Source organism: Cibotium barometz, chromosome 40 (assembly GCF_041138505.1).
Source record: "Cibotium barometz isolate CiBa-2024 chromosome 40, ASM4113850v1, whole genome shotgun sequence".
NCBI lineage: Eukaryota > Viridiplantae > Streptophyta > Polypodiopsida > Cyatheales > Cibotiaceae > Cibotium > Cibotium barometz.
The window spans coordinates 20,936,801-21,008,889 of record NC_141085.1 but is presented as its reverse complement, the minus strand read 5'-3'; the positions used below and the strand labels follow the sequence as shown (position 1 = coordinate 21,008,889).

At 41.9% G+C, this 72,089-nt stretch overlaps 2 protein-coding genes across 2 annotated transcripts; both read right to left on the bottom strand.

Moving 5' to 3' along the window:
* Nucleotides 1-3,486: 3,486 nt before the first annotated feature.
* Nucleotides 3,487-6,931, bottom strand: LOC147615300 (putative glycosyltransferase At5g25310). The gene is made up of 4 exons (XM_086779377.1): nucleotides 5,939-6,931; nucleotides 5,454-5,620; nucleotides 4,377-4,725; nucleotides 3,487-4,238 (listed from the first exon to the last, which is right to left on the bottom strand). Exons 1-4 carry the CDS (start codon nucleotides 6,326-6,328, stop codon nucleotides 3,579-3,581), a joined length of 1,566 nt encoding a protein of 521 aa, XP_086635503.1. The 5' UTR covers nucleotides 6,329-6,931; the 3' UTR covers nucleotides 3,487-3,578.
* Nucleotides 6,932-43,692: 36,761 nt separating this feature from the next.
* On the bottom strand, nucleotides 43,693-70,495 carry LOC147615299 (putative serine/threonine-protein kinase PBL7). Its single transcript, XM_086779376.1, has 5 exons — nucleotides 69,988-70,495; nucleotides 68,978-69,168; nucleotides 68,705-68,894; nucleotides 68,175-68,566; nucleotides 43,693-44,508 (listed from the first exon to the last, which is right to left on the bottom strand). The coding sequence occupies exons 1-5, from the start codon at nucleotides 70,082-70,084 to the stop codon at nucleotides 43,978-43,980; spliced, it is 1,401 nt and encodes a 466-aa protein (XP_086635502.1). The 5' UTR covers nucleotides 70,085-70,495; the 3' UTR covers nucleotides 43,693-43,977.
* Between the last annotated feature and the right edge of the window lie 1,594 nt (nucleotides 70,496-72,089).

Here is a 72,089-nt window from a genome sequence, read left to right as displayed (position 1 = left end):
AGCGAATAACCGAGGCTGGTCAAGACCTCGGCCGACCTTGCTACGCGAGATGTCCTCCATTGACTCTCCATCAGCTGTTATAACTTTATCAGATTAGGTCTCCACGACCTCATTCACAAGACGGTCAAAATGCTTCCCCATCAATTCTTGACATAAGACAGTCATTTAAAAATAGGTCATAAATACAGTTTCTATAAAACGAACTCTCATCTTTCCACATTGTTTCACATCAATCCACAGTTTTTAATTCCACAACCATTTCATAAGTATTCCTATTCTCATCCAATCATATCATTTTCATCTCATCACATCTTTCCTCAATTTATCCTCATCAGATCTCATCCACTCGCATCTACCCATATCCACATCTCATCACATCACATTCATTCACAACTCATCGATTCAGGCCACATCACATTCACTCACATCACATCTCATTCATTTTACCTTATATCTTTACTTAATTTATCCTCATCAGATCTCATCCACTCGCATCTACCCATATCCACATCTCATCACATCACATTCATTCACATCTCATCCATTCAGGCCACATCACATTCACTCACATCACATCTCATTCATTTTACCTCACCTCTCATTCATTCACATCTATCCCGATTCACATCCCATCACATCACATTCATTCACATCACACATCACATCTATCTCCATTTACATCACATCTCACATTCATTCATATCCATCACATTCATTCGTTCATATCCACCACATACATTCTCATAACCATCCCATCACATACATTCTATCCACATCATATCTCATTCATCCAAATCCATCCAATCGTTCACATGTATGACTTCTCACATCTATTCATACATTCATATCTATCACTTCACATCCACATATATTCATGTCACATCATATCTCTTTACATCACATCACATTCTTTCACATACACATCTATATCCATTATTTCACATACACATCTATATCCATTATTTCACATACATCCACATCCATTCTTTCACATACTCATTCACATCCATTCTTTCACATACTCATTCACATCCATTCTTCACATACACAGTCACATCCATTCTTCACATACACATCCATATCCATTCTTCACATACACATTCACATCCATTCTTTCACATACTCATTCATATCCATTCTTTACATACACATTCACATCCATTTTCATCACATACATTCACATCCATTCTTTCACATACTCATTCACATCCATTCTTTCTATATTCACTCACATCCCATATCATTCATTTACATCATCCTGATTCACATGACATCACATCTCATCCATTCATTCACATCTATCTGATTCACATAACATCTCATCACATCTATTCACCTCACATCTCATCACCTCTATTCACATCACATCCATCCATCCATTCATTCACATCTATCTGATTCACATCACATCTCATCACATCTATTCATAGAATTTAAGAGAATTTTAATTTTGATATAAAAATTCTTTATGTATCTATCTATGCATAAAAATCAATTTTAATGAGAATAACACTTTTGAAAGAAAAATAAATTCTTTATGCATCTTTCTATGCATAAAAATCAATTTTAATGAGAATAACACTTTTGAAAGAAAAATAAATCCTTTATGCATCTTTCTATGCATAATTCAATGAAAACAACACTTTTATAATAAAATTTCCATTATGCATCTTTCTATGCATAAAAATTAAATTCAATGAAAATAACACTTTTAATAAAAATTTTCATTATGCATCTTTCTATACATAAAATTTAATTTTAATAATTAATATCAGTGATATCCATGTATATTCATAGGTGAATATGTACATGGAGTAATTTAGAATGTTTCTTTTAGAATGCACAAACGGTGGGAATAACTCTTTTGGAATATTTTCCACAAAATTCTAGAAAATTTTACCATAATCTCCTTTGTATGGCTGACCATTTCTCATTTTTAACATTCTATTTTCAATTTAAATTAACCCCAATTTGATGTAAAGGACTCTAATCTATATAATTTTCAATTTCCAAAGAGAGTAAATAATAAGAAAAGTTTAATTAATTTTTTTGTTAAACATTCTAGGATAAAGAAAGGTTGAATTGTAAAGAAGAGAAGGGGGAGGCCTTTTCATCAAGGCATAGTATTAGAATTTGCTTTAATCAACTATAAAACAAAAAAATCAAGAAAACCATAGATTACTCTCCTTACTTGCACTTGGGACCAATGTGTGAAGAGGATGTTGTAAACGCATACAAAACCATTGGAAGTGTAATGGCACATTTGGTTTCAATATACCAATGCTATATCACAAGCTTAGAGCAAGCATTGTGGGACAGGTTTAAAGAAGATTTTGATCTTTTTGTGGCAGCAAAGTTCATCAATCCAAAGGACTACAATGAGGATTTGACAAAGTTGGATGTCTCCACAAGGGAATGGCTGCGAATTCTTTGTAAATCACTTTGGACAAGGCCCGAATGCATTCATAAATGAGATGGAGTGCAAAGGGGAACATAGGTCTTTTGCTACAAGAATGAGGAATTGTTTCAAGGGTAAGGATATGCACTCAGCTTGGCAAGATTGTTGCAATCATAAAGAGTGGGAGCAGTCATTTCCATGGACTATGAAGCTTTGGAGAGTTCTTTTAGTGTTACCCCTTTCATCAATAGCGTGCGAGAGAGGGTTTTCAAAGATGAACAAGATCAAAGACAAGTTATGAAAACTGTTTTTCACTTGATATGCTTAGCTTGACAATGTTTATCAGTTTGAATGCTCCAAAGGTAAAACACCCTGAAGATGTGCTTTGGTGGGATGAATGTTTTGAAGCTTAGAAGCTTGACTTGGGCTTGTGTCCTTACCATCCTTCTCTATCTATTATGTTGTAAATGGTGCCACTTGATGCTCATGAGTCATGGTTTTTCCTCACCTATCTTTTTGTTCCCACTCATGAGCCTTTTTGTGTGTCAAAGGCTTTCCAATTATATATATGAGCAGCTTTGTACTAACCCTCTTTTGCAAGTGGACTCATAGATGTTTGGCATACTAATACATTTTATGTTACTTCTTGGGTATTATTCATATGCTCTTTTGGAAGTCAAAAAGTTTGTATATAGGCTTTTGCATGTTGAAGGTTTTTTAAACATGTCAGTAGAAGGGCTCACTAAAAATTTGCCATGCTTACAAAAATGGCAAGACTACAGGCTAAATGTCTTTTGAAAGTCCATAGTGCCCTTCAAACCCTAACACTGATATTATTATGTGTGTGTGTGTGTATATATATATACACTGTAATATATGTATATACACATCTACATATGTATACATACGTACATACATACATACATCACTGTAATATATGTATATACACATCTACATATGTAAGATAAGGGTCATACATACATACATACATACATGTATGACCCTTATCTTACAACCACCCTCAATCTGCATGTGTATTCGTGGGATATATACACAAAATGCAAGACAGTTTAAAAAGAAGGTAGAAGAGAGCAAAGGAAAAGGTTATATGGGTGGGGCATATAATTCAAGACATGGTTTGTACGAGTCGAGCATGATGTGTCCTCCACATGCCACAAGATTACTGCAGTTGGATGTTCAATCTCCTCAGCCACACAGAGTGGAGGATCATGTGGAAGAGATCATACCGTCGGGGCGGTTGATTGAGGAGGAAGTGCCTTTGAACTTGCCTCACTCTCTCTTGCATCTCCTTATACTTGGCCACAGGCACAGCTTGGAGGATTTTCTTGAGCTCTGGGATGTCCTTCTCCATCACCCTGATTGAGAAAGCATCCCAATCCAGCACATCACTGAATGGCAACACAAAGTTGTCGGCAATCACGACGGGAATGCAGTCATTGTAGATGGCCTCCACAATCCTTGGGCTGTTCACCTCATAGCCACCAGGGCAAAGGCAGAACTTGCTTTTCTTCATGAGGTCTTGATATGAGTACTTTGCAGGAAGTGTTTGGAACACTTTGACATCATTGTCTTTTCCCTCCCAGTGCTTGTAGAGGATGGATCTCACAGGCCCATGGTCTCGGCCAGCGAAGAAAGCCAGATGCGGCCTTCTTTTCATGGGCAGGCCTCCTAGCTTTGCTGGTATGTATCCCCCCACCAAGTTTATCTCTGGCAAGCTGGCATCTTTGTCAGGCACAAAGCCCTCGGATGTGTTGGCATTGCAGAGAACTCGAATCGCATGTTTCTCCAGATGTCGGTGCGCTTTTGAGACAAGGGGACCCTGAACCAAAAACAGATGTGTGAGCCAAGAGTTGAACTTAATTCACAAATGCAGATGACTTCACTTGTTTTAATGTAAGATGAATGTGGAGGATTGAGATGATAAAGTCAACACATCAATGGCATTAACTAACCTTACCCAGTCATGGCATGAAAGCATGAAGTGATCAGCCCCTTCACTCCTGTTCCAGAAGGGATACTTGCCGCCCACAACTTCAATGTAGTCCTTGACAAAGTGCAGCAAAGGGCTCCTATCTCTGGATTCAGGGCTGTAGAGATAGGTGACCATCATGGAGACACTGAAAGGCAAAAAGAAGACATGGGCTTTGAGAGGGTCCTTTGTAACAAAGGGGTTGGTCCCTTGAAGCTCTTGGATGAAGCGGCCCTCGGTCGAATAGATCTCTTTGCATGGCCCATCGTGCACCAGAGGTTTCTCCCCTTCCCGGTATACAAACACCTTAAATCTCTTCTCCATCTCAAGGTAGCTCCTATCAACACATTTAAAGCACTCAAGTTATGTCAAATTGGAAATTCTGGAGTCCTAAATCAATCTTTGAAGTATCATCAACTCTGATCCAAAGTAAACAACCAGTCAACTCTAAGCTAAACTTCAGTACGCTCTTGTTCCAGCTACAGCCAGGTATTCATGCATCCATACATACATACATACACATGCATAACTGTACATGTATGTATGTATGTATGTATGCATGCATGTATCTGCATTTATATGAATGCGTTTATATATATATACATATACATATACATATATGTTAAAATATTGCATCTCTCTTAATGCTGTCATGGAGGTCCTGTCGGCCTGTATGTATGTATATATATGTATGTATGTATGTATGCTGCTGCTTTTTTTGAGAGATGTTTCCCTAAAATTATACTGGATGGGCCCTCCCCCCACCCCCTTACAAGTGTCGTTGCCCGAAGAGGTGCAGCTGGGTCATGCACAGCATTTGATCGCAACCGCCCGGCTACGCGTCAGGAGACTATGTATTTATGCATTTATGTATTACACATGTATTTGTATGCATGCATGTATGTATGCTAAACTTTAAGCTCCAGTGAGGTACCCATACATATTTATGCATTTATGTATGTTTGTATGTATGCAGCATCTTTGTGTCTATATGTCTGTATGCATTTAGGTTTCAATCTAGATTGAGCTCAATTAATTTTGGTTTTGAATTGTACGGGGACTTACTGTTGGAAGATGGAGGCATCCCTGTAGATGGGTCCCCATGGGAGATACTCTCCTCTCTGATCCTGGGCTTGCAATGCCTTTGTGGCATTCTCCCCCAACAACACCACCTTCCTTAGAGCTGACCTTGCACTCCTTAGACCTGCCTCCAACCTTCTCAAACACAGAATCTGGTCATTCCAACAAGACAAGTATAATCCAAGCTTAGACATACATACACGTATAAGATAATCCAAATTCAGACAAATCATATTTAAATTTTAATTTAAGAAAGGATATACTAGATTCCCAATAGCCTCAAAAACCCATGTCCACTTTTTTAAGTGTGGGTAGATTATTGGGAAACAAAATCCTAGCACTAAAAAAAGCCCATGTTTACTTGTTGAGTGGGTAGATGATTGGAAAGAAATCTTATACCTTTGAAGCCATGCTAAGTTAGATAATGCCCAAAAAAACTAATGTTTTGAAAAATGGGGTTTTGAGGGTACCTCTGGTGGGAGGTGGATTGTTAATGCAGTGGAATCTGATCTGAGCAAAGCCAGCGTCATCGATGACACACGGCTTGTATCGGTGTCTGGTTTGCTGGATTGGTTGAGCTTATTGTTGGGAATGGATACATTTGCTCCAACATGGCTAGCATAAGAGCTGGGCTTATTCACAATTGATAGGTTGGTTAGTACAATAGTGGAGCTAGCATTAGAGTTTCTAATTTTTGGATCATAAGTACTGGTGATGGTAGAGGTAGAAGGGTACCAAGGAAAGGGCAAGATGTGCCAATGGTACAAATCAATGAAGAAGAAGATGGTCAGGAGGAGGAAGGCAATGAGAGAAGCATGTTGTGGGGTATGCATAATTTGTTGAAATCTAGAGGGCCACATGACATGCAAGAAGGCTATAGAATGAGCCTCCTTGATACCTTTGGAAATTAATGTAATTCTTTATACAGGAATGTAAGCGATTAAGCTCCATTTTGTGACAAGAATGGTTCCAAATATGCAGAGATTAAGCTCCATTTTGTGACAAGAACGGCTCCACATATGTAGAGATTAAGCTCAAATTTGTGAAATAGCACAAATATGTAGGGATTATAAGCTCAAATTTGTGACAAGAATGTTGGGAAATTATGAAATAATGCTTAGGTTTGAGCATCAATACAGGGCCAAAATGAGAGGAAATTAGCAATTGAAAAAGAAGAGAGATGATTAGTAAGTTTGATAAGAAAGGACAGAAAAATGATTGAATTAATATATATGAGAAGATTGAAGCTGATCATCAGTATGATATATTTAACATCACAAAAGAAAGATTAAAGGTAATGAGCCAATTAAGAGCCAAAATGATTAGGCTAATTGAAGCAAAAATAGGCAGGAAGATTAAGCAGATTGAGAGAGAAACAAAGATGGTAGAAAGAATGAAGCAAATGAGATTAAAGTAGAGATTAAAAACCAAATTAAGCAAAATTTTGATGAAGAAGAGTGAGCAGGTGGAGAGTGCTGCGAGTGCTTTTTTATGGTGCACGTAGAGATTTTTTTAAACTCTTATTTTAATGTTATTCTTGGGAAATTTACCAAAATGACCCTAGTTTTTTTTGGTGAAATTATCCTCATATTCTCAAAATTATTTTTTTCCTTGGGTTCAATCTAAGAATTCTTTCATTGGGTATTTCAAGATTAATTTTTGCCAAATTATTTTTCCGCTCTAAGAACTCCAAATTATGAGAGTCAATTTGGGAATTTAAGAAAAAATTACTGCCAATTTTATAATTTCTTAGGGTCATTTTGGGAATTTCACCAAAGAGGAGTAATTTTCACTTTATTTTTTTGGTTCTTTGAATATTTAATGTAGAAATATGCACATGATTTATTTGATTTTTTGGTTCTTTCAATATTTAAGGTAGAAATATGTAAATGACATTTTGATTTTCTCCATTTGGTATTGAGTTCTCCCAAGCAAAAATTGTTTCCCAAAATCATTACCTCAGATATGAAAAGGAAAGGCTGATACTTTGCTTTTGAGCCAAATATGAAAAGGACCCAAGCTTGTTGTTTTGCTAGGATTTTGACAATTTTGGCTCACACTAGATATTTTCATATATGGACCTCCAACCTTTGATGCACACAGGCCTTGCCTCTTCACAATATCGCCATTAGATTTTTATTTTAATTAGCAAATTATGAAAAGAAAAGCATTCACTGATGTACTTCCTTTTTAACTGTTAATATAATTGATAGCACCAATAATTTGAAGGAGCAGATGGACTTATTGAGGTATTTCCTTTTTCCCTTTTGCTTCAAGTTTACATACAGTGAAAATAGTGCTTTTCATATTGTATATATTATTTAAGAAAACATGTCCTTGGATTATTCTTTATTTTAAAAATATATAAATAGCATAATCATGACACATGTCAACCAACCATTGAGTCTAGGTGTTACTATTAAAATACTATCAAATGTATTATTTCACCTGAAGAGACTCGGTTGTTTTATTCATTGGGCATCATTTCTTGTCTCTCTCAATTAGCTTGGTAATGGATCTATGTAGTGAATAAGTGGATATTAACTACAACATCCCAAATTGAGATATTTGGAAGACTTTTATGATGTTTTAAAATGTATTGCTAATAGAGAGAGTTGATGTTTTAAATAGGGGCACCTATTTCTAAGAGAAAAAATAATTAAACGATTTGTAAACATGTTGAATAGAGCTTATTGCCTTAAAAATGAGCTTATCCCCTAAAATTTTATTATCGTGAGAGTGAAAGATAAGCAATCCCAAAGTGCAGACGAAAAAGAATCTTGTTGAATAGAGGAGTGCACACGTGCACACAAGCATGTGCACAGTGAAACATTGAATGTGTTTGTTTTCCTATTTTGATTTTTAGGGTTTAAAATACCTTTATTTTTTACACCTTACCAAAAAAAAAAGTACTTGTTTGAGTGAGTAAGATGGCAAAGCACCTTCTTATGGTAGGATGGGCGACAAAACCATGTTAACCATCAAATTACTTAGAAAAATATAGGTGCTTGTTCGAGTGAGTAAGATGGCAAAGCACCTTCTTATAGTAAGATGGGCAACAAAACCAAGTTAACCATCAAAGTGGTTAACACCCCTCAATAGGTTAACAAAGAGGTAGTATGGTCTATAACACTAATCATATCCTACACCCTCAATAGGTTGACCATAAGACATAGCATGGTCTACCACATTAATCAAATCCTTAATCCATCATTAACTTGTGTTAGAGTACTTAATCTTTTGCATAATTTCTCATCAACCTCTTCTTCAACTTACCCCCCATGTGACAAAATGCCATGCATCACGTGTGCCATCTAAATCAAAGCTTGATTGCAATGTTCATTATAAGTCTACATACAGTAGTTAAGTTCATGCCTTCAAAAGCCTTGTCCACCTACTTCCCATGGCTCCTTCATCAGTATTCTCCCATGTGACACCCCAATCTCATGAAATGGATCCCCAATAACCTATATTGCTAAGTACATATTCACCCAAAAGTTCTTTACATTTCATTATATAAAGTACATATACACCAAAAGTGTTCATAATGCATTAATTCACGCTCACTATTGGGCATTAACCTCTACTACTAAGTATATATTCACCCAAAATGTCCTTACATTTCATTGTAAAGTACATATACACCAAAAGTGTTCATAATGTATTAATTCACGCTCACTATTGGGCATTAGCTCATGTAATTTAGTGCCTTAGGAAAAAGGTACCTACCGTTCCCTCGTCGTTGTGCCTTCTTAAAGAGAATGTGGGGGAGAGGGAGAGCTTCAAACCCTAACAAGCAAACACACACACACACACAAGAGAGAGCAAGACACAAGAGAGAGATGGATCACTGAATTTTTGTTCTAACTTCTTCTTCTCTACTCAACCAATATAACATAAAGATAAGAGTACACACTATATGGGTTAGTACTCAACTACTACAACATACAAGAGTCGGTCCATAATGTGAACCCAACTAAATGAGCTAGCGCTATAACTATGCCAGTCTCTAGTAATCCAAAATGGCTATCACACATCCTGTCATCCCACTGGCCGCATATCACCCATAATCTCACCAACCATGCCAGTGGTGTAGATGCGGAAGCTATCACGCAGGAGGGTCATCAATGTCCGTCGTAGCACTAGTTGAGCTTGATATCTCAACACTTCCCCTTGAGCTCAACTCCACACACTGCACTCCAAGTAAGCTCCTAAACCTGTGGAGCTTCTCTGTGCCCAATGCCTTCGTGAAGATGTTAGCCACCTGATCCTCTGTGCTGACATATACCAGAGCTACATCTCCTACTAGAACCTTCTCCCTCACAAAGTGATAATGCACCTCAATGTGCTTCGTTCTAGCATGATATACTGGGTTACTGGCCAATTGTATGCTTCTCATGTTGTCACAATATATAACAACTTCCCTATCCACACGGGCTCTCCCATGTCACCAAGTAGCTTCTCAAACCAAGCTACCTCACAAGCTGCCATAGCAGCACCCTTATACTTTGCCTCTGTACTCGACAAGGCAACTGTTGGCTGCTTCTTACTACTCCAACTCACAATAGCACTCCCAAATGAGAACATAAAACCACTGGTAGATCTCCTATCTGCAATACTACCAGCCCAATCAGCATCTGTGTACCCATGCAACTGTATCTCTATACCAACCTCATAGAAAAATCCATAATCAACTGTGGACTTTATATACCTGAGGATCCGTCTAGCCGCATCTAAGTGTGGCTTCCTAGGGGCCTGCATAAACTGACTCACAAGTCCAACACCACAGCTCAAGTCTGGCCTTGTAATGGTCATGTAGATCAAACTACCCACTATGTGCCTGTATGTAGTGGGGTCCTCCAAAAGCTCACCTGTATCTGCGGAAAGCTTTGTGTTCTACTCCAATGGTATTGAAATAGGCTTACAACAACCTGTCATACCATACTTGGACAACATGTCCAAGCCATATTGCCTCTACAATAGCAAAATGCCATGAGGTGATCTCACCACCTCTATGCCCAAGAAATATCATAGCTCACCCAAATCCTTCATCTCAAACTTCTGCTTCAAAAGCATCCTGACATCATGTATGTCTGCATCACTATCACCAATGATAATCAAGTCATCCACATAGATGACTAATAGCATGATCCCTCTATCTGTCTTTTTCACATATAGTGAAAAATCTACATTGGATATCTGAAATCCAATGGTAATAAGATACTCTCGGATCTTGTTTGACCATGCTCTAGGTGCCTGCTTCAAGCCATACAAGGCTTTGCGTAACCTACACACAAAATCTAGATGTGCATCACTCTCATAACCTGGTGGCTGCATCATGTACACTTCTTCTTGCAAATCACCATGAAGAAAGAAAGCATTCTTTACATCCATTTGATGTAAAGACCAACCCTTCGCTGCAACCATAGCAATGACACCTCTCATGGTTGCCATTCTTGCAACCGGGCTGAATGTCTCCTCATAGTCTATGCCATGTGCATAGCCCTTGGCAACCAATCTTGCCTTGTACCTGCTCACTGAACCATTAGCATTGTGCTTGACTTTATACACCCACTTACATCCAATTGCCTTCTTTTCCTTAGGCAAAGGCACTAACTCCCATGTTGCATTTGCATCCAATGCTGCCATCTCCTCATCCATGGCATCTTCCCATTTCTTATTTCCAATTGCCTGCTCAAAGCAAGTGGGCTCAACTTCCTGTATTGCTTTTACCATGTAAGCATAATGATGGGTTGTATATCCATCATATCTCAACCTATCAAAATAGGGTGTCTAACCCTCATAGACCTGCGTACACCTGGATCACTGCCAGGTGTCCTCAAAACAACCCTAGTTCTCCTTACACTAGAAGTAACCACACGGATGGAATGCCAAGCTCCTCATCAAGGCTCTGCTAAGAGCCACTACAGTCACCATTCACATATGAGTGACCTACTGACAGATCAGGCAGCATAAAAGGTTGATCTACCTTTTCCTTCCCTTTCCGTAATACATGTGTACCTGCATCATTCCTCAACCTGCCTGACCATGGGCTAACATTAGATCCACTACTCGAGGACTTCCCAGGTCCACTTAGCACTTGTGATTGCTGCTCTACATGTGGTGCAACATCATCACTTCTTACATCTACATCTTATGTTGCCTTCACTACTGGTGCATACCAGCTACTCATCTCATCAAAGACAACATCTATGCTTACTCTCATCTCACGAGTGGTAGGGTTATAGCATCTATAACCTCTTTGCTCCATAGCATAACCAATGAAGATGCATTTCTCTACCTTTGGATCCAACTTTGTTCTCACTTCATCAGGAACATGTACATATGCAATACACCCAAACACTTTCAAGTGAGACGCATCCAAGAGTCATACCATGAACAGCTGCACAGTGGGTGTCCTATTCATAATGTACATAGAAGTTGCTACTGCTTCTGCCCAAAAGTAATGTGGCATATTCTTTTCAGCCCATCAAGGCACATGCCACTTCTGCAATGTGCCTGTTTTTCCTTTCTGCAACACCATTCTGTTGCGGAGTGTACGTGCACGTAAATTGCCTCTAGATTCCCTGCTTTCTCAGGAAATCGCTGAACTCATTGGAGAAATATTCTCCCCCACCCTTTTATTTGCATGCCTTTTTCCTTCTCGACCAACGCTTTAAATCTCTGAAAGTGAGCAAACACCTCACTTTTCTCCTTCATGAAATAAACCCACACTTTCCTAGTGTGGTCATTAATGAATGTAACATAATAGTACCTGCAACCTGCAATTGTTGCAGTCTTGGTCAGTCCCCATACATCTGAACGTATGACATCCCCACTAACATGCTTTTCATGTGGAAAAGCATGTTTGGCGACATGAAAAGCATGTTTGGCCTGCTTACCAAGTTGGCATGCTTCACACACCTTATGCATACCGTCAACCTTAAACTTTGGCAAACTTGCAACAATATTTTGGGCCTGCATAGACTTCACTCTCGCTGTACATTCACATGACCAATGCACTTGTGCCATATGTCAATATCTGCAATGACACCTATTCTATGCACAGACATGGTTGCCTTTATCTCAAGCATGTTCCCATCCAAAGTAAACATCTTGCCATTTCTATTACCCTTTGCAACCAAGCGACACTTATTTTTGAAGTCTTCCACAAAACATCCTTGAGGATTAGACCTCACTTGCAGACCCTGCTCAATCATTTGTCCAACAAAAACCAAGTTCTTTTGTAATATTCAAAACATGAAGTACATCAGCCAAGTACTTCATTTTGCCATCCTGTATAGACAATGGCACTTTACCAACATGCGCAATGGGATGTGCAGTATCATCACCTATTTCTACATAACCTGGTTTTTTCATTTTTTGCATATCTCTAAACCACTCACCATGACTGGTCGTTTGGTTAGAGGCGCCAGAATCCACATACCATATATCTTGAGATCTTGACACATCCCCTATTATGGAACTAAGCATGTGCTGCATTGCTGCTCACTTCTGTCATCACCTCCATGTTTGCTAGATGATGCATAGTTGCCTTGCTGCAACTTCCAACTTTTAATGTCATTCTGCTTTTTGTAGCGGTCCTTTTCCATGTGTCTTGGGTTGCCACAGTAATAGCACTCTATGCTATTTTCATTTTGATTTCTTTGCCAACCACCTTGGCCTCTTTGGCTCCCCCTGCCTCTAGACTGGCCTCTTCCACCTGTGTATGATTGCTGTTGTGAATCATTGGACTGTTGTTGTCCAAAATTTTGATTTCCTTGTCGGCCACCACCTTGGCCTCGAACATGGCCTCTACCTCGGCCTCTGCCTGAATTAGAGTAGAAGGCCTGTTCCGGTGCGTTCTTGCTCTGTGAAGAAGAATCCTCACCTAAAGCCTTTTCTTCGATGATCAACATAGATATCAAGTCCCGAAAGTTGGGAATATTCTCCCTAACTGCAATGGAGGTCTTGAATGGCTTGTACTCTTTGCCAAGTCCATTCAGACAGACACACACCAAATCATCATCCTCCATTGATACATTGATAGACCCAAGGGATTCAACAATGCCCTTGATCTTTAAGGCATATTCATTGATGGACATGTTTTTCTTTTCCACAGTATGCAACTCTTACTTTAACTATAACTTCCTTGCCTTTGTGTTAGTCTGGAACATCTGAACCAGATTCTGCCATGCAAATGCTAGAGTGTTTGCATCCTGTATGTGTCCTATCTCATAGTGTCTATGACACTAATTGAAAGCTAGTATATGACTTCTCTTGCACCCTGATTCCAATCCTTGAATGCCTTTATATCTGCAAGAGTGGCATTCTCCTCAAATAACTCTGGAGGCTCCTCATTGTCTCCTTCTACATAATCCCAAAATCCTTTACCCTTAGGAAATTGGTCATTTTGAACTCCCAAGCATGGAAGTTATTCTTATCCAGCTTCTCACTAACAATCTGATTAATTCCGTCAGACATGTTTTTCTACAGCAAATAATAAATAGACAACTTCTGTATGCAACCTGTAATACAGCACTATCTCCTGTAAATTGCTGTAGTAGCGGTACTTCAGCACAGCCTGTGTGTCACCAAATGTGACCAGAGTACATTTGCATACACCCAGTATCAACAATACATGTGCAAACTCTGTCTGCACTTCCAAAATGCACTTCTACACTACAATAACCAGATTTTGAGCAGAAACAGTTCTCTACCAGAACTTCTAGAAAATTATCAAAATAACCCCTGCAGTGACGAAACGGGGTCTGTAACGTGCCTGAAACGCAAATCTGGCCGAAAAACGTAGTCCAACAGGATAGTACACCTGCCGTGTGGCTCCGCTCCCATGAAGACAGCTCCTGAATCGGAGATGTGTAGCTCCCAGAGCTACTGAGGGGGTGTTGTACCTTAACCAAGAAGGGGAAAGAGATGATGGTGCTCTTACCTGTGTAGTACCGCTTCCTTCCTTGCTTGTTCTTGCCTCTTGCTTGCCTTCCTTGCTTGTTCTTGCCGCTTCCTTCCTTGCTTGTTCTTGCCTCTTGCTTGCCTCCTTAGCGCTCACACAAACTAGGCTCTGATACCATAAAGAGAATGTAGGGGAGAGGGAGAGCTTCAAACCCTAGCAAGCAAACACACACACACACACACAAGAGAGAGCAAGACACAAGAGAGAGATGGATCACTGAATTTTTGTTCTATCTTCTTCTTCTCTACTCAACCAACATAACATAAAGATAAGACTATATGGGTTAGTACTCAACTACTACAACATACAAGAGTCTGTCCATAATGTGAACCCGATTAAATGAGTTGGCGCTATAACTATGCCAGTCTCTAGTAATCCAAAATGGCTGTCACACAGCCTGTCATCCCATTGGCTGTATATCACCCATAATCTCACCAACCATGCCAGTGGTGTAGATGCGAAAGCTATCACCCAGGAGGTTCATTAATGTCCGCCGTAGCACTAGTTGAGCTTGATATGTCAACACTTCTCCACCCTCTCTTTTCCTTGCCCCATCCTTCATCCATCACCCTATCAAATGACTCCCACCTCTCCACCATCAACACACTAACCCCAACTCCTCTCTCTCTCTCTCTCTCTCACACACACACACACATATTGAGAGAGATAGAGAGAGACTGTTTTTAAGTAATAGGTAATGAGAACTACTATGAAGCCAATTAGGATTCCGTATAGGTGCAAGGTTGTTTATAGCGCATATTTATCGTTAACAGTATCATGTGAGGTTACTTCATTTATTTGGCCACGTGTCAAAATTTTCTTATGATGTTCATCACCCGTTTTGTATCGTTGGGGTGTTCTATATTTTGTGCACATGTGAGTGTAATTATTTATGGTTAAAACCTTAGTTGCAAAACTTATGGTTATTTCTTGTACAAGACAAGCCCAATTTTGTAAGGAAAGCTACTTATGGCTCCTTAGGCTATTTTGGAAGAAATATAAAAAATACCCGCGTCATGTGGAGCCACTCATCATGCCGTGCAAGGGGGGGGGAGATTGCACCCGATGCTTTTGTCGTGTTAATTTTCTTCATACTTTCATATGCTTTTATCATGGTTGGTTTATTTGCACAAGGTCATTCCATTCTAGTTTGAAAGGTCAGTGAGTGGTGAGAGATTTCTCCTTGTACTAGGATCATGTCAATGGAAGTTACAACCAAGGTACTAATCAGGGAGAAAATTCAAAATCTTGCAAACAGGCTGCACAAAGAAGGATGCAAGATCATGTCATGGTATTAAAACTTGCACAAAGAAGAAAGCAGGATCATGTCAATTGTATTATAGCCAAGATATTAAGATTTGCACAAAGAAGAAAGCAGGATCGTGTCAATTGTATTATAGCCAAGGTATTAATCAAAGAAAAAAATTCAAAGCTAGCAAACGGGAAGCTAAAGTTCAAAGGAAGGCTCATGAAGGAGAAAATTCAAAGCTTGCAAACTAGGTGAAAATTCAAAAGCTTGAGTGAGTGTTGAGATATTTCTCTTGTACCAAGATCATGACAATGGTATTACAGCCAAGGTATTTATGAAGGAGAAAAATCAAAAGCTTGCAAACAGGGAGAAAATTTAAAAGCTTACAAATAGGAAGCTAAAGTTCAAAGGAAGGCTTACGGAGGACCCTTAGACAAACAAGGAAGCAAAGACAAGGGAAAATTGGGTACTTGAAATCTTAATATAAAGGCTTGTGTAGCTGACGAGCTTGAAGAGAATGGGGACCCTATCTCAAAACGACACCTATCATTCTACATAATGGAATTTTCTACATGCCATATCTTTAAGATTTGATTACACATGGTATTTAATAGTGCTTTAAGATCTCGAATATGTAAAAACATGATTACCTTATGTGCAAAGATCAAGCATCAAGGCTCTAGCCAAAAGGTGCCATTTTCACGAGCTTTTCCATAGGTTTCTAATGTGTTTCTTAATCTAAATTTGAGGATTAAGTTTATTCATTAACCCTTGTACTTATAAGGCTTTAAAAATAGCCTGTTTACACTTTTTTTGGTGCCCAAAACTTATTTCCTTTTCATAGTTGGGGGCCAAATACAAGAGTATGCCTACACATAATTTCCACATAGTCTCGATACTTGAAAAATAAGGAAAAACACTATCAAAAATCTACCAAATCCAGCCTCTAACAATAGTTTGAAGAATGGATTCTTACATTGCTTGAAAATATTTTTAACTTTTCTACCACCCACTCGGATCATATTTCTTGGAGTTATTAACACTCGTCGTCTTACCTTACGAACAAAGACCGAAACTCCACCTCAAGTTAAGGAGGGGGTGACAACTCTTTATTCCATCCCTTGAGTGATCGATAAGCCAAGTTATTTGCTTTATTTCTCTTTTCACCAATATATATATATATCATTTATCGTCTAATTGTTTCTTAAAGTTTCTCTATCAGGCTAATGAGGTGATGGCTCAAGTATAAGAATATAGCATAACAAAAAGATAGATAGAAAAACAAAGTGCAATAGACAATGCAATATATAGAGAATGGAGATAATTAAAATTCTAAAATAGTTACAATGTGATGGTGTTGTCCAACCATCCACTCTCAAGTAGAGCTTAGATGGCAATCTAGATAGGCTCTAGATGGGGGATGTACTAAGTGTAGAGGGATAATCTAGATAGACTCTAGATGGAGGATGTACTAAGTGTAGAGGGTGTGGATACTCACAAGAATCGGATACCTTAGCTTGTGGATAACTATGTCCATATATAGTGATGCAAGTGGTGTGGTATAGGCACATATACAACGCAAGCAGTTATGTGGCATAGACACTGTCACTTCCCTTAATGCGCCCAATTGACCACCATCCACTATTAATGAACCCATGCCATTGGTAGGAACCCCGAGTCCCAGCTAAGGTCGAACCGTCCCATCAACGACACATGCACCAATGGCTTTTCCTAACCATCAATGGTCACAAAAACAACCCTATCGACATCTAAGTCGGGGTTCCCACCAAAGACGTGCACCAATGGCTTCTCCTCATAATGGAGGCCTTTACAAATGTGTATCAAACATTGAGGTGAGATACATGCTGAGCGGCGGGCATCGAGTGTATACTAACACGCCCCCCTCAATGTCTGTCTGAAAACAAATTGTGTTCTTAGCCTAACGCCAAGTCAATCAAGATGCCAAGTGATCTAGATTTCCTTCCCAAGAGCCTTGGTGAAGATGTCAGCATAGTTCTAGTCCATAGAATAGTATTCCAGCTCCACCATTTCATCCTCAATTAGGTCACACACATAATGATACTGAATCTCAATGTGCTTTGTTCAAGCACGAAACACAGGGTTCTTGGCAATAGCCATCCAACTCTGGTTGTTGTATTGCAAGGCTATAGCCCCACTTATTTGAACTCATGTGTCCACTAAAATTCTCCTCACCCATACTGCTTCCCAAGCTGCCTTGTACTCAGCTTTTCTGTAGAAGAAAGTGCCATTGTAGGCTGCTTCTTCCCAGTCGAAGAGATAAACTAGAGCTAAGCAAAAAATAATATCCAGAAATCGATTTCCTCGAACCACAATCTCCTACCTAATTTGAATCACAATAACCCATAAGAGTGTCACCTACACTATAAGTGATTCCGTACTCAAGAGTACCTCTGATATACCTAACCACATCCCTTGCTTCCAATAACTCTCCTATGGTGGCTTGTTGGAAAACCTGCTCAAAACACCAAAACTGTGAAGCTGATATCTTAGTTAGAAAAATTAAACTCTCCACACCAGCTTCTTGTACTTCCTGATGTATACTAATAGTGACAAATCCTCTACAAAAAAGCTTCACGTTCACATCTATAGGCATTGACATAGGTTTGTAGTTAGTCATCCCAAATGCTATGAGAATCTCCCAAGCATGCTTGTGCTGCGATGTGAAGATCTTGTTGCTTGACTCCTCCTGCCAGACCTCAATCCCTAAACAAAAATGCGTAAGACTCAAGTTTGTCTTCTCAAACTCACGGCTCATCATATATATTGTTTGTTGGATCATTTCTTCATTATCACCTGTGATGTTTAAGTTATCTACATACATGACAACCAAAGCAATCTTGTCATGCCTTTTTATAATATACAAGTTAGCATCAGACAGAAGCACTTCTTGTAAACCTAATCTTTTTTAAAAACTAGTCTATTATGTGATATTATGCCCTTTGGGGCCTTCTTTAGTGCATATAATGCCTTCTTTAGCCTGCAAACTTTGTTTTCTGATCTCAGCATCTCAAAAGCTAGTGGTTGAGCTATATATACCTCCTCCTTGAGATGTTTGTTCAAAAATATTGATTTTACATCCATGTGAAAAAATCACAACTTTTAATGCAATCAAGGCAAGTGCCGCCTTAATAGTTGTCATGCGAGCTGTGTGAGTAAAGGTTTCAGCAAAGTCGAAACCCTCCACCTATGAAAATCCCAATGCAACCCACATAGCTTTATATTTTTCAAGTGAGCCATTAGCCTTATACTTAGCTTTCCAAACCTGTTTGGTTACCTTTCTGTTTGATGGTCGATCAACTAGCTCCCAAGGTGTTGTTCTTTATGATGTTGTCATACTCAGACTATATCACAACTTTCCACTTTGGATGTGCTAAGGCTTCCTCCAAGGTGGCTGCTTCTTCACTATTTCCATTATCTTAGCCATCAAGGCCATGTTGACAATGAGATCAAATGCTCTTCTCTGCTCCTCTATTCTCCATGATGTACGTGGTCCATCCGCTTCTCGCATCTCAGGTACTAGGTTGCGCTCATCAAAGAGCTGATGTGCCCACTTTGGAAGTGGGATTTTCATGTGGTGCAGTAGAATGGTGCGGTGTGTGAGATTCTTTGTCCTCATAAAACTCCTCTTTAAGAGGAAATCTAGCTAGTGGGTTGGGCTCGTAGTGGATTATTTCTCCGACTGATGATAGAGTGGATGGATGTGTCTCCTCCACTAAGTGTGGCTACTCCACAAACACCACATCTCAGCTCTTCACTTCTGGGTCATAGAGTCGATATTCCTTTGGCTCCTCTGATTGTATCCAAGAACAATGCACTTCTTTCTTTGGGCGTCAAGCTTCTTCGTAGATGGATGTGGTATATGCACATAACATTCACAGCCACTTCTTGCTTCTTTCCAAATGCATCTGGTATATGCACATAACATTCACAGGCAAATGCTCTAAAATGAGACACCAAAGGTTTCTTACTAGACTAGGCCTCTTGCGGTGTGCTACCCTTGAGTGCCTTTGTGTAGCTCGGATTGAGGATGTAAACTGATAAACTCACTGCTTCAGCTCAAAAAGTGTCTGGTAAACCTTTCCCTTTTAGCATACATTAATCTATCTCCATGACGATCCAATTATGACATTATACAACACTATTTTGTTGAGGTGTGTGAGAAGTGGTGAATTGGCGCTTGATGCCATTCTCTTTGCAGTAGCTATTAAATTTTGTTGAAAGAAATTCTCCTCCTTTGTCTATGATAATTTTTCACTTTCATATCTCATTCTCCACATTGTCAAGCTTATACTACTATTTAAACATGCCAAAGATTTAGCCTTATCTCGAAGGAAATAAATCCACATCTTCCTACTACTGACTAACAGCATAAAGTAAGAAGATCCCCCCAATGCAGTAGTAGACATCTTACCATAGATATCAACATATACTAGCTCTAGATTAGTCTTTGCCCTATCATTGTTATCCTATAGATTTTCCTTTTGTTGTTGCTTGTCCATCATGCAAGCCTCAGCAGATGGTTCTTGCAATTCTGAAAATGCATGCAAATTAACTAACATTTCCTTTTTTGTATCTCCTTCAGCACTGCAAATCCAATGTGACCAAATCGCTGATACCAAAGCCTTCTTGTCCTCTTATCTACAGTCGTAAGGGCACTCATCTCATACAAATTATTGTGCCTTACTCTTTTGGCGACTAACTTACCAATAGCATCTAGAATATATGCTTTAGTTTTCTCAAAGCATACTTCAATTCCACGATCTGTCTTGGCAAACTGTCATCGCAGCACAACTGACAGTAGCACCAAGTTTCTCTTAATTTGAGGTACACAGAGCACATGTGACAGCTTCTCCTCTTCATCTATAGTAGCTACCACAAAAGAGATGGTTCCAAACTCTTTGGCTACACATTTAGCATTATTCCCAATAACAACAATGATGGGTTCCTAAAGAGGCTTCCAGGAACACGTCGTGTGCCCGGATTCTCCGCTTTCTAAAATCCATGAATCAATGAACAACTGGAGCCTGAGTAGATGAGCAGACCTCTTCAATGGCGACCCAAAGTTCAAGATCGGTCTCAGTGTTGTTAAGTGACTCCTTTTCCTTTTGTGAAGACTTCAGAGTGTCCTTCTTCTTATCAACATGCTTCTTTCTATAATCTTTGATATAGCAGGACCCTTCTTGTCATCGTAATAGAAACTTCTTCTTCTTCGGCTTCTTCTTCTTATCATTGTTATGGGCTACCACACCTCCAAGAGGGGACTCTACACATTTACCTAATGGATGAGCAATAGAACACAACCGTCGCCGTGGGGTACTTACTGATGCTTCGATCTCGAGTCCCTTGAGGCCTCCACGCTCACTTGTAAAGCTCCAAACTCCAAGCTCCACCTCCACACTATTACCATGGAGTCGCTCACACCATCACATAGACCAATCACACTCTCTCTCACTCTCTCATACAAGCATAAGCACACAAGCATGAAAGAGGCACAATGCTAGAATGCTCTCACTCCTCACTCTCTCTTAAGTCACAAGGGGAGAACTCTCATTATTATGAGAAAATGCCTCATATATAATTGGCCCTTATTCACACTTGGGTGCCCAAAACTTACTTACTCGGCCTTGGGTGGCCAATGTTGCATAATGTACAACCTTTATAGTGTCTTTTCATGACACTTATTAATGTCCTCAATTGAGGATCATGTTGTTAATCCAAATGGGATTAACATTTCCCCCTTCATGTAGGTTCTATCCTCAGAACTTGTTACCGAGGTCGAAAGACTGTCACCGAACTCATGTCGGTAGAAGTTGCATCTCAAGACTGGAGCTTCCAAAGAGTGCGACAAAATGCTGAGTGTGACTTCCAAAATCTAGTGTCTACCATGTCTTCAAATGTAAGATGCATGTAGGCTAGAAGACATCGTAAGCTGTGGTAGTACTACATCATTCCTCTGTCTGAAGGCCCTTGATTCATGTCAAACTTCAGGTGCTGTGCTTTCAAAGCCATCATAGGTTTCTTTTGGTTGATCTATTAGTACCACCAATAATTTCATAAACCTAATACTGGCCACAATGGCAGGATCAGGTATTCTTCACCACCATGCTCTGATCCAGGTCAGCAGAAAGTTGTTGCTATCTATTAGTACCACCAATAATTTCATAAACCTAATATTGGCCACAATGGCAGGATCAGGTATTCTTCACCATGCTTTGATCCAGTCGGCACAATATTATCATGTGGAGTCAAATCACGTACCTCTCCTGAGGTTGCCGTGGTGGAGAGGGGTTAGGTGCCAATACCTCCTCGGGGGCGAGAGTGTTAGTGGAAAAGTCTAATTCTAGTGGAGAGAAAGAAGAGTAGATATATTCAGCTTGGGAAGAGGTAGTAGGTGGTGCGCTAGGATAGGTATTGAGAAGCTTACTAGCTGTATTAGAATATACAGGAGGGTAAGTGTACTTTAAAACTGAAGAGGGACCTTCTTCTTCACCTTGACCAGTGCTAGGGGGTGAGTGGCTAGGCTTATGAGCTTTAAAAAAGTTTTGTATTTCAGGAATTTCGTCATTATCAATATCCAGGTAGTTTATGTGGGTGGTAATAAAATTATATCTTACATTGGTGAGCAATAGCCTCTAAATGCTTGTGGATATTAGTATAGAGTTTAAAAATGCTAACAAGGTGATATAATCTGGACTCACAGAGATTCAAATGTTGGTGAGTATTGTATACTTCTAGCCACCCATGACTAATTACCCATTGATAAGTATTTGCAACCACCTCGTAGTTGGCTGGCATCTCTGGTATGCCATCTGGAACAAACAAATCGAGTTTGTCGATACTGTTGGTCCAAGATTTGGAATTTTGGAGCATGCAACACCAACTACGGAGGTTTAGCACTATAGGATGCAAGGGGTAGAAGAAGATGTCTTGAGGGTTAGTTAATACAAGGTCCCCTCTCAAAACTCCCATGATGATGGTTGGGTCTACATCTCTTTCAGTATTTTATTTAATTAGGATTAATTCACCTAGGCCTATATCTTCAGCTAAGTTTATATCATATTGAAGTAATGAGAGTGTTAGTGTAGATAAAAACAAAGTTAGAGTGTGAGGAGGGGCTCAAGGAGCTACTGGCAAGCTGGCCCAACTCTGAGGTGCACACAAGGAGGATTCACAGATCATCTGTCGGCTCCAGGCGTAGACTCCTATCTTGTGGCGCTAGTTGACATGCGAGATCCTACATATGCAAGCATCGACATTGCTAGGTTGGTTGGAGATGGTTGTTTCCCAGATCATTCTTTCATTATCCATCTCCACAAATCTCCTTGTTGCATCTTCTTGTGCTCGTCGAGCAGTGGCTTCCCTTTGTTGTGCTTCAGTAATCTGATTGAGCCTTTATGCCGCCAATCTTTGTGTATCTTGTAATTTTATTGTTAGCTGTGATATGGTCTCTTCATTCTTTTGCGCCTCTACCTGGTTTGCGCTGATGGTTTCGTTGAGGGCCTTGATCCTTTCTGCATGCATTTTGTTTGCTTGTTCTCTTTCCTGTTTGCAGACTTTGCACTCTTTCTTGTTCTTCCTTGAGTTGGGCTGTTAGTAGCTCAACTTGTTGTTGAAGCACATATTCATTAGTCTTTGCACTGTCTTGGCACTCCTTTATTTGTCTGGCATGTAGAGTCGTGAGGTTCTGTGTGTGGGTGATCTCTTTTTGAAGTTGTTCTCTTTTGCCTGCTCTAGCTTTTCGTTTAAGTTAATGTTTTCGTTGATCTTGTGTACAATTGTTTGACTTAAAATGAGGTTATTACTTTCCAAGGAATTGTATCTCTTTTCCTGTTGCTCTGCAGCCCTTAAGCTCTTCATGATCACATCTTTGTGAGTTGACTCTGCTACTTCAAGGGTTGCCTTTACGCTTTGTACTTGTGCATTTGCATCTTTCAGCTGCTTCCAGAGGGTGGCGTTCCTGTCATGTAACATGTGTGTTATTAATAGGTGGCAACGCCATACCTTTTGCTCTTGTTCCCAGTGTGTACTTGTCTCAGCTTCCATTGCTTTCAGTGGATTGTGAAGGAGTTCCTCTAGACCTTCCATGATGGTTTCTTGGATGAAGTGTTGAGAATCCATGTATTGGAAGGAGGCGAGCTGGGGTAGCTGCTCTTTATCTTCCAACTTTATCTTTTGCTTGGAAGGAGGCGAGCTGGGGTAGCTGCTCTTTATCTTCCAACTTCCATCTTTTGCTTGGACTTAAAGGATCTGGTGATCGTTGTCTCTTACTTGACTCTAGGGGAGCCTCCAGTTCTTGCGTTGTGATTGGTACTTCTTCTACTACTCGCCCCTCCACAGCTTGGTTCCTCTGTGCTTGTTCCTCCACTGCCTCTATTGGTGTATCTGCTAGGTGTGAATCCTTGAAGGGAGAGAGGTCTTTAAAGATGAGTTGTGTGGGGCTTGCTAGAGGGGTGAGCTGTTGTTGTGGTTCTTCCACAATAGAACTAAGTAGCTTTTCTTGCAGGGCCTCTTGGTATGTTCGGATTTTAGTTGCCACCGCTACTTCCAGTTGTTGTGATTCTGTTGTTACATCCACAAGTATTCCTCTCATCTTTTTTTTGTTTTCTTTTTGCGGTCTTTTTTTATTTTCTTGATGAGATCCTGTGTTTCCATTAATGCTACCTTCCCCTCTTCTAACCTGCTATTAACTTCTGTAGCTTGGTCGGGGATGAGTGCTAGTTGCATCTGCTCCTCTGGGGGTTCAGGTTCAGAGGTCTCTTTGCTACGTGGTTAAGTACCTGAGTGAGGAGGTAAGGATTGTTGATTTTTGATTGATGAGCTTTCAGGTAATTTTCCATCTCCTTATGCATATAAAAAGCCCAGTCCTCCTCCTTTTCCTCATAAGCTTTAGCTATCTTGTTTAAGCCCACCCTGTTGTACCTATCTACTAGCTTTATTTGCATCATAAGTGACATCGCTCTGCATGCTTTTTGGTGGCTTCATCTCTGATGTTGTCGTATTTTGCTCCATTTGAATTGTAAGAATCTCTCTTGAACATCTCGTTGATTGGCATTGTATCAATGTTGTGCCTCTGGGCCTTCGCTGTAGCTGGGAGTTGTAAGGATTCTCTGATTAAATCCTTTGTGATGAGGAGCTATTTTGTGGTGCCATCCGCCTTTGTAATCTTTCCTCTCTTTGTCTACTTGTCGTATGTCCTTAGGTACTCAGTGCGCATAGAGGTCGGTGTCGACTATGTGAGGCAGTACCTCTGCCATTCTACCGAGGCCTACTTTGTCGAGTTTTGCTTTGACTTTAGTATCCTCTAATAGATGGAGGCACTCCAAGCTATGGCATTGTAGAGTCACCTTCCCATGGGGTGTGATGACTTCCTTCCTAAAACGAGGGTTCCTTGGAATGATTGGGCATAAGGGCCCAAGAAATTGGTCTTCAATTTGCTTGACCCTTGTAGTCAGTGACTAGTTGGGCACCCCATAGCACTGCTTGCTTGCGTGGTTGATGGTTGCTCGCGTGCTTCAAATTTGGAGATCGACATCTGTATCATCATATACAATCAGTCGAATGAGTGGTGGTAAGGTTTTTTTTTTGGTTCTACCTTGAGTTGGTAATTTAGTGTTAGTATGTTAATCCAGATGAGAGAATGTGAGTGTATTTGTATTTTAGTGATGAGTTACTAGGCGTGAAAATGACGTGAACCACCATGATGTGAATGTGCAGACATGAAACAGCATGGTGTGAAACAATTTGGTGTGAAACAGTGGGTCGTGAATGTGCAGACGTGAACCATCATGACGTGAATTGGTAGGACATGAAGCATCAAGATGTGAAAGACCAGTCATGAACCAACATGATGTGAATTGGTAGGATGTGAAGCATCAAGACATGAAAGACTAGTCGTGAAGCATCATGACGTGAATTGGTAGGACGTGAAGCATCAAGACATGAAAGACCAGTCGTGAACCATCATGACATGAATTGGTAGGACGTGAAGCATCAAGACACGAAAGATCAGTCGTCGTGAACCATCATGACGTGAATTGGTAGGACGTGAAGCATCAAGACGTGAAAGACCACTCGTCGTGAACCATCATGACGTGAATTGGTAGGATGTGAAGCATCAAGACGTGAAAGACCAGTCGTGAATCATCATGACGTGAATTGGTAGGATGTGAAGCATCATGTCGTGAATGACCAATCGACGTGAATGATCATGATGTGAATTGGTAGGACGTGAAGCATCATGTCGTGAATGTGCAGATGTGAGAGTGCAGGGACGTGAATCTGTAGTCATGGGTTTATATCGTGCGTGCACATGTTCAAGTATGGAGTTTTTTCATATTATTGAAACACGGCATGTCTTGATTTCATACAATGGATTTATATGCAACACAAGATGGCAGGCATTCAATTATTCAATCAATTGATTCTAATGCATATGTTTAGTCTCACACAATCAATTGACATCATAATAGACAAAAGATAGAAAGAAAAAAGGAAAGAAAAAGGAGAAAATAAAAAGAAGAAAGTCAAGCTCCCACCTCAAAGGTCTTGGGTGGGCGGTTGAAGGAGGTTGAAGGTAAGCGCGTGATGCACGAAAGTAGCTCGAAGATGATGAAGACCCAAATTCCACATGATGCAAAGTGACAAAATGAAGACAAAAAATCGATTTTATAACATGGCCGTCGGAAAGGGCAGCTACGTTTAATGAAGAAGCCATGTGTCATTTTATAATTGGCTGTCGTAGTTCTTACCGTTTCACAGCATGAAACTCGTCGCACTTTTTCACGACATGAAATGCCAAACAATGGTTCGCGACATGAACGACTGTAGGGTGGTTCACGACGTGAACCATTTTCCTACAATTTCACGTGGATTTTATAAGATTTAATTTTTATCTTTTGTGCTCAAATACTCACACATGCATATGATGATGCATTGCTTACCTTGTCCCTTTAATTTTACCATGAAAACCAAGGGTTCACCTTGGTAATTTTGGGCATTTGCTGATGTCTTTTTAATTCTATGTGGGAGCTTCTTATTGTTCCTCCCACCTAACTAAATATTTTTGTTGCTGTGTCTAAATGTGTATGGCTTCCATTTAGAACATCTTTGCCTCTACCTTCACATGTCTTGTTCAATTCTGTAGTCAGAGTAGGTGTTGTTGTTGCCTTGGTCATTCTCAACTCAGTTGGCTAAATTTTCTTTATCCTCCACACAAGAGCCGGTGTGGTGTTGGCTCTATCGGGGAGTTGATGCTGCAAGCCCTCACATCTCTTTGTATATTGATTCGAACCTATTGTGGTTTTGGCCATGGACTTTGGTTTGGGTACCCATATTGTTGTATTGCCTTGATAGTAGCCTTGTGCTCACAGTATGTTCTTTCGGACCCATTGCTGGTGACAATCATGAGGCCTCTGCAAGTGCTTGGAGTTTTGCCACTTGGTAGGTGTTGGCCATGGCCGACTTTTGAATTGTGTTTTCCCCTGAATCCATTCATTACTCATTGTCTCCTTCCTCTCAGGTTGATCCTTAAGTTGATTCTTGGGCACCCATTTATGTGTGCCCTTGTATGTTGGGTATTGTGTAGGCAAATTTAGCGCAATGGGTACAGATTTTGTTTTTCGAGGTGTTGCCTCTACAATGATTTGTTCCCCTTGATTTTCTGAGTTCCATAATGGTATAGACATGAACTTCTCATCGATGCTCAGCGATGCTGTTCTTTCTTCCCATTGAATATTGCACTTGTTGGCATAGATCCAAGATCGTCCTAGGATCATCTCTTCCACCATTGTACCTGCAGGCATCACAAACACCTTTCCGACCAAGGAATTATTACTGATGGAAATATTAACATTTAAATACCCCTCGGCCTTTATGGTTGTTAGGTGAACACTGCGAACTTGTGCATATGTGGATTCAAGGTGTGGTTTTTCTAAGGCTACCCAAGTATCATATGAGATCAAGTTGTGTGGCCACAATTATGTGCCGGGCTTGGGATGGATGTGCCGCTGGACTAATCGGTCCCAAAAAATCTATCCCCCATTTCTCAAATGGTTGCCTTATGATGATGGGGGTTAGCAGCATCTTGTCCTTCTGTTGTGGAATAGCAAAACGTTGACATTCCTCGCATTGTTTGATGAACTCTATGGCATCCCCAAATAATGTAGGCCACTAGAGTCCAGCTTGAAGCACTTTTCAAGCTGTAATTTCTCTAGCGAAATTCCCGCCTGCTATCCTTGAATGAGATTCTTCCAGTATGGTTACGAATTCATCCTCTCTTATGCACCGTCTGAGCACATCGTCTTTGCCTAGCCTATATAGTTCTCCCGCAATCAATTGATATGGTGCCATAAGCTTAATAAGCCGCCACATCTTATCTTTGTTTAAGGGTATATCCTGCGAAAAACCATTAGCTAAATCTTCGCTCCACTTAGGCACCATATCCAACTTGAATAAACAAGCATCATGAAGGTCATCATCGACACCAGTTGTTGGTTCTCCATTTGGAATTCTAGACAAGTGGTCGGCCAACACATGCTGTGTTCCCTTCCTTCTTATGACAGTAAAGTCAAATTCCAACAACAATAGTAGCCAACGGGTGATTCTTCCCATGGTGCAAGGTTTATTCACTAAATATAGTAAGGCTTGATGGTCTACAAAAAAATATGAATTTGTTGGCCAAGAGATAATGTCGATATTTCTTGACGGCGTAGACCATGGCCAATCCTTCTCTCTCTATAGTGGTATAGTTCACATCTGTATCATTCAACTAACGACGACTAGCGAAGCAAACTGGATAGTACAATTTGAACTCACCCGGTTGGGGCTAGCACACAACCAATAGCAAAATTTGATGCATCGATGTGTACGTGAAATATGAGATCCCAGTTGGGGGGTCGCAAAATAGGCACGCTTGCCAAGGCTTGCTTCGGACGATCATAAGCCTCTTGACACTCCTCAGTCCACTCAAAGACAATGAGAAGTTTGTACAAGGGTCTGGCTATCTTAGCATAAAAAATGATGAAGCGTCGATAATACCCCACATGACCCATAAACCTTTGCACTCCCTTGTAGTTGGTAGGATGTGGTAGCTCCAAGATTAGTTTGACCTTGCTATCATCAATGGATATACCATTCTTTGAGACTATGTGTCCCAATATCACACCATGCTTGACCCAGAATTGGCACTTCAAGGGGGTATGCGATATAATCGGCAACGTTCAAACACTTTCCTCAAGCAGGCCAAATGATCTTCCCATCAAGAATGTGCACATAAATCATCAATAAACACCTCCAACCACTTTTGCAAGTAGTCCTTAAAAGCTGTGCACATCAATCGTTGAAAGGTTGCCGAGGCATTTGTGAGACCGAACGGCATAACCTTGTAAGAAAATGTCCCCCACATTGTGTTGAAAGATGTCTTATATTGGTCTTCTGGTGCTATGGACACCTGATTATACTCGAAAAAACCATCCAAGAAGCTGTATGCTTCCCTCCCAACCACTCTTTCCAAGACATGTTCGGTATAAGGTAATGGGTAATGGTCCTTTTGAGTGGCCGCATTTACTTTTTTAAGATCGACACATACTCTCAGTTTTCCATTCTTTTTAGGCACTATCACAATAGGTGACAACCAATCCGTATGTTCGATCTCATAGATAAAGTCGACAGCGAGCTTATCAATTTCCTCCTATTGCATACTTTGGATTCATCTGGTATGGTTTCTTCCTAGGCTAGTCTCGAGCCTTCCATGATTGGAATCATATGTTATACCACCTCCGGCGGTACCCCTTTCATTTCCTTGTGATTCCACGCGAAACAATCCTTATATTCCTTGAGGAGAGCAACGAGTTCTTCGTCCTCTGCAGAAATCAAATCTTTAGCAATGTATACGGGCCGTGCTTCTTCCCCTAGTCCCGCAATATCAGCCTCAAGGTATCTCAACCATTGGGCATCCGAAGGTCTGCTTCGCAGCAGGGCACTTCGTCGGGCTAGGTACCATTTCTGTCTCCACCACGTCTAAGGCATTGAACTGGTACGGCTTCATGCCACAGTACCTTCTGTACTTGATGTTCCCCCGTGATTCCTCATCCAATGTTTTCCAATTAACCATGCAAATAGAAGTCGTGGAGGCGGTCCCAGATTCCAAATACTGTGTTCCTTGGCATTACATCAATGGTAGCCAACACATGCATCCAATTTTCACTGAAGTTCGGGGGAGGTAGTGACTCATACATTCTTGTTTCCTCCTCCTCCTTCAGTTTCCCTCTCTGTAGGTTGGCATATCTGTATGGATGTGGTTCGCTCTGTTGTGACCGAATCATTACCAAACAATTGCCCTTCCATGGGGTGTGCTTTCCATGCTCTTAGATCAATCTTCAAGATTTGTGAGTCCCTACGTACATACACATGATCCAAATCCCAATCATGCACCAATTTGGATTCTCTCATGAAAGGTCGTTCCCAATATTATGTCATATGTATCACAGGTTGGCATAGGAAGTTCATGACCACAAATGTATGACGATAGCGAAACGTAAAAAGTCTGAATTTAACATTCTCCAAGAGCCCAATGTGTCTTAAAGATGTTCCATCAGCCATTTTAACAATTAGATCTGCTTTTTTTAGATCAGGTTTCTCCCAGTTTTCCCAGCAATGTTTGGTAATGATGCTAGCCCCTGCCTCACCGTCCACGATAGCCAATGCCTTGTATCCATTATGATGAAGCAGGATGGTAGCGTTCATGTTGTCACTTTCATAGTAGCGTCCCAGTTGGTTAACTGGTATCTTAATGACTCGAGTTTCCTTTGTATGCTTCGAGGTTCTTTCTGCCAGGGGTGGCAGAGTCTCATCTATATTATCGTCTAGCCTTAGACCGCCCTCGACCCATTCTTTTACATCTATCCATAAGGTTGGTGAATTGCGTAATAGTTGCCCCAATGGCATCTGGACAGGCATGGATAGTACAGCCGTGAGGCTTCCTATATCCCTAGGTTCCTTGGATATAGAGGGTTCTTCCTATGTAGGTGGCTCGTATTCTTCCATGGGGAAGGAATGAATCGACCCCCCAACTCATTTTCCTCAAACATTCTAGACATTGTGTTTGTTTGGGATTCCTCTTCTGTTCCTCCTAATTTCTTTACTCTTCTCCTGCGGCCAGATCTGGAAATAGTTGCATCCGCGCGGTTTCTTCCTTTTTCTCTTGCTTGAGCTTGAGCTCGTGTTAGGACATTGAGCAGTGTGATGTTCCCAAATGCACACTAATGGTATGGATGGTGGCTTGATTAGCAATATAAGTAGAGCCACTTGCTCGGTAAGGACAATCTTTGATCAAATGATCAATTCCACATTTAGTGCAGGTGAGCACTGGCATGTCATTGGGCGTGGTCGCCACTTGTTGTGGTTGGTGTGCATGATTCATATTTTTGTTTGGGCATTTGGCTACTCGATGTGGCCCACCGTAGCCATACCATTGTAAAGGTCCTATTCTCAGATTTAAGTTTATTTCCTTGCCCTTCCACTGTACCATGGTTTGAAACACAGGTACTGGCGCGTTATTCTGTAGGACATAGTATTCTGGCGTGACCTCAGCCATGTCCTCGTAGTATTCCCCGCTAAGTTCTAATTCCCGCACCATGTTGACATCTTCTGATGGCTCTTCGATCACTACTGGATTGATCTTCTTGTGGTGGTTGTGGTGGTAGAACTAGTGGTGTGGCAAGGGCGAAGCGTCTTGTACCCGGAACATCCCCCTAGGTAAGTAGGAAGAGTTGGGTTGTCCAAGCAGCAGTGGGCAGTGATCTGCATAGGTGGTGCTGGAAAGCCAATGGGGTTCTATTTGCTTGTAGCTGTGCCACATTTTGAAACCTTGGATATCTACACATTGAAGTGTCATGATTTCCCAATTTCACACAGTGAGCACAATAAAGTAATGGCCTTGCCCTTAACTGTGGACATTCGGTGGCGGTATGATTTAATCTGCACATGGCCCGAGCACCACACCAATTCCTTGCGGGGGTAAAGGTGACTATGCCCATGCCCAGATGTCTCTCTTCCCTCCCTGACCTTTAATTTTTATAATATGGCATTGCTGAGCTCGTCTACAGTCATGTTTCCGACTTGCTTACTTCGAGCTCCAATTTCTTGGTGACTCGAGACACGCGAAGTCGTGGTTGCTGTAGATGTTCTAACATCTTCGGGTTGTGGCAATTCTAACATATTATCTTTATATTCGATTACCAATTTGCAGCATGCATCAAGAGTACCTGGCCAGGCTAATCATGCATTTTATGGTCTCTAACCCCTCTCTGGAAACAAGGCAACAATTGACCATCTGTCAACCTTTCCCGAAGTTTGCACCTTGAATTTAAGTGCTTCAGAGACGAGAGACAGTCTCTCATCGACTCATCTTCCTTTTGTTTGATGTTATGTAGTTATGCCACAGGGCTCCATCTGTCACCACTGTGCAGGCAAAATTGGGCACAAAAACATTCTTTAACCTTATGAAGTTAACCTTATCCTCAAGCTTAAGGGTTATGAACCACTGATGAGCTTTTCCCTCTAAGGTCAGTGAGAAGGCATGTATCATGGTCACATCACTGATCAGTCCGCAGGTTTCACATGTGGATTCAAAAATCTCTACATGTTGGATAGGATCCCTATCCCCAGAGAACTTTTGGACAAGTTTTGAAATGATATGGGGTTTCATCTGGGAAGGTCAAGGTTCTAGAGTAGAGCCTAGTTCCCTGACCATCCCCCTCTATTGCCATATTTAATAGGTCTGCCCTTGTGGCCACGTTAAGGTCCATGGCTAGATCGTTTCTAGGCCTCTGGGGAATTGCTCCCCCCCTTCCTAGACCTCGTCCCCTACCTGTATTGGCTCTCCTAGGTATCTTAGGTTCATGGACTGGTCCAGTTGTGGTACCCTCGTAGAATTCCCCATTAGTCGCCTCTATGCACTTTTGTGTAATTAAAAGTTCCATGTCTTGTAAGAATGTAGGGTTATTGATCATTAGCTCAATATCCTTCTTGGTGTAGAGTCGGTCCTCTACTTCTACAGCCAAGTTAGCTAGATTACCCTCTTCTTCTCTGGTTGTTAACCCTTCCTCCATTCTGGATTCCTCATTGATGGGTTCCAAGTTAAGAATTTCTCCCTCACTTCTACGTGTAGCAATTTCAGGTTCTTTTCCTCGTGTTGGAGTGGGTTAACACTTCCTATCTCCTTTCTCTCAGCTCCCTCTTGTCCTACAAGTATCAAGCTCTTATTTCCTTAAGCTCAATTCTCGGAGTTGTCGTTCTACCTCACTTCGTTGGAGGTCCAATTCCACTTCCTCAGTGGTAGGAAAGAATATTTGGCTTGTCCTAGCTACACTTTCCACATCTCGTCTAATTCGAGGGGTGCCAGTATTTGACGGCCTAGAATTCAACACTTGGAATGGCACTTCTTGTCTTGGACTGAGTCCAGCGCTAGTTGACGGACCCATGCCCACAAATTGCACTTCTTCATCATCATGACTAGTTTGGAGATCGAAAAATCCTCGGGCGATATCAATGATCCCACTAGACTTGGTTGGGGAGTGTGGTTTCTCTTCTTCCCCAAACCCAGCGTATCTCAGCCCTTCTTTCATGGATTCTTCACTACTAGTTTCAGCGGTGGTCAGGTTTCTCAAAACACTCAAGTGTGTGCTTTGCAGAATGTCCTGCTCCCACACTTCTTTGGTAGGAAGTTCCTAGATGATTTGATGCACTATCGTCCAGCAGCGTAAGATCGTCTTCGATGAGTTTTTCGGATCTTAAGTGCATGTATGTATGATTTGATAAGCTATTAATCACCCCAAATTGATTCAATTTCTGATTATATTGCTCTGTTCAAGAGGCGTGAATTAGCAGAGAATGTTCACGTCGTGAAACAGTAGGAGTCGTTTCACGTTATGAAACTGCAGGAAAATGGTTCACGTCGTGAATGGTTTTCTTGTACTTTCACGTGCTCAACAATTTTCCTCCTTAGGGTTAAATTCCTTCTTTTAGTCAAATCCCCTTTCCTTAGCCGACCCTCACAGCCTTGGTATTGTCAATCCGTTGGTTTAGCCTTCACATGAACCTGCAGGATTTCTTTCATGTCATCAAACAGTAAGTGTTTCACGCCGTGAACCGCTTCAGAAATGGTTCACGCCATGAAAGATTTACTGCACTTTCACGTGCTCCAAATTTTGGTAGATTGCACCGTGTCAGAGGTGTCAGGATATTGGAATATAATCCCGTGATTTTCAGCGATAATCCCGGCACTGATTATGTGAGCGATTCGCAGGGCGTGAAACTACAGAGAAATGGTTCACGGCGTGAACAACTTTCCTGCACTTTCACGTGGATTTTCCTACGTCGGCAGTTTGTGGTTTTGGGTGCATAATACTTATCCAAATGATGAAAATTAGATTGTGCCAATGCGAAGGCAAGAAATGCAAGTTCCTGGCTCAATCAATGGTCCTTTATGTTTTTTATTTTCTTGAATTTTTTGAAAAAAGAAGGAAACAACACCCAACCTGCTTCTTCACATTGGTGTTTTTTGTGATGCTAACTTCAAAATTATCAAGAGTAACTAGTGAATCCTTTCCTAAACTACTCAACCACAACATTCACAGCTTCAAAACTATATCTTTTTTCTCAACCACACACACTTTATCCATTCATTTTCCACACAATGCACTACCAGATTGTAAAGGCAATAATGAATACTATGCAATGGGAGTTGAAACTCAAAGAGTATGGAAGAAACAAAGGTGTTTTCCCCCGGCAGAGCGGCGCCAAAAATGTTATGGGCTACCACACCTCCAAGAGGGGACTCTACACATTCACCTAATGGATGAGAAATAGAACACAACCATCGTGGGGTACTTACCAATGCTTTGATCTCGAGTCCCTTAAGGTCTCCAAGCTCTCTTGTAAAGCTCCAAACTCCAAGCTCCACCTCCACACTGTCACCATGGAGTTGCTCACACCATCACATAGACCAATCACACTCTCCCTCTCTCTCTCTCATATAAGCATAAGCACACAAGCATGAAAGAGGCACAATGCTAGAATGCTCTCACTCCTCACTCTCTCTTAAGTCACAAGGGGAGAGCTCTCAATAGCACAAAGGGGATTGTGTCCTTTTCATTATGAGAAAATGCTTTATATACAATTGGCCCTTATTCACACTTGGGCGCCCAAAAATTACTTACTAGACCGTGGGTGGCCAATATCTCATAATGTACAACCTTTATAGTGCCTTTTCATGACACTTATTAATGTCCTCAATAATTGAGGATCATGTTGTTAATCCAAATGGGATTAACAATCATTAGAAGATGTCGTGCCTTTGTCTTTAGCATTGGCCAAAAATGTAGCATCATTGCTATCTCTCGGATCTTGAGCCGTATCTCCTCTTCAAGTAACATAGCACTAATATTTAACTTGTCAAAGTGAGTAAGGCCTCATGGTTATGAAAAGTCTCTCATTCGTGGAGGTCCCTGGTTCAATACGCAAGAAAGTTGCAAAAACAAGGTTCTTTTTTATACATTTATGTGACCTTTGTAATAATGAACAATACAACTTTCTTATGTTCATGGATATCTAATAATGAATTTCCGTCGAGCATGCACAAAGATGACGTGACAATTGTTGTGGGAGGTTCACATGAACCCATAAAAGTGTGCAATAAATAAAATACTGAAAAATAAATAGAACAAACAAGATACTCAAATCTCAATATTGGGTCCAATCTGCCCCCACACGAGTGAGCCCACGTTTCCTCTTAGTGTACTTAAATATATTTCATGAGTAGCCTTTGGGGCTCAAAAATAGTATACTTTTACAAAAATGTCGACTTCCTCAAGAATAGTATTCTTCAAAAGTGGTTGCTTCAAAAATAGCTTTCTTGAGCATGGAAGCTAGGCTTCTTTTAAAAATAGGTGTGAGCCTTGAACCTTATAAAAGTGCACATGTCCTGAAAAATAAAATATACACTAGGGAGCTTTTACATGACCCAATTAACATATATACGTTGCTAATAAATATGAACAGCATCTAAATAAATTAATGGTTCTTGTTGTCACACAAAATCAAATATTATTTATCGATATTCAGAATTTGTCATCTCAAAATATATTTCCTGATCATCACTAGCTCGCGTCCATTATCCAGTCCAATGATCTGCACTTGCATCAACTAGCTAATCAATTAATGAATTAATTGATAAAAAATAAACATCCATATAAAATTTCATATCAATAAGACAATGCAACCAATACTTTCCACGTATGTACGGATTCACCCACGTACGCGTAAAGTAAGCTATGACCACCCAGATTTAGAAAGGCGTCCCAATCTAAACCCGTCTAGGAGAATTTATATTTTTATTCCTAGGTTTTTATGTTATAAACCTAGGAATAAAAATATTCAATGAATTCTTTGAAGAATCCATAATTACACAACATGGGAAAATATGAAATATTCCATGAATTCATTCTCAATGGATGACAAGCAACTGTCCTCAGTTGTCACCAAAATCATCAATAATAATCATGGGCTAGTATCCCTGTAAGATGCAATCAAGGATGGATAGGTGGCAAGGGCATGATCAGGTAACCATTGAGAATATTTAATGGGGTGTCTTAGATATCTGAACATTTCCTTTGGTTCTTTTCTAATTCAATCTAATTTAATGATAGAAAGAAAAAAATATAAATACATGAATATACAAAATATCATATAGTTGGAGCCAAAAAAAACGTTTTGTTGTGACATGGGTTATGGATAAAATGAGTCTACAATCCTCTATAAACATTTGTTTCCATGGTCACGAAAATAAAATATGCACTAGGGAGCATGTAATGGTTCTTGTCTCGTCACACAAAATCAAATATTATTTATCGATATTCAGAATTTGTCATCTTAAAATATATTTATTGATCATCACCAGCTCGCCTCCATTATCCTGTCTTCCAATGATCTACACTTGCATCAACTAGCTAATCAATTAATAAATTGATTAAAAAAAATTAAACATCCATATAAAATTTCATATCAATAAGACAATGCAACCAATACTTTCCACGTATGTACGGATTCACCCACGTATGCGTAAAGTAAGCTATGACCACCCAGATTTAGAAAGGCATCCCAATCTAAACCCGTCTAGGAGAATTTATATTTTTATTCCTAGGTTTTTATGTTATAAACCTAGGAATAAAAGTATTCAATGAATTCTTTTAAAAATCCATAATTACACAACATGGGAAAATATAAAATATTCCATGAATTCATTCTCAATAACATTCCCCGTGGATGACAAGCAACTGTCCTCAGTTGTTGTCACAAAAATCATCAATAATAATCATGGGCTAGTATCCCTGTAAGATGCAATCAAGGATGGATAGGTGGCAAGGGCATGATCAGGTAACCATTGAGAATCTTTAATGGGGTGTCTTAGATATCTGAACATTTCCTTTGGTTCTTTTCTAATTTAATTTCTAATTTAATGACAGAAAGAAAAAAATATAAATACATGAATATACAAAATATCATATAGTTGGAGCCAAAAAAAAACATTTTGTTGCGACATGGGTTATGGATAAAATGAGTCTACAATCCTCTATAAACATTTGTTTCCATGGTCATGAAAATAAAATATGCACTAGGGAGCATGTAATGGTTCTTGTCGTCACACAAAATCAAATATTATTTATCAATATTCAGAATTTGTCATCTCAAAATATATTTCCTGATCATCACCAGCTCGCCTCCATTATCCTGTCCAATGATCTACACTTGCATCAACTAGCTAATCAATTAATAAATTGATAAAAAATAAACATCCATATAAAATTTCATATCAATAAGACAATGCAACCAATACTTTCCACGTATGTACGGATTCACCCACGTACGCGTAAAGTAAGCTATGACCGCCCAGATTTAGAAAGGCGTCCCAATCTAAACCCGTCTAGGAGAATTTATATTTTTATTCCTAGGTTTTTTTGTTATAAACCTAGGAATAAAAATATTCAATGAATTCTTTTAAGAATCCATAATTACACAACATGGGAAAATATAAAATATTCCATGAATTCATTCTCAATAAAATTCCCCGTGGATGACAAGCAAATGTCCTCAGTTGTCACAAAAATCATCAATAATAATCATGGGCTAGGGTAAGATGCAATCAAGGATGGATAGGTGGCAAGGGCATGATCAGGTAACCATTGAGAATCTTTAATGGGGTGTCTTAGATATCTTAACGTTTCCTTTGGTTCTTTTCTAATTCTCACGACAAATAGTGGTGTCGTCTTCTATTCTATACCCGCACAAATAATTCCATATTGTTCCATAAGTTGGCAAAACTAAATGTTTGGGGGAAACACCTGTGTGTTGCCTATAGGTACTATAACATATCAAGATTCATGGTCGTTTGCTAAGATTTTTGCCCATTCATCCTCTTGTTTATTACCAAATATAAGGAGTAATGCCTGGAATGAATGTGCATTACGCGTTGAAATGTATGCAAGACACAGGCATTCAGCCATAAGTTGTAGTAGTTCGGATAACTGTCGTGGATTTTGTGGATTCTGATTAGTCATTGGGAAGGGTACGTATTTTTTTAAGGCAAAAAGAAAGTCAAAATAGGTTAGTTATAAAAGAAATGTGAAATAACATTACGTCGATAAAGCCTTTGAGATACTCCGGTTGGTTGTAAGATTTCGAAAATCTCCTCTTTGTTGTAATGCTTGATGTGTAATTATGAAGGAGCAAGTTTTATGTTGCTTTTATAAGTCTTAATAGCTTCTTTTTCCTTTTCTTTTCTTTTTCTTTTTTTTTCAAAGTCTAACAAGATAAAAGAAAATTTGAAAAGCCCTAAGCTTTATAGAAGAATGTTAAACTCTTATGGGTTGAAAAGAAAGAGAATGAAACTATTGTAAGCTGCTTTTTTTATATATATATAAATCTTTTAATAATAGTAAAGCTTTTAAAGCTTTGGGAGTGACTAAGCGGCAGCATAAAGCAAAGGAAGAGAGAAGCGAGGGCATCCCAAAGGGGAAAAGAAATCGATGGGTTGCCAGCAGAGCAGCGCGCAACAGAGGGATTAAAAAATAAAAATAAAAAAATCGGGCAATAGCGCATATAGAGAAACAAACCCTTTTTTTAAAAAAATAATTGGATAAAAGAATCCTTTCCAACGGTTGAAGTATCCAATTTTTGAATTATGAAGCTTCCAAAATTTTGATGATAGGAGAACACATCCATAAGGCTTGATCTTGAAGAGAATGAGGGAACCAAAAAGTGGTTTTGCAAGCTTGAAGGTGGTTTTTGAAAATGGACAAGTGGTTTTCCAACCTTGGATGGACCATTAGGTAATAGATTTATGGGTTTTTGTTACCCATTGTACATAAATTAGGCTTTCTTGAAAAACCTTAAGCTTTTGTATGCTTTGAATGAAAAATTTGACCTTTGGCCAAGCTTTTTTCCACATCTTTATGCACTAGCTCTTCACAGTTTCAATCAATTACAAATCAAATGGCTCTCATACCATTGTTGTGGAAGTGATACCATTGTTGTGGGAGATCATAAAAGTGATTGCGATAAATAAAATATTAAAAAATAAATATAACAAACAAGATACTCAAATCTCAATATTGGGTCCAATTTTTCCCCACACAAGAGTGAGCTCACTCTTCCTCTTGGTGTACTTAAATATATTTCATGAGTAGCCTTTCGGGCTCGAAAATAGTATACTTTTACAAAAATGTCAGCTTCCTCAAGAATAGTATTCTTCAAAAATGGCTTGCTTCAAAAATAGTTTTCTTGAGCGCGTAAGCTAGACTTCTTTTAAAAATAGGTGTGAGCCTTGAACCTTATAAAAGTGCACATCTTAAAAAATAAAATATGCACTAGGGACCTTTCACATGTCCCAATTAACATATATACATTGCTAATAAATACAATAGCATCCAAATAAATTAATGGCACTTGTCATCACAAAATCAAATATTATTTGTCGATATTCAAAATTTGTCATCTCAAAATATATTTCCTGATGATTACCAGCTCGCCTCCATTATCTGACTCAATGATCTGCACTTGTATCAACTAGCCAATCAATTAATAAATTAATTGATTAAAAATAAACATCCATATAAAATTTTATATCAATGAGACAATACAACCAATACCTCCCACGCATGTACAGATTCACCCGCGTACGCATAAAGTAAGCTATGATCGCCTGGATTTAGAAAGGCGTCCTAATCTAAACCCATCTAGGAGAATTTATAACATAAAAACCTGAGAATACAAATATTCCATGAATTCTTTTAAGAATCCATACACAACATGGGAATATATAAAATATTCCATGAATTCACCCTCAATAACAATAATACCCATGGGTTGACGATAATCTTTGATGTGCTAACATATAGTTCATCTTTATCGGGCCTTTGATATGCTAGCAAATTGTCATAAGAATTCCTTTCAATTATATGACATGGCATTGAGATAAATGGATTCTTTGAGGTGAGAACTCTCATTTTTATGAGAAACTCCATTTAAAAACTTCAAATTTTCCATGCTTTTTTTCATTAGAAAAATTTAGGAAGTCTCGAAGTCTGGACATGTTGAGACTTCATGTGAGAAATTGGTGTTCTTTTATCTGAACCATTGGTTAAGAGGGTACCAACAATGGATAAGGACTAGCAGTTGTTTGAATTAGGATTTTACCCGAAGAGAGACAAAGAATGAGAAGTATGTGCCTTGAAATCACATATGCTTTGTTTTCTTAAGAGTACTTGGATTGCATGCCCAAGTACATCACTTCATCCATGAGGCCACGCTCATCACAAAGCAGAGTTACTTTTTATTTGCTTATTCAAGTTATCCTTCCAATTCCACAGGCATATTTATTCTTTCTCAACTATGATATTATTTGCTCCACCATTGAAAATTATTCTCAATACTCTCCACAAATTGCTCTTAAAACTCTCCAACTTGTGCTTATCTCCCATAAATCCTTCAAACTTAGGATAATATAGACACATGCAGATGAACTAGCATATAAGATTTGAGGTCTATGTCCTTGTTGTGAACTAATCTTGATACCTTAGATTTGATCACTCTCATTTCTTCATATGCAAGTGAAAACTAACGTTAAACGCATATCTTATCAGTTTTTTTCCACCAAATATTAGCTAGCATAAATTTTGCAAGGACATATGGCATAGAAATGAGTGATACTTTTACAATGAAAGCATGAGAAGTTTCCACTCTCTCGTTTAACATCAACATGAAAAATTGAACATCTTTACATTTATAGCTTCTCAATCTGACCCGTTTATAAATTCTCCTAACCTATTTTTGCTAGCAAAGGGAGATAGCATCCTCTCTCGCTTCATGTTCCCTTTCTCTTGTCCATGTTGTCACCTCTTGCATCTCTCTTGCTTTTCACGTTTTCTCTCTCTTGTCCTTCTGTTCATGTGAGGCTACAAACTTATCATTCATTTATTAACACAGTACACATAACTTCATTTTACCCCTACAAATCTTTTGAGTCTACAAACTTAACACTACCTTATTCATAGGAGATGGATTTGGCATGTTGATTGGATAGAGCATGAAAATTTGAGCACCTCTACTCCTTATAGCTTCTCACTTTGAGCTACCGTTTGTAAGTTATGATCTCTCTTTTTTGTGCCTCCCAACTTACTTTTGCTAACAAAAATACCTAGTGGGCGATGGATTTGGCACCATGGTTTAAAATAAGTAAGCATCTTTGCTTTTTACAACTCCTCAATTGAGCTACCACTTGCAAGTTATAATCAAATTTTGGGGTGCTTCCTAACCTATTTTTGCTAGCGAAAATACCTAGTGGGGAATGGATTTGACATCATAGTTGGATAGAGCATGAAAATTTGAGCGTCTTCTCTTTTTACACTCTTTGATCTCAACACCCGTTTACAAGTTATGACCATTTTTTGGGTGCCTTCCAACTTATTTTTGCCAACAAAGGAGATAGATTTGACATTATGATTGAATCAAGCATTAAAATTTGAACGCCTTTGCTTCCTAGCCTATGGGGAATATGTTTGTGTACTGGGAAACCAATTTTTAGCATGCGTAGGCACGTGTACGTGTGTGTGTGTAAAGGGCAACCAACTTTTAGCATACATATGCGCGTGTGTGCACAGCCATGTATGGGTTGTATACAAAAAGCTTACATAGCTATTTAGAATTGAGTGCATGTGTACGTGTGTACCTGTGTGTGTGTACAACCATGCATCGATACAAGGCATTAAGTGCATGTGTGTGCAAGGTTTTTTGCTTGGTTGTGTAACATCTCTTGCCTTATTCAAATTTATTAGACTAAATTGAATATCATAAGTGTCTGCATGTAAATCTTAGAATGCTTGGGCAGCATGGATATGCTGCCTCGTAAAGTGTATAGAGTACCAAAGAGATGAAATCATATGATCTAGCTAATGTGTTGAAAACAAACAAAACACATAAGCCTTATCTTTTAATTAATATGTATTCATAGGCCACTAACAAGTTGAGGATTCATTTTTAGGGTTACTGTAAAGAAACAATATAGAAAAAAAATTCAAGACTAAAAGGAAAATTGATTCCAATTGTTCACCAACACAAAATCAAGAATGTCAAGCTAAATTTGGAGACTAATTGTGAGGGACAAATCGGATGCGAAATATAGAAGAAGCCTCTCGCAGAATCGTTACAAAAATCCTTGTATAAAATGTTAACCGATATCAATCCTTCATTAAAGAATTAATCATTTTGAATACAACAATGCTTCTACGATGTTTTTTTTTAAGGAATATACACAAGGCATGGCAATTATGGCAAAGAGGTGGCACAATTCTCTCCACAAATTTCATAAACATAAGAAAAGGTGCCCTTCACCCATTTAGAATATCGCTTTCAATATCTACAACGCTCCATGATATGAAACATGGGCTTAGAGCTTGTCATCATGTCTGTCCTTCGCTCTCTTGTACTCCCTCAGTCTCCTCTGGATGAAAGCCAGTAGTCAATTCAAGATACTATGTTGAGAGAGAGAGTTGTCACCAAGGATACTATGTTGATGTAACTCTTCCTCTAACTTCTTAATATAAATAGCCGTTACTTTGAAAAAAAAAAACATGGGCTTAGAACCCGTTGGAGCAGCCCACTTCCTAAGGAACTTCAATAGAAGATACAAGAAAGTATGGCAGCCACTTTCTGGGGAACCTCAATGACCTGTTCTCCGATTTAAAATCTTAGTCACATAAACCCTGATGCACAAAATAAGCAACCAGCATACATAGTTATGGGGCTACTACTACAAGCTTCGTTACCATGCAAAAGTTGACCATAGGTCTATTACACTCGCACTTTCTCTACTTCTGTATTGTCTTTCACCATTATGTCAAAGGAGATGGCTACCTATGTTTGCATGGTGAAATCTGTTTTAAAAAACGTATTACCTGTAAGACTGATTCTTTTGCCTAGCTTAATTCTACGGAATTGAAGCTTCTGTAGCTCAAGTTGCTAGAAGAAAAGTATAAAAGCTTACTGTCTTGCACTTCATTTTTTCAAAAATTAGAGGCTCTCTGCCCCCTATGCAGCCAGAGAACACAGACCACTCTCCCCCTCCCGCTCCCCCTCCCCCAACATAACATCCCCTTGAGGATGTGATGTTTAAGTTGAGGATGAAGTAAACATAACATCCCCTTGAGTGTCTCTTAAGCACCCAAGACACCATGCAGACCTGCGATAATCTTCACGGTCAAACAAATACATGTGCTCCTTGCAAGAAATTTAAAGACATACATTTTGGGCCCATGCCCAACAGTCTCTACATTGTCGAACAAAAGCATGATATGCATCAACCTCCCAAACTGACTATCCTCAGGCACAATCAACCAAACCTGCGCCCAAAGTAATGTAATCATACTATATTTTAGCATTTACCATCCAGTTTACAAGAGGCATCATTTACATACAAAAGTCTTCCTTCCAAGCTGCACATAGGCACCTTCTCTGTCACTGCCCAACAGGCATGGACATTAGCTGGCTATAGATGCCCTTATGATACTTTGGATGGTAAGAAACAAAGCTAATGGATAATTCAGCAGTGATATACCACTCTTTACTGAAAGAACTATGTACTGAGGAAATCACTTAGATCTTCAACGGCTCAGCTCTGTTTCGACAATCATGCCAACTCAATCATGAACTGATGAGGATGCTCTATGCAATCTCCGTGGAGTTCTGCCACCTGATCCTGGACTATCCCTCTGTCCACCATCATTCTTTTCCCAATCATCCATATGATGTTTCCTTCCAGACCCTGCATCATCCAATGTTCCATTGGAAACTCGTGCCCATCCATCCTTCAAGTGTGTGTCAGGAGAATCCAGCCGGTGAGGAGATTTAAGACTGCCCTGACGAGATGTCCTTGGCCCTGCCTGATCATCGGAAGCTTTCCTTTCCCTCTCTTTTTTGTCTCTGCCTGGGGTAGGAGGACCAAATCTGTTACTGTGGGCTAGATGGACAGAGGGATCATAAGTTTGAGATGCTAAGTAGGTGAGTGCTGTCACCACATCACCAATCAAAGGCCGAGTAGATGCCTGCTCTTGGAGGCACATGGCAGCAACGGCAAGAGCTTGGTATAAACCTCGCATAGGATACTGGCCCTGAAGCAATGGATCTGCCATGTAAGGGAACTTCCTGCGATCTTTGAAAAGTGGGCGAGCCTACACTCAAACACAAGCATAGTTACATATAAAACAGAATTGAAGCTATATAATTTTATAATTTGCAAAACACCTACCCACGACGTAGGAGAAGCTAATCAACCATGGCATGGGATCCTAGTTTTAGTATTAGGAAGCATAGTTGCATGAAAATGGCCTGAAACTAGCTTTAATATACATGAAAGGTAAATTAAAAAATTAAGTTTATTTCCTGTGCCCTCTATCCTGGCTTTTATGCCTAAAAGGATTGTAACTATCCGTACTGCAAGCACCATCACAAAGGATCTGCTCCTTGCAAGTACACGTCCCCCTTCAAAGGGTAAATTGGGACACAACATTGTGTATCATCTCTTTCTTTTCTTTTTTTTTTCGTGAAATGGTGTTTTATATTATATGTAAAATGTACATTAGCCACATGGCTCACACAGAACCTATGGCCCCAAACAAAACCCCCACAAAAGATCCTCTAAAGGATCATGACCATGCAAACCTGTACACTAATAAGAAAGCCTGCTAACCAAATAAGCATCCCAGATAAAAGGATCAAAGATGAGCCAGCCGAGCCGCCGTAGACCATAACGAAATAACATCTGCATCCAGTAGCTGAGCTGAGAGAAGAGAAGAAAACTGCCAACGCAACAAACCGCGGATACGTAGAATGTGCCCATGTATTCCAGACAAGGAATCAAAAATGAACCCATTCCGTGTAGTCCAAATATGCCAAAGTCCTGTCCATCTAAGGAAATGGAATATCACAAGGTGGCTGTCTGAAGTAATGACTTGAGGACAAATCCCAAATATCCACTGATGAGCCGAAACAGTAGACCTCTCTACTGCCTCCCAAACGCGAGAGACAAAAGACCAAATCTGACGGGCCACTGGACAACTCATGAACAGATGCATAACTGTTTCAGTGCATGTTGTGCAGAAGAAGCAAGAGGCCAGTGTAATTTTACGACGGCTCAGCTGATCCCGTGTAGGTAACCCTCCCACCAACATCCTCCAAATGAAAACCTTACCTTGGTAAGGGAGCTTAGACTGCCAACCACGCATAAGAGTTTTCTGCCACCATGATTTAGACTTGTGCAATCCCCACACCTTATTGGCCTTGGCTGAAACCCAATCTTTCTCTGATACAAGCTTATGATAGACCTGGTTAGCTGAGAGTGATATCAAGTCACCAGATTTACATAGTGCCCAATCAAGCCAAAGCTGATCTGCAGATGGCCGAGGCAATGGAGTAAAAGGCTCAACTGCATGCATGATGTCAACCCATAGTGGCTGAAATGTCCGAGGAACCCTAAAGTGCTGCCGAATACGACGAAATGAAAATGGCCTGTCACGACCAGGTATCACAGCATCTCGGATTCTAACCAAGCCTAGCCTGACCATGCGGTTGAGTCGTATGCGTGAAGCATCTCTGTCTGGCCAAACAATGACACGCGACTCCACAAATGTTTCGAACTGCAAAGAGTTCAAAAGTAGTCTTTCATGACCAGGATCCCACCGAGCCAACAGTAGAACTTCATGCCAAGAAAGGAGAATATGTGATAAAATGTGTGATGAGCGAATACGGACAGGATGAGCCGCATTCACAATGTCCCACCATGAAGCCTGCACACGTGTCCGCCCATGTGACAATCCCTCCAACTCAATCAAGTCACGAGCCATGAATACCCAAGGCTGCTCTTGCAAACACATATCCTGAAAAAGCGCCCACCTACGCGCCACCATATGCAAGCGGACATCCAGTAAAGCAGCCCCACCCATTCTTTTGGGCGTCGTAATGTGATTCCAAGCTATCCATGTTTGACCCATAATATTTCCTTGCCTCTTCCACAGGATAAACCGAATGGGAGCAACCAAACGGATGAGAGATTTGTGCGTCCAAGGTAGCAAAGGCAAAAAATAGGAAATCATGCTAAGCATAATAACCTGAGCTACCTTAACCCTCACATGCATAGGCCACCCTTGAGCTTTCCAATACACAAATTTATCTGAGATCCGAGCAGAAATCCAAGCAAGAAGCGCTTGGGGGTCCACATCCACACCCACCGGATATCCAAGATGACGAACAATGTCTCCTGTATGCACCACACGGCCTTGCCACCCTAATGCCTCAAGATCAAATTCCGTGCATACAATGAGGGATGATTTTGATGAATTTATTTTCAGCCCAGAAGCCAATGCAAAATTATTCCAAGCTTCCATTGCTCGATCTATATTGCCTTTTTCGGCCCTGAGAAACATAAAAGTGTCATCCGCAAGGGCTTGAGCAACCAATTGCTTGCCATGAGGGAGATGCAAACCAACCACTTCACCATGCGATGCCATAGCATCTAGGCGAGATAACATAGGATGAGTGGCAATGGCAAAGAAAAGAGGGCTAAGAGGACAGCCCTGCCGGAGAGAACGGATGAGAGAAATACCATCCGAAAGTCCTCCATTGAGCATAATCCGCGTGATAGAGCCAGAGCCAAGTAAATGCACCAAATTAGCCATTTTGGGACCAAAGCCCATGGCTGTCATTAACTGAGACAGGAAAGACCAGCTGACATGATCAAAAGCTTTTTCAAGATCCAGCTGCACCATCACAATCTCTTGCTTCTTTGCCTTGGCATAATCCACTCCAATTTGAACATTAAGAATATTATGCAAAATATTCCTGCCATGCACAAATCCATATTGATATGGATGAACAAGAGTAGGAAGCACCTTCTGCAAGCGATTGGCAAAAATCTTTGTAAAGATTTTATACATAATACCCATAAGTGAGATCGGGCTGAAAGAGTGCACAGAGCGGAAGCAGAGTGGCACTAGAATGTGCTGAACAGAGAGTGCAAGAGAGAAAGAGATATGGAGCAAACTATGCTGAATATACTGAACCAAAACAGTCCCAAGCAAGAGACAGAGATAGTCTCATAAGTGAGGGAGCAAATAACTACAAGACTCTATGAAAAATGAGAGGCCAGCACCCACTATTTATAGTGGGGAAGAGCTGGCCGACTGGAGCATGGAAACAGGCCGACTGGAGCTGTTGGACATGGCTCCCTAGAAAAATGCCAGAAAGGCTGGGAAAAATCCCAGAAAAATACTAAAAAAGGGGTGGCCAGCCCACAAACAAGGGCCATGCAAAAGGGAACCAAATGGGCACCATACAGAGCAGAAACTGGGGATGAAAGTGCTAACACCCCCTCTCAGCACCAGATGCTGAACAAACTCCGAGAATCCGAAGATGAGGAGCCAAGGAAGCCTGAGAAACCGGCTTGGTGAACAAATCTGCAGCATTCTCCGCAGAAGGACAATACTCCAAACGCAAATCTCCAGCAAGAACCCGTTCACGAACATAGTGATACTGAATCTCAATGTGTTTCGTACGAGCATGAAACACAGGGTTCTTGGCGATGGCGATGCAACTCTGATTGTCACACCAAAGAAGAGTAGATCCGGTAGGAGGACAGCCAAGCTCCTCCAATAATCTCCGCAACCATATCGCCTCACATGCAGCATAGCAAACTGCACGGTACTCCGCCTCGGTAGAGGAAAGCGCCACAGTAGGCTGCTTTTTATTGCTCCATGAAATGGCTCCAGACCCAAGTGAAAAAACACAACCAGTGGTCGAACGCCGTGTATCTGGATCTCCAGCCCAGTCTGAGTCAGACCATCCAACAAGAGTGCGTCCTTGGCCATAAAAGATGCCAAAATCCAAAGTGCCACGTAAGTACCGAAGAACTCTGAGAGCACACCGCCAATGCTGCTGACGGGGTTTGGATGAGAAGGAACTCAATAAACTGACTGCGAAGCATATGTCCAATCGGGAGTAGGTCAACCATACCAAACAACCGACGAGAACCCGATACTGTCCCTGATCAGTCCCTGGAGAAGCATCAAGTGAAGAAAGCTTCTCACCAATATCCAAAGGAGAAGATACTGGTTTGCACCCAGTCATCTGAAATCTGTCAAGAATCTCCCGAGTGTACTTCTGCTGAGAGAAGAAAATGCCCTTCGAGGTCTGCCAAATCTCAAAGCCAAGAAAATAGTGCAAGAGGCCCAGATCCGTCATCTCAAACTCTGTCTCCAAAGCATCCATAACAGAACGGATCCGCACAGAATAAGAACCTGTAAAGATGAGGTCATCAACATAGACCACAATGATAACAATCAGCCCCCTCTCAAGGAGGATATAAAGGTTCGAATCTGCATGAGAGCGGCGCAGGCCGAGCTTCTGAAAGAACTCATCAATCCGCTGGTACCAAGCCCGCGGAGCCTGCTTTAGACCATATAAAGCCTTCTTCAGCCGGTACACATGATCCTGTTTGCCCGGAACAACAAATCCTGGCGGCTGATCAACATAAACCTCCTGTGTAAGCTCTCCATTCAAGAAAGCCGACTTGACGTCCATCTGGAAAACGGGCCATCTATGATGTCCTGCAAGTGCAAGAACGGTGCGAATGGTAGTCAGTCGGGCCGTTGGAGCGAAAGTCTCATCGAAGTCGACACCAGGGCGCTGAGCATAACCCTTGGCAACCAACCTCGCCTTGTGCTTGTCCAAGCTGCCATCAGCTCGGAACTTTGATTTGAAAATCCAACGCACACCAATCACCTTACGCTGCAGAGGCCGAGGCACCAAAATCCAAGTGCCATTCCGTTCGATAGCATCCAGCTCTGTCTGCATAGCATGACGCCAAGACTCATGTGAAAGAGCCTCGTCTACAGAAGTGGGATCAGAAGGACCATTAATGATTGTAGACATAAGAGCATAATTAACAAACATGTTGCCCTCATGAATTTGTTTCCCTGTAACTCTGGAAGAACGCCGAAGAGAACCAGGCGGAGGAGCAGAAGGAAGCTCACGTAACCCAGAGTCACGAACTGTCTGATAATACCAACCAGGTACAGATCTGCTCGAACTCGCCGGAGGAGGAGCAGGGTCATCATCATCTGACTGAGAATCCTCAGCTGGAGGTGTGACAGTAACAGCGGGAGCAGGAGGATGAGTAGGAGGAGGAGAAGGAGGTGCAGGAAGAAGAAGCTCACCAAGCTCACCACCCCCCTCTGAAGATGTAGGAGTCTCGTCGAACACCACATCACGGCTCACAATAACTTTACCGGCTTGAGGATCATAAAGACGATATGCCTTGGACACAGTGCTGTATCCGAGAAAAGTCATGCGCTGAGACTTCGAGTCCAACTTGGAGCGGTGCTCCTTAGGCACATGAACATACGCGGTACATCCAAATATCCGGAAATGAACAACAGAGGGCTTCTCACCATGGAAAGCCTCATATGGAGTTTTGTCGGGAAGAGCAGCAGTAGGAGACCTATTCTGAATGTAGACAGCAGTGGAAGCCGCCTCAGCCCAGAAACGTCGAGGTAATGAAGAATGCTCAAGCATAGCACGGGCCATCTCCATAATGGTCCTATTCTTCCTCTCGGCAACTCCATTCTGAGATGGAGTATATGCTGTAGTAAGCTGTCTCCGAATGCCATGTGTCTTGCAATATTGCTTAAACTCCTGGGATGTAAACTCACCCCCTCCATCGGTCCTGAGAGCCTTGACCGAGTGACCGGTCTCTTTTTCCACCTCGGCTTTCCAATCACAGAAGTGATGAAAAGTCTCATCCTTGGTCTTCAGAAAGAAAACCCAAGTATATCTGGTAAAATCATCCACCATCACGAGCATGTACAACGCCTTACTCAAAGACGCGGTACTCATAGGACCACACAAGTCTGCATGAATGAGAGCAAGTGATGTCGAAGATCTGTGTGTCGCCTCCTTCGGAAAGGCGGCTCGGTGCTGCTTCCCCTGCAAACAAGAGGAACAAGGAGAAGACAGAGCCTTGATGGTTGGTAATCCATCAACCAACCCATCCTTCGAAGCTCGCTGCAGAAGCTGATAGCTCAAATGGCCAAACCGAGCATGCCAAAGAGCACAAGAAGCACCAGAAGAAAGCAGAGCGGTCAGTTTGTAGAGACCACTATCTTGGACTCCCTGAGCCAAGATGCTACCAGTCGCTTTATCACGAATGGTAATCTCATAACGAGAAAAGATCACCTCCGCACCCTGAGCTGTAAGAGCACTCACTGACAAAAGGTTAAAAGCCAAATCTGGAATATACAGAACGTCAGAGAAGTACCTCTTGTCCTCTTCAGAACGGAAGATGGGGATAGTGCCATGACCATGCACTGGCACGGAAGAAGAATCACCCAGAGTGATCTCGCCTGATCTGGCAGTGAAGTCCTCGAACCAATCTCGATGGGGTGTCATATGAGCAGTAGCACCGCTATCAACAATCCAAGACCGTGACTGAGAAGTCACAAGAGCAAGTATGCGCCGAGTACCTGCTAAGAGAAGTATTCCATCATCCTTCTTGGGTTGAGACACCGCCGTTGAGGAAGAGTTCTTTGCTGCTTCATCACGCTTCTTCTTGTGACATTGGGGTGACTTGTGACCCTTCTTGCCACAATAATGACATTCAATGTCCTTATTCTTTGAAGATTTGTTATCTTTATCCTTATCGGAATCCTTGGAGTTCTTGTCAGAACCCCCTTTACCTTTCTTTTGTTGAGACTTCCCTTTATCTCGTGCTGCCAAAGCTCCATCAGGGCCACCGGAGGTGCCAGTCCGCTCCTCAAAGCGAGACTCTATCTGCATAATGGAGGGGAGAACATCCTCCCAAGTAACTGGAACAGGACGAGGAGAAGAAACCAGAGACTGAAAGTATGCATCAAACCTCTCTGGAAGTTTGGAGAGCAGCCGAATAGCCATATCCTCTGTGGAGATGTCCTTGCCACAAACAGCAAGCTCGTCCCGGAGATCTTTCATCTTCGAGATGAAAGCAGATAAAGATGGAAACGCAGAAACTGATAAGTTCATAAGTTGCTTTTCCAATGCCAAAATCCGACCCGGAGACTTAATCTCATAGAGATCTGCAAAAGCCTTCCAAACTTCATGTGCAGCATCAGCTGTACGCACATGAGAGAGAACAGCATCCTGACAGTTCAACATCAGAAAGGAAAAAACACGTCGATCATTCGACTGCCAAATATCAATATGTGCCTGAGTCACACCACCGGAAGCAAGGGTGGGAGGGGTGGCATTGGCTGGTGTAACAAGCCAATCCCAGAGATCCACGCCACGCAAGGCCGATTTCACCTTCACCTTCCATAGGGTGTAGTTGGAACCATCCAACTTGGCAGACTCTGCAAACATATGAAGAGAAGTGGGAGCAGCCATCACTAGAGCTTGGGCTCAATCTCAAGAAATGCACAATCTCTGAAGAAAAGGTGTCCTCCACAGGTACCAAGTGTGCCACCAAAGCCTGCAACACCACAAGCCCCCTCTGCAAAGGGAAAGAACCACTGGAGAGGAAAACGCAGCAATGAAGAAGTGCTGTCCTGTAGAAAACAGGCCGCCTGCAGTCCAATCTCCAAGTGGGCAAAGAAACGCTGATCTCCAAGAGCCAGACGGCTGAATCGGTGAAGCCAATCTGAAGAGGAACCGACCAGCAGAGTGCTGTCCAGAAAACGCAGCAGCAAAAAGCTATGGATCTGGAAGAAAACGCAGAGGAGAAGTGCTGAAAACAGGGCTGAATCTGGGGCAGCAGAAAGGTTGCTAAACCTAGAGCGATGATACCATGAAAGAGTGCACAGAGCGGAAGCAGAGTGGCACTAGAATGTGCTGAACAGAGAGTGCAAGAGAGAAAGAGATATGGAGCAAACTATGCTGAATATACTGAACCAAAACAGTCCCAAGCAAGAGACAGAGATAGTCTCATAAGTGAGGGAGCAAATAACTACAAGACTCTATGAAAAATGAGAGGCCAGCACCCACTATTTATAGTGGGGAAGAGCTGGCCGACTGGAGCATGGAAACAGGCCGACTGGAGCTGTTGGACATGGCTCCCTAGAAAAATGCCAGAAAGGCTGGGAAAAATCCCAGAAAAATACTAAAAAAGGGGTGGCCAGCCCACAAACAAGGGCCATGCAAAAGGGAACCAAATGGGCACCATACAGAGCAGAAACTGGGGATGAAAGTGCTAACACGGGCGCCATTGAGCCAAAGAAGTAGGCGAAGGGACTTTGGGCAACAAACGAAGTATGCCCAACTTCCAATCGGCAGGCATATATCCCTCATCCCAAACCCTTTGACAAATAAGCGTCAAAGGCTCTGCAAGCTGATCAGCATATTTTCGGAAAAACTCATTTGTCAAACCATCCCAACCAGGGCTCTTTCCCATGGGAAGTTTGGAGAGAACAGCTTCCACTTCCCCTTGAGAAACAGGAGCATCAAGCTGAACCGCCACATCAGGGTCAACTTGATATCGTACTTCAGCAAACAATGACTCCCTTGCAGCCAGGACAGCCGATGAGACATCCTCTCGAGGGGCAAGCAAATCTTCATAAAACCTGATGCAATGCTGAATAACCTTAGAAGGTTGAGTAACAAGGTTGCCTTTGGCATCCATCAGCCTAACAATATTCTCACGCATATGTTTTTGATGCAACTTATCATAGAAGCGATGAGATTGACAGTTAGCATCCCGCAAAGCATCAAGACGTGCAAGTAGTTTAAAGCGAACATATTGTGCTTCCTGCACCCTAGATAGCTCCTTTTTCAGCCATTCTATGGCATCCACAACTTCTGCATCCATAGAGTCAGTAAACATGAACGCCTGCAAGCCCTTTAAAAGCGACTCAAGGAGGGCCACATGCTGTTTTTGTATAGAGGCATTAGCAAGACCATAATGCCGTGCTAATTTCCGAGTGTTGGTAAGGAACACTGGCCAAGCATGATAATCAGCCATGGACACTCTTGTGGAGAAATGTCGTATCAACTGACGCATATAAACATCAAAAACTTCATGCTCCAAAAAAGTGTGATTTAAGCGCAAAGGCAAGCGTCCCAACAAGCCTTTATATGCATCCACAGGATGATAGACCATTTCAAACACAAGCGGCCAATGATCTGACAAAACCTGTTGCTGATCAACCATCATAGTAAGAACCTCTGGCAAAAAGAGATCTTGATGTAAAATATACATCCTATCCAGTCTAGCATAAGTGCCCCGAAACTGTTGTGAGGCATAAGTGTAACCCCTTTCATCTGAATGCAACCAAGACCACGTCTTGTTTTAGCGACCTTGCTGCAAAAGCTTCCCACGCCTTTCTCTCCGGGCCATCCATTACAGAATGAGGCGACGTGGCTTGCTCCCTGGAGACACACATATTAAAGTCCCCCATCACAAAGCCAGGATGAGAGATTGAAAGGGCACACAAGTCATTCCATAGCAAACGGCCTGCACGAGCATTATTTGGAGCATACACCCCTAACAACCATAAAGGCGTATCATCCCAAACAATCTGTATCACTAGAAATCTTCCATGAACATCTTGAATCACAAGAGAAGGCTAAAACTGCGAACGAACAGCAAACATAACACCTGACTGCGAAGCAGGATGTCCGCTGTAGAAAACATGAAACCCCTTATATACATAGGCTTTGCCAGCCAACTTATGCTGCTTATGTTCAACTGCACACAAAACATCCCAACCATGACAAAAAGTTGTACACCAAAGCCTGAACTGCTTTTGGCGCGAAGAAATACCCTTTACATTCCATTGTACAATTTTCAAAAGCCTTCCCAGAAAAGGAATCAACAAGGCCGTGTACTAGGCCCAAGACAATCTGCCAAATCACGAACCTTTTGAAGCATTGCATTTTTAGACATGGTATTTGTGATCTCAGACTGCCCTTGGAGTTCCCGAGCACGTGTCAAAGGGTAATGACCATCCCATGGCGAGATGACCTCACCCTTCGAACCAAACACAAGAGGCAATTGTTGTTGTGCTTCTTTTGTTAGGCGACTTTTAATAGGATAGCGTTCTACTCTATCCACCCCAAGAGGCCCTGTACCCTGAGAAAGTTGGCCTCCCAACCTCTCAATCCTGGTCTGTTGCTGGGCACCTGAACCCAAAGGGCGACGAGCATATGTATGTAAGGGCCCCTGATGAGTACGCAAAGGCCCCCGCCAAACAGCATCTGAGAAATCCCCCCGCGGGGCAACAAATCGTGTCTTTTTACCACGTACTTCCACCCATGGCTGCTCAACCTCATTCTGAACATCCACATGTACATCCATGTGTTGGGCATCATGTGAAGGAGCATCATGCTCATCTTCCACGGGCAACTGCCCATCAAGGATATCCTTTGTAGCAGCAACTTGTTCTTTCTTAGGACATTCGGAGACAAAGTGGCCCATCTCACCACATTTGAAACAGTGGCCAGCAAATGTATCCCACCTCAATTCATACATTAAAGGTTGCAGCCCAGCCATATTGACACGCAAATGTGTCGGCCTAGGTCTCCCAGTATTCCACAACATGCATAGACGATTTCGGTTTCTAGATGTCATTCGAGGCACCACCAAGACATCACCGATACCTCGCATGAGACTTGGTAAAACACGCCAAAACATTGGTGGGAATTGTTTCACTTCAACCCAAACTGGGCAAGCCTGGCGCAACATATCTTGGTACTCTGCCATAGGCTTCCACGGAACCACATGAACCAACTGCCCATCCAAAAAAAGTGGCACCTGCTCCAAGACTGCCCTACGGGCTTCCGAAGTGCGAAAAAGTATTTCATAAAAGCCTCTCGGACCATCGTAAATCTCCTCAAGTGCCTCAGGCGACACCAAGCGGCCCAGCCATGCTCTAAGACGAGGCAACAATGGAATACGCCCAGTAAAGAAAAAGATAGCAGCACGATCATGAAAATCTGCTAGCTGTTGTAGCAACAAAGGAGTCTCCATGCATACATCAGCCACACCACTATTATCTACTGCAGCCATTTGCACGCTATTTGCCTTCACATATTCTTGCAGAAGCTCACCAGTGATCTGCAGCAAACGTGCAAACTCCGGAGAAGGTGCCTGAGAACTTTCCTCTGCATTCTCTCCAACATTCACCGGAGTATAGCTTGCATCGACATCAACCCTTTGACGTTTTTGTTGCTCTGAGGCATCTGAAGCATAACCCACATCCTTCTCGATCATCTCCTCAATAAGATCCATGTTAAGGCTATTGGCAGCCATGTCGCCAACAGCAACAGCCGGGTCATCCAAATCCATGTACAAAAGCAAAGAAAACTCGTTCTCTCAAACCCAAATTCAGCACCTGCTGCAGTGCTGGCTGGAAACTCTTCTGTACCTGCAGTACCTGCTGAAACCCTACTGTACCTGCAGTACTGGCTGGAAACTCTTCTGTACCACCTGCTGAAACCCTACTGTACCTGCAAGTCACCTGCTAGAAACCCTACTGTACCTACAGTACCGGCAGCTGGAAACTGTTCTGTACCTGCAGTACTTGCGGAAACTATTGTACCTGGAACAACCCCTACTGTACTGCAGCACCTGCTGGAAACCCTACTGAACCTGCAGAACTTGCTAGAAACCCTAGTGTACCTGCTGTATTTACAGTAATACCTCTTGTTGCAAGCAGCTTCACTGATAACGAAAGGCGGTGTGTTGTCTTCTCTGCAAGGATGTCGATCACACTGCCCAGTGTATCATCTCTCTCTCTCTCTCTCTCTCTCTCTCTCTCTCTGCACTCTTATTCTCATTACATTGTGCTATAGATCGTGAAGAAAAAATGTGCAAAAAGATATTTATCAAAGTATAATCCTCGTCTGTGAGCTTCCGCGTGGTAACAATGGTATCAAAGCTTTGCATTTGGTGAAGAAATTCAACTAAGGAAAAAAGGAAAAAAATTTGCTTGTGTGATTGGTTTATAGACAGCAGAAGCACTCCCCATTCCCGCGTGACTCCTATCCCTTTAAAGACGGTTGGTTTTCAGCCTCCAGAATGCAACCAAAAATGTCACATGCACTCTGCACTGTAGTGCATGGTGACACGATGGCTCATCATCATCAGTGCAACATTGTACAGTATTAGAACCCTTTAGGATAATATTTGTCGTACGTCGTGACCCCATTGTAATCCTCAGTCCAAGATATGTCAGGCACGAGCTACGTAGATCATTCCTCAGCCTTAGACAGTCAATCAATCACTCGAAGTCCCTTAACCCACTTGGAGAGAATCATTCATGCATATAGAAGTCATAGAAGCCTTAGGGTCTCCATCAATTCATGGTTGCATTTTTTAAATATCATCCATCCCATAGGCACATAAGACCACATAGACCATGGCAAAAGCATCAGAATATTATTCAATATTATTCTACATTTTTTGCATATTTTCTAGCATTTTATTATCATCATTTCGGAATTTATCACCTCATTGCTAGTCGTGTGGCATTTATGATGCAGTCGGCCAGCTCTGTAGCCAGCCGACCAGCATTAAAACCCATATAAATAGCATCACTTGCTCATTCATTCATTCATTCATCACCCATCAGCCACAAGCCTTCAAGCGCTTCATCCTTCAACACAAGGAGCATTAACGCTTGGACCATTTAGCACCTCATCAGCAAAGGGCAGCATCAACTAGCATTCAGCCCCTTCAAGGTTCAGCGTTTTCAGCATCTACACAGTTTTCAGCATCCATACACTCATCGTTTTGCTACAGCCCTTACGGTGAATCGGGGGGCCTTCAGTGGGTAATTCGGGACCCAATGTGGTGTACAGTTTCTCTCTCTCTCTCTCTCTCTCTCTCTCTCTCTCTCTCTCTCAATCTCTTAAAGTTTGAAGTCATAAAAGTGGATTGCTAAACTCGCGAAATTCAGGATACAGAAGGCAGTGTGAGACTTGTGTGACAGGATCCTTCATTAAGAATACTTCCGTTGCATGTTACATTGGTATCAGATTCAGCTTGTCCACACACACCACATCCTAGCGTGACGGCATCCTTGGATGGTCAGATTGCATTCCGACACGACCATCGACTTCAACATCATGTCTACAGAGGAGAGTACACATCAACAGGAAGACGTCTTCCCCGAAGGAGACCTTGCTCTTCCACCTACCGCAGATACCCTAGCTCTACTCCGAGCCCAGAACCAACTTCTCATGGAGCGTCTCCAACTCTTGGAGGCAACAACAGCAAAGCCCACACCTCCAATTACCCCCGACTTCATCACTATCTTCTTCCAGATGGAACGGCAAAGACAAGAGGATGAGACCAGACGGCGAGAAGAAAAAGCAGATAGATGGAACTATGAGGAAGCCCAACGCAAGATCGACGAAGACCGGAGTCAAGCTGAACTTGCCCCTCGGGAGTACCAACGAGAGCTCGATCCAGAGCACATGTTACTCGAACACCAAAGGGAAAAGAAGGCCATACATCTGAGGTATCAGCACCTCTTCAGTTTCCCTAGCGATAGGTGCCACCAGCCAGCAACCCGCGACATCGACTACTGTCATCCGAACTCAGTAAGCAAGCCAAGATGGATCAATTCATTCGTGGATTAGATCCTGATATCCGGTTCACAGTTCATCACTTCGAGCCTAGTACATATGACCGGGGTTTGACTTTGGCTCAAAATGAAGAAATGAAGATGAACGAAGGTAAGCCTAAGCAGTCGTCGCAATCTAGTACCAAACCCCAGCAGCAACAATCTACTGCATAGCCCAGGAAGGTAATGTATCTTCTAAAGATGCTAAGAAGAAGGACGGCAGTAATAACTCTAGTTCAGGGGGTAAGAAGGATAAAGAATCCAAGCCTAATAAAACCCCCGAGGAAAAGGCTAAAGCAGGCATCATTGGAGGCTACCTTCCTCCAAAGAAGCAAAGGAAATACCAATCAGAAAACAGATGTTTTTTCTATCATACCATTAGGTAAGGCAAGAAGGAAAAATGGCAAGCAGAGCAAGCCTCCAAAGCCCCTTCTTCCACAGTTGCCACAGCATCTTTTGCTCCTCCAGCCCCGCCTACTACCACAAATGCAATTCAGCTTTTACCTTCTATGCATCCTATGCCATCTGTGGTATTTGATACTATTAGCTAAGCAGGAGGGTGAGAGTGATGCTGCACAGAAAAGCCTCATCCAAGCTTATGGCTCTGCCAAGGGCCGACACTTTGTAGTCCTATTTGACATGGGCAGTTTTGAGGACGCCATCTCTCCCCAATTGGCTAACAAATTGAGCTGTACATTAGTGCCATATCATTTGGATGTGGACGGGTTTACACCTGGTCTCCACACCCACATATCTCAGAAGGCACAACAGTTTGCCTTTGTAGTTCAAAAAGCCTCATTCCAACGAGATTTCATTGTCTCGCCTCTTCTGGGGTGTGACATGATTCTAGGAATCTAGTGGTTTCGTCAATATGAGCCATTCTTGATTGGGGACAGGACACTTTTACTATCTGTGCTCGTCAGGCTTGGAGATGAGAAGTCGATGGGATGCCAAGAATGCTTCTATCCCCACGAATCATGACGGGCTTAGGAAAACCTTCTATCCGCAAGGAAGCAGAAGGAGCACTGCTTTATGTTCGTGCTCGGACAGCCTCTACCTCATCGGTGGCAGCTATCTCATCTTCATCCCTAGTCCCACAATTAGCAAACCTCTTGGCTAGACAGCCGGACATTATGCTTAGGGACGATCTCCCGCCTAGTCTCCCCCCATCCCGTCCTGAGGACCATCATATCGATTTGGTCCCTAGATCAGAACCTCCTAGCGGGTTCCCCTATCGTCTTTCCAAGACTTTAAAGGGCGAACTAGAAAAGCAGTTATCTGAGCTCCTCCGAGCCGGATTCGTTCGACCTTCTTTCTCACTATTCGTTGCAACCATCCTATTTGTCCAAAAGAAGGACAAGGCATTAAACAAACTCACCATTAAGAATAAGTTTCCTATGCCAAGGATTGAGTACATTTTGGAGTGTTTAGACGGTGCAAAATTTTTCACGAAGATCGACCTCAAGAGTGGTTACCATCAGTTCCGCATTTTTGAAGTTGACATTCCAAAAACTACTTTCCGGACAGAGCGTGGTCACTACGAGTTCGTAGTCATGCCTTTTGGGGTTACCAATGCACCCACAACCTTCAATAAAATGATGTCCAGGATTTTTGAAGTCCTCATTGGTAAGTATGTTTTCTTGATGACTTGTATTCTCAGCCACCACGGAGCAACATGAGAAAGATGTGGAGAAAGTCTTGCAACTTTTGCGAGATAATGGACTCTACATAAATGCGAAGAAGTCTATCTTCGGCGTTACAGAGGTTCAATACTTGGGCTATATCATCGGTTCCGATGGGATTTGATTGGACCCCTCAAAGGTTAAAGAGATCTTGGATTGGAACATCCCTCAAACCTCCCAAGAGATCCATTCTTTCGTAGGTCTTTGCGAAGCCTACAGCACTCATGTTCACCAGTTTTCCAACCTTGTAGCACCTCTCACCACCGACTTGCTCAAGGGGGTGAAGACTCGTAGACAAAAATTCACAATCACAGTCACAGGCAAGGCGCTTGATGCATTTCGTGCACTCCAGAAAGCAGCCTCAGAAGTGCTTGTTTTGAAGTTAGCATCTTGGGATGAACCTTTTGAGGTCATTACCGATACTAGCAATGTAGCCATAGGTCCAATTCTCCAGCAGGACAATAGACCCATGGCCTACTACAATAGAAAGTTGGATGTCGTTGAAAAAAATTATTCGGTTTATGACAAAGAGCTTTTGGGTGTGATCACAACGCTCAAACATTGGAAGCCTTTCCTTTATGGACAGGTTTTCACATTCAAAACAGACCACCAAGCACTTAAGTGGCTTCAAATCATGCCAAGTGCCCGGTGGAGTGATCGGCAAGCCAGATGGAGTTAGCTCTTCCAACAATTTGGATAAATGATTGAGTACATCCCTGGTAAGCAAAACCTAGTCGCAAAGGCTCTTAGTCGAAAGGCCAGCATCCAAAGTCTACCATTCTCGAAATCACTAGAAAAGACTTAGACAGCATGAAAGACCAATATGTTGACTCCCCTAAGTTAGGTACTCAATACAATTTGGCCCTCATCTCTAAGCCTGGCCATTATTCAATGCAGAACGGTTGGTTGTTCTACAAGAACCGCCTCTGTGTCATTCGAGAAAAGCGAGTAGCTCTTCTCCATGATGCCCATGACTCCTTAGTTGGAGGCCATAGAGGTATCAACAGTACCCTCGAGAAGTCCTTTTATTGGCCAAAAATGAGACATGATGTATATTCACATGTTCAAGCCTGTAAGATTTGTCAAAAAGTTAAGGTTCCACATACAAAGAAGGCTTGGTTACTTCAATCTTTGCCTATCCCGACGGACCTTTCATCGACATTTCTATGGACTTTGTAGGACCTCTACCAGCATCCACCAGATCCCATAACACTCAGTGTTTTACCATTGTGGATCGCTTCAATAAGTTCTGCATGCTCATCCCATGCAAGCATACGGCCACAGCTAAGGACGTAGCCCGCCTTTTTCTCAAGCATTGGTACCCCATTTGTGGTTTCCCTAGCACCATTACATCAGACAGGGATTCCAAGTTCACCTCGCATTTTTGGAGGGCATTATTCGAAAACTTTGGAACCAGGTTACAGTTGTCTAGTGCATTCCATCCACAGTCAGACGGCCAGACAGAAATCTATAACCAGTTGGCCTTTGATGTTCTCAAGTCATATTGTCATTACCCGCAGTCCAAATGGGAACATTATCTTCCGTTAGTCCAAGCCATCTTGAACGATACTCATTCATCCAGTGTCGGACGGACTCCGTATGGACAACCTTTGGTCGCTGTTTATCTTCTCTTTTGACGAGAATGGTGTTCCATCTCTTGAGGCTAACAAAACAAGCATTTTCTGAAATCATTGAGTCAGTTATAGACCGCTTGACCAAAGCCCAGGAAGCTTATAGCAGACAGGCAAATAAGTCTAGACGAGATGTCCACTTCAAGGAAGAAGATTAGGTCTATTCGTGCATCATGAAACAGAGATTGAAACAAGTTGGCAAACGCTATCCTAAGCTTTCTTTTCGTAGTTTTGGACCTTTTTTCTTTAGTTAAAAAGCTAAGTGATGTCTCCATGAAGTTAAAGTTATAGTTGAACAATGCATGATGTTTTCCATGTTTCTTGGCTAAAACCATATGTTGGACTAGAAGTGTTTGATGTTTCAAATAAACAGCAGCCAAACGTGGTAAACGAAGCAAAAGTCATTAAGCCTAAGCAGATCCTTCTTCATCGTTGAAAGCATGGTCCTTGTCGAAGAATACGTCGGTTCTACACGAAGTTCCGAGATCGAGGTACCCACAGTCGTTTGGCTCGATGAGGAGTTCTTTCAGGAGTATCCCCAGTTGTTGGCGGACTACTTGGAAGCCATGAATCTACCGCCAAGCTAAGCAAGAGGGAATGTCACATGCACTCCGCATTGTAGTGCATGGTGACAAGATGGCTCATCATCATCCGTGCAGCATTGTACAATATTAGAATCCTTTACAATGATATTTGTCGTACGACATGACCCCATTGTAATCCTCAGTCTAGGATATGTCAAGCATGAGCTACGTAGGTCATTCCTCAGCCTTAGACAGTCAGTCAGTCGAAGTCCCTTAACCCACTTGGAGAGAATCATTCATGTCACCAATTGGCCGACCATTTGGTCCATCTCCAGTTTTTGCGTCTCGTTCCCTTGAGGCCAGGCCGGTGTCTCGTGTGAAGAGGCCAGTATTTTGCTGACATGGACGGGAGCCAGACTGGTGCCACCCGTGTGTTAGCAGGATGGTGTCATATGGACGAGAGCCAGACTAGTGCCACCCGTGTATGACCTGGACTGTGTTCGACCCATGGGATTGTCACGCCATGGAAGAGCCAGTATTCGTGCCGTGTTTTGCCTATGGGATTGTCACACCATAGGGAGACTCGTGCCTGGAACTGTGTCTTACCTATGGGACTGTCACTCCATAGGAAGACCAGGTTTTTATGTTTTATGTCGTGTCAGTTTTGTGCCGACAGATATTTTGTACTTGTTCCATGAACGGGAGATATGTCCATGTTACTATTTGCACATGCACACATGTTTTGCATGTTTGAAACTGTTTTCGCGTGACATGTATTTGTGTGTTTGCCTGCTTGACGTGTTACTTACTGAGCGGGGACGCCTGCCAGTGAGTCGTGAAGTCTGCTCTGTATTCTGATGAGTTTTGGTGCATGTGAACAGGTGGTAAGTATGTTGCACATATTGTTTTTATTATTTTATTTCTAACCTTTAGTTTTATAAGGTTAAGTGTTCACATTCACTCAAATGTGGGCACCCCCTTTGGGCACCCACTTAGGGGCCAAGGTGGGGAGCCCCACTTAAGTGAGTGTGGGGGTGGGCATGGTCACCTACCCATACTCCCCACCCACATGCAAGCGTAGAGAAAAACTTCACTTTAATTTTATAAAAAAAGGCTCCCTCCTTCAAGCGTAGACATCATCGCTTCCACCCTTTTACGTGAGATCACCCGGCGATCACCTTCTTGCGTTGAGAAACCGGCGACCATCTTCTTTGCGCTTGCTTTTCCCAGGCGGCTGGCTGCTCTACGACTGCACACGCTACAGGCTGCCCATCATCTATTGGCGGCCTCGCCTGTATGCTGTCCAGGCTGCGCTTCTGGACCATCTATGGCGGCTGTACCCTCTACCGGTTCCCTTTCTCAGCAGGCTGCGTGAGCTCTCCTGCAGGCGGCTGCTTCACCTCCTATGCAGGCGACTGCACCTATTCGCCTGCAGCTTCTACTCCCCACAGGCGGCTGCAGCCAAGTATCCCTCTTCTCCATACAAGGTGGCTGCACTTACTCTCCAGCAGGCTGCCCTTTTTCTCTTGCAGGCAACTGTGGGTGTACACTCTCTTCAAAACAGGCTGCTCATCCAAGCCCTCTTCTCCTCCACACAGCAGCCAGGTATCTTCTCCTTGCAAGTGGGTACTCCTCCTTTCACAGTAGGCGGCTGTGGTCTCTTGCGGTGGTACTTGTCTTGGTGGTTCACCACGAGGTGACTATTTCTTCAACAAGGTGTCTTTTTTCTACCTTGAAAGAGGTTGCTCATCTTCTCCACCGGCGACTACAAGAAGACTTCACATCCCCTGGGTGGCTTCATCTCCTACACAAACACCATGAGTATTGGTTTTCTATCAGCCATCCACAAGTAAGTGAATTTCAGATTTAAGTAAAGTATTTTGTGTTTAAATCTGATAAGGGATTCCCGACTCCCTCTACGGCCACACCCGTTCGGTGCCGGGTTGTCCAAGCTCTATTGGAGAACCTCGGTCCAAAGGTGCTGAGATCGAGAGAGCCAGGCGTTAGTACGAGAGCGCCTGTTTGTGCGTGGTCTCGGAACACCAGTGAGGCGCTCTCCGCAGAGTCCAGTGAAAGCACAGGACCGTAGAGATTGGACCACGCTAGTGGTCGTTCTGCTTCGAGCTTCTACATCGAAATTCGACTTCGAGCCTATTTGTTTGGTACTGTTTTCATATGTACATGGACATCATCTAGTTCTTGGAACCCATGGAGCATTGTATTCATTAAATACTCCCAATAAATATATCATATATTGAGGGGGGGGTCGGCCCGTTCCGGCCCCAGTGCTGGTGTCCATCTTTCCATTTCATTTCATTTAAATTTCAAGTTGTATTAAGTTGTCCATTTCAAATTTATGGTTTTAAAGTTGTGCTATTAAGCGTGTGGGTGTCCAACGGAGTCTTCCCACTTGACGGGATCGGTTTCAATTCATGCATATAGACATAGAAGCCTTAGGATCTCCATCAGTTCATGGTTGCATTTTTTAAATATCATCCATTCCATAGGCACATAAGACCACATAGACCATGGAAGAAGCATCAAAATATTATTCAGTATTATTCTACACTTTTTGCATATTTTCTAGCATTTTATTATCATTATTTGAGCATTTATCACCTAATTTCTAGTCGTGTAGCATTTATGATGCAGTCGGCCAGCTCTGTAGCCAACCAACCGACATCAAAACCCATATAAATAGCATCACTTGCTCATTCATTCATTCATTCATTCATTCATTCATCACCAATCAGCCACAAGCCTTCAAGCGCTTCATCCTTCAGCACAAGGAGCATTATCGCTTGGACCATTCAGCACCTCATCAGCAAAAGGCAGCATCAACCAGCATTCAGCCCCTTCAAGGTTCAGCGTTTTCAGGATCTACACAGTTTTCAGCATCCATACACTCATCGTTTTGCTACAGCCCTTACGGTGAAGGTAAAACGCATTCATACATTCATTTACAGCATTCATTCACTAGAACCAGTCCCAATCAGTCAATATCTCAACCTCATATCTGCAGCCTTCCTACATTCCATTGGGAAGAGTGCATAGGCTCAAGATCGGTCATCATTGGTGTTTCTACAGCCGTGTACAGTTCAGCCCGACTCCTTGTCTTCAAAGATCTTGTGTTTGGCTTACTATCAATCCAAAGTCATTCTCTTCAAAGTAATAAAAGAAAATACTATTCCGGTAACGGGATAGGGGGCCCTTCAGTGGGTAATTCGGGACCCAATCTGATGTACAATTTCTCTCTCTCTCTCTCTCTAAATCTCTTACAGTTTGAAGTCATAAAAGTGGATTGCTAAACTCGCAAAACTCAAGATACAGAAAGCAGTGTGAGACTTGTGTGACAGCTTACAGGATCCTTAATTACGAATACGTCCGCTGCATGTTACAAAAAATATCTACCACACATGTTGTGGATGGTTTGTTTGCGGTCTATCCCTAACTCAACTCGTCAATCAGCCTGCCTAGCTCCAAGCTTCCCCAAACCTCGAAGCTAGTCTTGTGCGTGTAGCACACGGTAGATACACACTGTGCACATGACACTGCCAATGATGAGCCTAAATTGTGTGCACATGACACTGCCAATGATGAGCCTGAATCGTCTGTGAAAACCTGGGACAAAGCTCCCAACTCCATGTCATTCCAAGCGAGAGTTATGCCTACAGATGCAAGTTGCTCTTGTATGCACCGCCATGAAGGCCTCTGCATCCGTGATGTGAACACCTAGGAACTCGTGATCAGTGAGAGAACTCAAGACCTCTTTCCCCAAACTCAACAGTATATGCAGTCCTAATGCTAGGGGCTCTATCCTACACACGCGACCAATGCACACGTGCCAAAAAAGAAAAAAAACAGCAAGTTTCCTAGCCCTAAGCGCTCAATCTAAGCTGAAAGTGGTGTCCAACTTTAGAGTGTCCATGTATCTCGTCAGTCGAGCTCACTACCGAACACACTTTGGAACCACCTATGCACAAACCTAGCTGAAGCAATGTTAGGCTCAACTTTGGTGTACTTGTGTTGGTGCAAGAGTTATGAGAGAGAGAAAATGGCAATGGAACACAGAAACGCAAGCACAAAACACAATGTACACCTAACTCCTACTCTATATTTATGTACAGGAAAAGGTTACAACTAAATGTTCCCAAGTACACAACCATGCTCATACTGATCTCCGATCTCAGCCCAACACTCTGTTGTTGTAGATTGATTCCAGCACCTTCAATCTGCCTTAAGAACAGGTTGCCTTCATTGTGTGCTCCAGAACTTATGAGATGAACAAAATGAGGACCACATCTTTGCGTATGAAGGGTAAGGCAGGGCGTCTCCCTACTGTCGGCCTGCATACAACCTGCAAAAAGCCCTTTTTCACACGTGGGCTCAGGCAGCCTGTGGGGCAGTTAGGCAGGCCTGGTTGGTTGAACCAGTTGGGTAGCCCTTGACCTGGGCAGACCACCCGTGCGCCTGTTTCCAAGCTTCTATCTTTCCTCCCATCTCCTGTTCCCATCCTCCTTACATCATCCTTGTTCACATTTCAGCCCCCCTCAAATGTGTCATTTCTATTTCTTCCGCTTCCGTTCCTCCATGTCCAATAACAATGTTTCACATTGGCTTCCTGCTAATTAAGGCAGTCCAGCTTCTCAAATCTTCCTGCAAATTAAAGCAGTCCAGCTTCTCGAATCTTCCTGATATAAGACTTCTTGGTTGCAACTTTCTGGAAAGTGACAGAAAATACAGCCCATTATATTGTATATTAAGAAGTGTTTGCTTTTGCATTTTAACTTCTTTATGGTTTGTTTCTCTTCCTGAGCAGGCGCCTATCTTCAAGAAGCAACCAATGTCCTGATTCGTAACACAGCTTCACAATCACCCCCCTTGGTCTCAATAGTTCTTCCCAACACATCAATTACTTCTATGAAATTGGACTCTCAGAATCACCTCCAAAACTAATCCAGACACCCCTTTAGAGAAAACCCTGCGTTCCAAATCAATATACCGATTTACATGGTCAAATTGGACTTTCAGAACCGTCTCCAAAACTAATCCAGGCACCCCTTTAGAGAGAACCCCTGCATTCCAAATCAATATACCCATTTACAGCTGTGGTCAAGAGCCTTATTTACAGCTGCGGTCAAGAGCCTTATGCTTATGTCACAAAGCCTCGCTAACTGTCCTCTAAAATTATCCAGCATCTATAAAAAGCCCAATTCCTCATTTTGTACAAGCAATCCCCTCAGCCCTCAGGCTATAGCAACGATACCCAGAATAACTACAGCATCACCAGCAAACAGGAGTTCTTCAGAGCCTGCAAATCAGTACAGTGCACCTTAAGATTTGGGGGATAAGATGCGGTAAAACGTTGAGAGCACAGCGAGAATACTGTTTCGGCAGATTTTGGCCATTCAGCCAGTAAAGCAAGTACTCTCAATTTTAAAATCAGTTAAGCAAGTACTTTGCATAGGGGGCTTCCATCCTGACCAGTGCTCCCCTCCAACTAAGTCTAGGAATCAGCCCCAGAATCAGAATAAATAGATCTTCAGGAATCAGAACCTGCAAATCAGATTTCGAGGAAAAGGCTGCCTTAAGTAAAAAATCAGCGTCAAGAGGAACCCTTTGGGCTGCCTTAGGCATAAATCAAGATCCCTAACGAGAGTTGCCCAAAAAAATTGTTCCGGCTGCCAGATTTGGATTAGGTATGGGGAAGCCGCAACCAAGAGGCATACCGGTCACCCAAAACACGAAAGTACCAGAGGCCTAATATACACAAGCACCAGACCCTGAATTAGCTAGGGCCATTGGTGGAGGTCGGCACCGGCCCAGCACTGGCCCAGCCCGGGCCCAGCCTTCACAAAACAATGAGAGAATTTCAGGTGTCCAATCAGAGCCTCCATTTGAAAAAAGTTTTGCCTCTTTTTCTAAGAAGATAAAATTTTAGGCGAAAGCTTTTTCTCTAACAATAAGCGCACGCTTTTTCTAAAGCCTTGGTGCTTTTTCCTTGTATTCAATTCCTGTAAAGCTTTGCTAGGCTCCTCAAGATGAACTGACAATAAGAGTTGCTCACGCAATCGACATGCAAGTCCTCCTTGCACGACGAATCACACCTAATTCTCTTGCTTTGTTTCTTTGAAGAAACAAATAAGCAAACAGAACAGGTCAGATATATCCACATCCAATTGTAGGAAAGGAAGTTGTTTCTCCTCTTCAGGTCCCACTGCTACTTGGGAGGAGCAACCAGAGGACTCAACCGCTAGTTACAAATTATCTCCCGCAACCCCCCCCCCCTCCTGGACAATGCCTAAGTCACAAAAACATTTAGACCCTCGTATCATGTCCGCATAATCCTTCTTAAGTTATGAGCACCCGGACATAAAAGGCAACAATGGAGGTAAGGGTCACAGAAATGTAAATACCCAAGCCACAAGGTTGTGTTCTCCAGTAACCCTGGCATTGTCAATGGCTTTTCTCCCTGTAATCAGCTCCAATAGTACGACTCCAAAACTGTACACATCTGACTTCAAAGTTAGCTGGCCAGTCATTGCATACTCTGGAGCGCAGTAACCATAGGTACCCATCACGCGAGTAGAAACATGTGTCTTATCACCCACAGGCCCCAGTTTGGCAAGACCAAAATCAGACAACTTGGGATCATATTCCCCATCCAAAAGAATATTTGATGATTTGAAATCACGGTAAATAACAGGGGGGTTTGCTTTGTCATGCAAGTATTCCAAACCCCGAGCTGCACCTGCAGCAATCTTCATTCGAATGTTCCAACCAAGGGGTTCCCTGTCAGGAGGAAGATCTGCAACAAGCAGCAAAATGCTCACTAACTAGACTTGAATAAAGTCAGCAAAATACTAACCACCCTCAAAAACAACACATCACACACGAATCACACCCATTAAACAAAGTATGGAAAAACAAAGCCCACTGGCTTTACCGTGCAAGTGATCCTCCAAGGACCCTAAAGCCATGTATTCATAGACAAGAAGCCTCTGATCACCATCGGCACAATAGCCTATCAGGTTCACAAGATTAGGGTGATGGAGTAGACTAAGCATTAAGACCTCCACGAGAAACTCTCTGTTTCCTTGCAAACCATTCCGATCAAGCTGCTTCACAGCCACAATCTGCCATTTTGGAAATGACGATTAGCAAAATTCACATGAAAAAAGCATTACCAAAGCCACACCTCGTCCCACAAGACGCATACCTGGTTGGTACTATCAAGACGTCCTTTATACACCCGACCAAACCCCCCTTCACCTATGAGGCACTCCGCTCTGAAATTTTTGGTAGCTGCTGCGAGCTCTTTAAATGTGAAAGTCTGAGCAGCAATATGGTGTGTGCTACCCGGGTCTTTTTCCTTCTTGCTGTCAAACGAGTCCTTTGACTTAAACTTCCCTATTAAAAAATAGGGCAACACATCAAACTTAGGGAAATGCCTTACAATTTTTAGCGGCCAGAAGACACCAGAAACAGCTCTAAAACTGTGCAGACAATGCAATTGGATTTCTGGCTCAAAAAATTTAAACACAAAAAGCAATAAAGTCGAGCAGCGAGTGTAATCCTTGAAAACCCAGCTTGCGTCGTAGATGGCTAGTGTGAGAACCATAACCATGATGAAGCTGTTAGCGTATGCATACACACTCATTTATATGCCCACACATCCCATCCACATGATGTGCATTGTATACATGCACAAACAGTTTATGTGCATGCGCATAAGAGGGTAAATTCAATTCTGCGGGGGGGAATAAATAGGTGCCAAGTACCAAATTCACGAGTGAATGCATGTGTTCTTAAGAGCACCATGAGAACAAACTCGTAAACATTCATGTATGATTTGTAACATGTACATGAATATACATGCAAAAACATACAGAAGTAGCATATGAATATATAGCAGTATAAATAACCGCCCTATGCAGATGTATATCTATGCATATGCATTAGACATAACCTTGCACAAACATGAATAGGGGAACATACAAATTGGATTATTTACTTCCTGATTTATTCATTAACAGCATTCTGCGTTATAATGGCGGGAATGTACATTCAAAGGAGACTACTTGTAGTGAGGCATGAGTAGAAAAGCATGCCATAAGCAGGAGCTTCAGATGCTGACTAGTGTTGGAGGGCGACGCACAGAGAAAATGTATCAAAACCAAGCATCCATGTCATGGCCTAGCCATCATGCAGATCTGGTCAAAAGCTTACCGCTTGGAGTTTTGGAATGGCCACCTCTCCCACTGTTGACATTCTCGAAATCGTCCTCATCTAGCGCCTGAGACCTGAAGCAGGAAAAGCAGCCCATGCCGGAGCTACCCTCTTCACCGAACACAGAATCCTCTAGCTAGGGCAATGCCTTCATCCTGCATTCTTCCCCTAGCTTGCCATGGCCTGCAGATCTGCTGTAATAAGCGTCAGGCTTGGGACACAGCAGAATCAAGCAGTGTTAGGGTGAGTGTTTCGCTGCGTCAGGCTGCGTAAGAGCTAAGGTTCCACCGCATCAGGCTGCATTAGGGTTAGGGTATCCCTGAGTGAGGGCTTCAGGTTTCGAAGCGATGGAAGTTCTCTGTGCAAGAGTTTCTCTGCTGAATTAAGGTTTTGATGCGCAGAGAGAGAGCCATAGTGGTAGGCAAATGTGAAGAGCTAGCTCGAGTGGATGCCATAGCCGGGAGCTCCACCAAGCTGGGGAAGACAGGCCCCCACCGAAAAAAAAAAAGCACTAGTAGGATCCAGTGTTCGTCCTTTCTTTGCAGGTCTCTTTACACATGAGACGCCCCGGCCGCGTTTTTCATTATTATATCTTATCTGATCTGGGCAGAAAAATAATAGTAAATATTATTTTCAAATTAGACCACTCTACCTAACCATGGGTTTAGCTCCACTAAATTTAAATAGCTGATAAATTAATAATGTTGCCCACCCTTTACCCCTACATACACTACTATATAGTCAACACCCAAAGTACCCATAAATGGATTTTTTTCAGCTTTCAAGCCCTTTGTAGGACCTTTATTCTCTTCTTCATTGACTTCCTCTGCTTGTACCTATATCCTAATGCCACAACCTACCACATGAACACTGATGCTCCTCTACATGTGCCATACAAAATGAAGAAAACCCACTCAAAGTTTCTTCCACACTCATCTTCTCCTTGTCCTTCTCTCGACCTTAAAGATCTCCACACTCATCAGCAGGATCAGCCTAGGTTATTTGAAACGTTGAAAACCCCATTGCTCACTGTTAAGGGACCTCCAAAGACAATTTGCCATCCCTTCCTTTGAAAAGCACCTTCCTATCTTACCTTTCACAACCCTTTGATGCCACCCAAAAGTTTTAGTTAAGAAAAATCCCATGTAATACCTTAGGCCCTCTATATTGCTTATAAGTTACTCAACCCATCAAATCAAGTGGGTTGTGCATGACTCATCTAATTTTTTCTTTATGTATCGTAGTAGAATGAGTCACGCATGCAAAAGCTCACCCCACATGTTTTTCGGGTAATGACATCTCATTCACTAATTTCATAGGTTTTCCCTGATTAATTTAAGCATTACACGTGCATGACTCCACATTGTTTACTTTTTCATCCTTTGGAATTGAATAAACCATGACCAAGTTCACAAACTATAAATATTCTAATGAGATGAGGCAACAAAGTACAAGCACTAAGATTGTGCACTTTAGATAAACTTACAATTCATGAAACAAAAGGAAAGGATAAACTTTGTAATAACAAGATAGTTGAAGTGCATGAATAAGATGTTTTTTTTCTTCGATTTTTTCTTTGAGAAAAGCACATTGAAAAAAAAAAGTAAGATGGAGACATTCTAATGTGCACGCAATGCTATGAGTTTAAAGCTTTAAAGTGGTATCTATATGTGTCCTCATTTTAAGAATTCCCTTTCTTAGAATTCCCTTTCTTAAATTTTCTATCTTTGCAAATTTAAACTTAAATAGTAAAGGGCTTCACTAATTATTATTGTTAAGAACACATGTTTCCTTCAATGTTCATTTTATTCATGTGACAGATTGTCCTATTTGAGTTTCAAACACATTCTTTACACATAATTAATTTTGAAATAGAGCAGGAGTTCATGCCCCAAATATAAATAATGAAAAAACTAACATAAATTATAGCACACATATTACTATGTGTGTTTCATAGGTGGGGGGCTCTTCTCAAAATTATGCTTCATGTTCTTAGCCTCATCTAAATGATGAAGGTTTCAGCACATCCAGTTATGTAGTGATACATCTCTTATAAAGTACTCAAAGAAGTTATCAACACTTGCTTGATTATTGTATCCAAA

Excerpts from the sequence above, each read along its gene's own strand:
- LOC147615300 (XM_086779377.1), bottom strand. The coding sequence starts at position 6,328 with ATGTGGCCCTCTAGATTTCAACAAATTATGCATACCCCACAACATGCT. Across the intron at positions 5,621-5,938 it reads CAATCCACCTCCCACCAGAG|ATTCTGTGTTTGAGAAGGTT; the intron begins GTACCCTCAAAA and ends TGGAATGACCAG. Across the intron at positions 4,726-5,453 it reads GATGCCTCCATCTTCCAACA|GAGCTACCTTGAGATGGAGA; the intron begins GTAAGTCCCCGT and ends ATGTGTTGATAG.
- LOC147615299 (XM_086779376.1), bottom strand. The coding sequence starts at position 70,084 with ATGGGCTGCTTTTCCTGCTTCAGGTCTCAGGCGCTAGATGAGGACGAT. Across the intron at positions 68,895-68,977 it reads GTCTTGATAGTACCAACCAG|ATTGTGGCTGTGAAGCAGCT; the intron begins GTATGCGTCTTG and ends CCAAAATGGCAG. Across the intron at positions 68,567-68,704 it reads CTTGGAGGATCACTTGCACG|ATCTTCCTCCTGACAGGGAA; the intron begins GTAAAGCCAGTG and ends TGCTTGTTGCAG.